Source organism: Azolla caroliniana, unplaced genomic scaffold (genome assembly GCF_043228905.1).
Source record: "Azolla caroliniana isolate FFs.n. ecotype wild unplaced genomic scaffold, voAzoCaro1.0.p SCAF_8, whole genome shotgun sequence".
NCBI lineage: Eukaryota > Viridiplantae > Streptophyta > Polypodiopsida > Salviniales > Salviniaceae > Azolla > Azolla caroliniana.
Genome location: NW_028230443.1, coordinates 15,796,905 through 15,866,850, shown reverse-complemented (window position 1 = coordinate 15,866,850; position 69,946 = coordinate 15,796,905). Strand labels below are relative to the sequence as shown.

Genomic DNA, 69,946 nt, shown 5'->3' with positions numbered 1-69,946 from the left:
ACAAAGAAGAGGAAAATAAAACCCTAATGGTATGCTCCAAGACACAAAATGGGCAACCCGAAATAAGCCCTCTTCTCTTCCTTTTATGGAAAAGAGTTGCCTAATTTCGACATTTAATGCTTTTATTCCCTTTTTGCTTTGAAAATAAAGAGAGAATACTTAGTCCTTAATAGCACAAGGTCAATAGCTCTAACCAATAGGTTATTCACCTTTATTTATTATAATAAATTAAATATTTTCATAAGTATAGATGTACAATCTTGAGCCCCCTTTCTTTTCCTCTTTTCTACCTTTGGCCACGCCACATCACGATAGTGTTGCTATGCAACTCTTCAAGATACATTGCAATGTGATGTGCAAATAGCATTGTAATGGGTCGTTAACTGCATCGCACAATAATAGTACTAAAGCAACACAATTAAAGATGTGTTTGTGTCGCTAACAACATACTTTTTAGTATTGTGGGACACTAGCTTATGACTCACGCACATCAAATTTACGAAACTATATACATATGCTTAGCAACTTAGTCAAGGTGTTATTTTTATGTATGTTTGTTAGGTAGAAATGTTTTATATGACATGTCAATTTCGTGAAGATATCCATATGGATATAGATGATGTGCATTTTTACAATCCAAAGTAAAGTAACTAAGATGGATCATAAACACCATCGACTTCCCATACCATCAAATGCTACTTAGAAACATAACGTAGATGCAAACAACACGGTGCTATGATATCAAGATCCTCACTACAACCATTGGTAGACGTCTCATAGCATTCCAACAAAGAAGGTTGTCCACTCTAAGTCAACTTGGAGTAAAGGAACTAAGATAGATCATAAACACCATCGACTTCCCATAGCATCAACTATTACATAGAAATGTACCTCGGATGCAACCAACATATCGTTATGATATCAATATCCTCACTACAACCATTAGCTTTCAACAATGAAGATTGTCCACTCTAAGCCAATCCGAAGTAAAGAACCTAACACAGATTATGAACACCATCAAATATTAGATAGAAACGTAACTCATATGCAATCAACACAATGTTATGATATCAAGAACCTCATTGCAAGCATTGGTGTGTCTCATAGCATTCCAACAAAGAAGGTTGTCCACCCTAAGTCAATGCGGTTATCTACTCATTATATAATTGCAAAACCTAGGCTCTCAGGTCATCATGATTGTGTTGGCACATGTCATGGCCCTATGAGAGTTGCCTTAATTCTTATGATAATCAATAAATTGATTGCCATACACTAAAATCCATTATGAAAAATTAACGCTTAAGATATAGTTTTGCATGTTTACAAGAAATTAATCTCATCAATGACTATAGGACAAATGGTAAAGACTTTAGGACATTGTTAGGAATCGACAACGGTACGGTTTTGGCTTAACTAATTTGGCCTTGTCCAAACTAAACTGGTTAAGCCTTAACCTCTTTAGAAGTTTTCAAACTCAAACCAAGTTGCACCTAAACCAATTTGGACAAACCATTTAGCCTCAATCGGTTTGGCCCAATTTGGTTCAGTTCAGCTTGAACCTTTCCAAACCGATCTCAAAACCGATTCACAAAGGTCACGCCTAAACCAAACAAAACAAAACCACCAAACATTTTATAAATGATTTAACAGCTCAATTCAAGCTTGAACTAAGCCATTGTCGATCTCTCGACATTACTAACAATTAAGAACTCTCAAGTATCATATAGATTTTTTACCATCATTTTCTGTAGTTATAATCTTTAGAATTCTTACAAGTTACGATTATGAACATAAACTTAAAAATGATTGTAAACTATGATTTGCAATTTTTTACCTTCATGGTAGTGGATATTGTGATGTTTTTAACTTCTAAGATTAGAAAACAGGTTGATTGAGCAATTAAATGTGGTGGGGACATTTTTGCATACACTTAACATCCTTGGCAAACCCCTTACGACACATAAAACTCACATGAATGAAGTCTCCAAATAAACTAAATCTAAAAGCCTTGAAACTTTAGAATATTTCATTTATGTAGTATTTTGAAGAGGGGCCAAATTGGGAGGTTTGGGCAGGCATTGACAAATATATTCTTGTGTGTGGTTAATTTGAATCTATAAATCTTTGGGTAGTCTACATACTAGTCTTGCTTTATATGTAGAGTAAACAATGTGAACAAATCATTTTCACTCTATGGAATGGGTATTGTTGAGACAGGATTATGTATATATGAATGTTGTGAGTTGAGAGGGATAATATTGTTATTGTGAGATCTTTGCAAAGGCACAGAAATGGATGGTAAATTATATCACAAATTTCTTGGAAGAGTGTACTCTCGATGCCCTTTGCTATGGAAATGAATATATATGCTTCGGAACAAATGTGTAATATCCATGTACTTCTTGTGGCTTAATAGACATGACTCGTTCCAGAATATGTCCGGTTGTGAAGTGGAAACATCACATGATATCAGGGCAGCCTTCCCAATCCATCCTATCGCGTGCATCCCAGTATAGCCTGTTGAAGACCCATGACGGTTCTTCATCACCTTGCATCTTCACTTGGGACACACCTGCAACCCTCTGAAAGAGACTAGTATTGCTTAGTGATATCAATGAAGAAAGAACGAAGAAAAAGTACTAGTATTGCTTAGGGGCTCGATGAAGAAAGAAAGAACGAAGAAAAAGAGCCTAGTTAGGGAGACATAGTTGTATTGACATTCACTTGCAAAAAAATAGAGTATAAAGAAACACGACAAAATACAAAAAATATCGTCGTACTGAACGGAGTCTATATTGAGATAAAATAAGATATTGGAGGGTTTGAATTACTTGTTGAAACCACATGCATCTCCACTCTTGTCGATTTTGTTTCCTCCCCTTGTAAGCTTCGCGTTGTTTTTCTTCCAAACGGATTTTCTCAGGTGTTGCCAACTCCAAGTTCCCATCCTCCTATTGCCAACCAAAATAACTGCTTTTTAAAACTCAAGTATATACACACACACACACACACACACACACATAAAATAAATGCATTATATTGTTATTATTCAAAAACTCTGCATTCCTTGGTGGTCATCCCCATGTGCAAAGTGCGTATTAGTGTAAACATACCAGTGCACGCTGGTCAGGTCTAAATCTCGAATCCGTCGGTGGCAGTTTATTACTCAGTTGAGGTGTCAATTCTGTGTAAAGTTTCAAAGAAATTTGTAAAGCTTTTGATTAATTAAGTGGGAAAACAATTCCACAATATTGCCCAAGTTTTCTTTATTTCCCCAAGACCACGGTCCCACTTGAGAAATTATAAATATTCAGATATATCGTTAATTCATCCTCCTTTTTCTCAATTGAGCAAAATTATATTTGAGCAATCCTCTTTTCATTCTCCCTTTTGGGGATTGACCAAGGAAATTTGGGGATAGCAAAAAGTTTCGAGAATTTGGGAAAATAAAGGAAAACTGAGGAGTATGTTGGATTTTTTCATTATATTATTTGTATACCATTGAGACCAATAGTGAACTGCGAAAAGCAGTATTGTTGTTGGTAATCCTCAGGCGGAGAGGGGCATTTCCATAAGCATTTGCTCCCCTCATCATATACAGTCCAGGATGCCTCAGGAGTTATTGATATCTCCTTCATGTAATTTCCATGAATAGAACATTTTAGGACCCCATTGCTATCGCAAATCTACAGAGTGAAACAAAAAACCAGAACATGTTTATAAATTTAATTAGATAGAACCCACATGCAAGTTTGGTCCATAGGGTGGGAAAAAACGTTAGTTTTGTGTTCCAACAAAAGGATTACCAATACTTTATGCTGTCACCTTTAGAAAAATTTGTGCAAGTACAAAAAAATATCATTTTAGACCCAAAAGTGGAAAAAAACGTTAATTTTGTGTTCCAACAAAAGGATTACCAATACTTTATCCTGTTGCCTTTCGAAAAATTTGTGCAAGGGGAAAACACCAAAATACCCTAACTTGTTGAATATTTACAAGAAGGCCTCCTAAGTTACCAAATGATACTGGAATACCCCTTTAAAAGAGAAGGCATTTTCTGCACATTTATGGTACGGAGTAAATACTGAACAAGTTGGGGTTATTTTGGTGCTTTTTATGTGTATTTACAATTTTAAAGGCAACAAAATCAGCTAAGACCCATAAGATATCTTTCTACCTTTCCTGTGATATGTCCCTGCTCCTTGCTATTAGCTTTATGGAAGCGGATACGACTTTCTTCACCAGTTGTATGGTTTCGAATCACACATTCCCCATAATTATCGATCCACAGCTTCCCAACCACCATGTTATGTATACACGTAGTTACCTTGTTCCATGTGAAATGATCTCCAAATCTTGACATTCGCAAATGCACATTGCCGACTGGGAAAACCTAAAAGTTTCCCATGCAAAATTATTGAGTTCACCTAAAACACAGAAAGTATTGAACTCAAATAAAACCTAGTTTCATAAAAGTAAAGCACCAGTTAGTTTCTTCCAAAGAAAAAATAAATGTAAGGATAGGACTCTGACATGAAAACATTCAAAAGACACATCTGCATGCATGTATATGCAGATATAAATCAAAATGTATCACCTCAACACTCTTTCCCCAGAATTTGTTCTTGATCTCCACTTCTCCATATAAGGAGAAGTCATTCACCACATTGTCACAATGGAAGGCCATTATTGGCGGGTGATGGCTCACCTGCAAAATTTTCAGTCTAAGTACAGATTGTCCTGTAATGAATTGAAATACAAGACAGATACTTTTAAGAATATTATCACATATGAATCACCCATAACCACCTGTTCGGCAATGAAACGCAACCTGCCATCCTGCCATTCATATGTTTCCCCCAACAATGGATTGAACGGTTTAGCATCCCTGTGAGGTGAGCCATGATATGTTGCACATGTGAATACTGAGACCCAGACAAGCCGCGCAATTGAATCATCAAGTTGTGAAGCTTTCTCAAGCAAATTTCTGGCTCAAAATAACATAAAGAAAAAGAAGAAGAGAAGTAAACAAGTTCAGAAAGATTGTTAGCAACCTGGAAAAGGAATTCAAGTTACAGTAACTGTAGGAGTACGATATTACCATCAGGAACAAAAAAGGGTATAATATCCCATAAACTTAGTATGATATTATACAAGGTTAATATGCCTACAGTGGATAGCTATGCAACTTTGTCTAGAAGTGGGCTTACGAAGCAAGCCCACGTGTCCATGATACAATGATACTTGCAAGAAACAGGGACACAGTCCTACCTCACAGGGTTGGAAAGGTTGATTCTATAGCTAATAAATAGAAAGCTGACTCTTACGAGTATTGCAGTTCCTCAGCACATCTCTGTAATACCGAAAGTGGCTCATTGATTGTAGCCGGCATTGTGATATGATTCAAGTCTTTCCCAATGGCATTCTTTAGGACATTCCATAAGCTGAAGCCCCTTTGTAACGGCCTAGGTGCAGGCAACCTACATTATAAAATGAGAATAACAAAATCTAGTGCATCAGTTTGACATATTTGCACACACACACTTCCTTTCATAATATAGTTATATTATTGTGGTGGAATTTCAATGTAACATAATAACCCAAAGAACTAGTTGCAATCAAGAGCTCAAGATACCAAGAATTCCTATAACTAAAAGCAATCATCACAGAGAGCAATGATATATTCTTCTGATCATTAAAATATGGTTGTAAGATACACATATTGTCCATACATTCCCAAAGTTTTACTGCATGAAAAATGATATTTAATGCCAAGTCTATACATACCCTCTAAACACTCAGATAAAGGGAGCTGGAACCTTCTAACCTGGTTCGAGGATGCTCATAATCTTCAGTTTCAACTTCAGATAGATTCTCTATATCGATTGAATCACCTTCCTCAGGAGGCTCTTGACTATATTCGAACTTTTCTGCAAGGATTTCCAGGTCAACTTCTGATTTTGACTTTGAAATAAATTCATGTTGATTCAGCACTTCTAAGGCCTCAAAGTAGTCCTTCAAAATAAATGTTGTAGAAATTTCAGAGGTGAATACTTAGGATTAGCCACACTCATAGTACGTGTGACCTCATCAAAGATTTTATAGAGCTCAAACATGTGGATTATCAAGATTACCTCATTCGTGACATCAGTTAGGACAATAGATATTTCATCATCAGTGTCTTCATCATCACCATATTCACCATCCACATATCTATCATCTGTGGTGCTGATCTTGCATGTTTTGTCTCTCTGACCAAAAAATTATAAAATTGAATAAACTGGCCTCCATAGTCTGGATATAAATAAAAAATTTATCCAAAAAAGCAAAGAGATAACTGCATTGAGAACAGGATCCATAAAATATTCCTCAACCTTCGAGGTTCCTAAAATACGTGCTCATGTCTCACAAAGGACGGGAATGCACTACATATAAGAAAGCTTAGAGTATATGACATCTTATTCAACAATCTATAATAACACATTTAGTGTTATTGGTGCATTTAAGAAATGAAAAACCTAGCATCATACGCTTTACCTAATATTTCTTGCATCCACTTAGCTAAGAAAGTTTCAAAATTGAACTGTAAAACTTGAAAAATACAATAGATTTACAGACTTAATGTACTGACTTCAATACTGCCTATTTTAGGTCTTCCAATAAAAACAAAGTGAAAGAATTTAATAGGTGGCTCAAATTCCTGAGAACAATGGTAAAAACCTCCACATACAATCAGCATTCCAAACATAAACTGAACTTTAGACTGTGTGGAAACAATTAAGCACATTCAAAACAATGTTAACCTGGATTTGTTCTCTAAGATTCAGCAAATCCCTATGATCTTGTTGCAGTTGTGGTAGCATCATTAAGGATTGTTGCAGAGCAGCATTCTCTGCCTCTAGCTCAATTACTCTTTGGATCTCTTCCTTCAAAATCTAAATCCCAAAATAGACAAAGGTTGAAAATAAAACCAATATTCACAGGGAATCAAAACAGATAAATGATACGTTAACAATAAAAGAAAAGGCATTACATGAGAGAATATTGGAAAGAGAGAGGGAGGGAGAGAGAGAGAGAGAGATTCAGAACCTCCGCAAACGTCTCCTGCATGATATTCCAAGATTTTTGCAGTTGTCCTTGAGTAGGGTGATCAGCTAGATTTGGTGCTATTACAAAATGTGATTGATTTTGCAAATTCCCTCTCTGCACATAGGCATTATTGTTTTCTATTTTGTTTGACGATTGAATATCTATTATGTTTTTCATGTCATGAGAAGCAGCATCCTTCCCAGGGAATTCATTGATATAATTCAGGGTAAAATTTTCAACACTGCGGGAAACAGAGAGTCGACCATGTTGATGTTTTGGTTTTGAAGTTATATCACTAGTGTTTGAGTTAGACAGTCGTTTGGGAACACTTGAGCTCAATAAGACCTCCGTATCAGATGAATAATGCCCTTTTTCTACTGGAGATAATATACCTATTGTTTCTCTCCGCTTCAACCTAAACATCTCCCTCCCAATACAACCCCCTTTCTTGAGTCGAGAATCATTCTCCATAGTTTCACATTCTGAAGTCTTTATTTCCTCAATGGTTCCAATTTCTTCTGTACCTACATTATGTGGTGTAGGACGCTCGCCTAATAGGTCTGCTTGCATCTTTTCTATAGATGGTGATCTTCCATTTTCATTTAAATTTGCAGGTGGCAAATGCATGTTCACTGAATTCAGTTCAGTCATGTATGTTTCTTCATTTCTTGAACACACTCCAGTGACATAGTTTGTTGTGAGTCCGAGAGCTCCAGAGATGTCAGATAGTGACTTCTGTATTGTTTGCAATTGCTGCAAGAATGCTGCAAAGTTTCAACATTGTCAAGAAAAGTAATCATGATTTTTCATGAACATATGTCCAATTTCATTTTCGTGACTGTTGGTATATTACCCTGTTTTATGGGTTCAAGCTCTTGCATTCTCTCTGCAATCCTCCTCTTAACTTCTATTTCTTGTTGTCTCCACTCTTCAGCAAGGCGCTGCCATGCACCATGGATATATGTTTAAATCAGAGGTTTGACTGGAATCAATGAAACAAAAGAACTACAATCTTACTGATGGCAGATATTGCTGGGATGCCTGCACTATTTCAGATTTGTCTCCCAATGAAACTTTCTGCAGTGACCTTTCATAGGTGGAAATAGACTTGTTAATTGTCTCCAACCAAGCCTGCACCCCATTCAACAATTGAATAGGGATAATAAAACCTACTGTCCTCGTGATTGTGTGCATATTAACATAACAAGCACATGTCTGTAAATAAGGGTGTAATAAGGGTTCAACAGATTTTTTTATTGTCTCAATAAAATCCAACTACCCTTATTATTGCAGAAGACTTTAGAAGGTATCTAAGCAAAACTCACAGCATCTACTAGAGCTCAGCAGCATGGGTGACAAGTGCCCATACTTTGTTGTTAGTGCCATTGAGTGCTCATACAACATGTTTTTAATATCGCAAACTCTTATACCTGGCGGTTTTCTCTGTTGAGAGTTCGTAAATAGTAGATCTGAGAACCTCTTCGGATCTTCAATTGTCGCTCTTTCCCTGCTACAGGTGACACATGAGCTCCCTGCAGCAATATATCCATTTTTCGAACCGTCAATAATCCATGATTTCAGAACAAGCATCAAATAAAATTCACAAAATTCTTAAGTCAGGAACTTCCATTATTATCTGTTTCCCTTTGACCCAAAACAATATAAACTAGGCATTCCCTACATCATGTCAAGAAGCTCATAACATTGGGATCAAACTATGTTCCACTTCTTCATAAATAGCACAAGAAGTTTAAGACATTTGTCCAATATGATTCCTAACATTGTGGAATAGCAAACCTAGTATTACCCCCCCATATATCTATGTATGCACTGCCATGTCCCCTGACAAACATCCATAATGCTGATAGAACTGATCCATCAACATGCCACTTCTTGGCATAAGGAAATCAGTCAACAAAAAAATAAGTCTTATCAATTTTCCCAATTTGATTGCCACATTAAAACCAACCCAATATTATCCCCCTACCACCTCCCCATTGCTAGGTATGCTCTGCCTGCCTAATCCCGTCTCATAATGCTGAACATCCCTCTCACACAATACATATAGATACTTACTTCGAGGCTAATGAAACCGGCTTGACTCAGTTGATCAGAATTCTTGTAGTAGAGGAGGAGGCCAGGGAGATGAGCCGAGAACCAACGGCACTTCCATCGTTTGAAACGGCCTTCCCACAACACAACCCAACCGGCAGGTGGCTGCCCATTCTTCTCCCCCAACAACCGACGATTCCGATTCCGGCCCCTATTCCAGCTCTTCAGCCCATATGAACGTTTCTTATCCTTACCCAACTCCAGCTCCGGGTTTACTGCCATCAGTCCTTTTCCAGCCCGTTGCCTTCTCCTTTTTGGCTCGATTTTCTCAGTTGTGTTCGTATTTCCAGCAGCCACCACCTCCATTGGTTGCACTCTGCCCAACAATTCAATTCAAACTGGATGGATCCAGTCTCTTCTCAAATCAACATTCAATCAAGAAATGGAGATTCCACCGATTGTCGGGAACCTGTGTGGAATCAATTCAATGAGAATCTATGTGGTATCAATTTTGATGAGAATGTTTGTGTAATCAATACGATGTGAATCATATTGATCAATCTTCAATGGAATCAAGAAACAAATCCATTTGATCTTTTTGCTGGAATCAGGTTATCAATCTAAAGGCCGATCTAAAGGTGGAATCGAATGGTACTCATCAGTTTATCTACATGGAAACAATTGATAAGGATCCACGTGGAATCAACTCAAGGGAATCTACAATCGATCTATGTGGAATTGGTTGGTGACCATATGAGCTATCGATGCAAAATGAACAGAAAAGAATCTGTGTGGAATCTGGCAGCATTTGTTTTATTGATGCTATATGCGTAACCAATTTATGGGAATCTATGTGGAATCAATTGAATGTCATAGATGGGATCAGTTGAGAATATATGGTGCAGATCATATAAAGCTGGGAAACAATGATTGAGCGACATTAATAATCCTCAACTACCCTGCTAGAGGAGTACGTGCTCTCTTTTTGTTTTCACCTTATTACTGATTGAAGAGCGGGAGAAAAGGCGTAGCAAATTACAGTTAACTAGTGAAATGGTCAAGGTTAACCAGACAACATTGGGGTTAATCGAGAAAATAAAGCGCATGGCACAGTTCTGAGAAGACAGAGGAGGTGCATAAAGACAGAGACGAGGGATGCAAAAACAGAAGTATATGCGCATAGATGAATTGGGGGAGGATAGGAACAGCAGCAGGGCTTGTCTCTATCACACACAAAAAAAAAAGACAGGGGGTTTGTTTCTGGGAGGATTCCGGCTGGTTCGCAAGATTAGGGTTTACTTTTTAAACACAGGGAAATCATGGAAGGTTTGGGATTCGTCAGTGGAACAGAGGAAACTTGTGGAAGATTAGGGATTCTTTCTTTTAAAGAAGAAGGGGGAGGGAGCTTGACCTGTTTATCGAATGCTTCTAATTTAATCCAGAGGAGACTGGGTCTGGGTCTCTGAGAGACGGAGAAGAGGGGGAGAAGGGGAGATGGATGACCATCGCCATTGACTCCATCACCATTTCTGGTGGGGAAGGGGGCCCTAGTGAGGACGAGAAACATCGCCATCGCCATCGCCATCGCCATGGATGGGCAACAAAAATCACAGAAAAAAGAGAAGATGGATGGACCTGCAACCCACCCCCCCCTTTTCTTGCCTGCCTACCTACCTGCCTGCCTTGAACTTGAAGAGCAAACCCTAATTCTAATCAGAAGAAGAAAACCCCCATCATCTTCCTCAAAACCCTAATAATCATAAAGACTAGTAAAACCATCATCCCAAACCCTAATAATCATAAAGACTAGTAAACCCATCATCCCAAACCCTAATAATAATAAAGACTAGTAAAAATCATGATCCAAACCCTCCTCGGATCGGGTCCGGTCCGGTCGCCCGGACATTTCCCGGCCCGGGAGCCACACACTCTCTCCCCGAGTCCCCCCTAAGGTCTCGAAGGCCTTTGGAACCGTCCATCCGTCCCTCTTTGTTGCCTCGATACTTTGGACAAGCCTGCCCGCCCAGATCATGGGACGAGATGGCTCCCATAGGTCAAAACTTGGCCTCTTTATGGACGTCAAAAGGGCACCCGTCCAAAGACCCCCTGTCTTCTACTGTCTCCGAAAGAGTGAACCAAACCCGTAAGGTTCGCTCACCTCTGCACATGCCTCCCGAAACAATGAAATTAGAACATACAGAAGCCCATGGTGATTGTTTGCTAAATGGGCATTTGTCACGATTTGGAAAGAGCATGGGAGTTCATATTCTAGAAACCAGAGTATTGTTTTTACCTTCATGACGACTCTTGAGTTCTACCCTTTTTTCTATCTACTACTGAATAGGTGGTTATCGTGATTCGTCATACACGATAAAACAAATGTAATTTAAAACACGATCTCAGCTCCATTGTGAACAACACATACTTTGCATGCCGTTTTTTAAAGATACTCTTTGGCCAACCCCAACACGTGGCACGTGTTTTAACTACACTTGTTTCAGAAGCCTGCAATCACCCTAGCGTCAATTCATTCCCTTTTTCTCGATTATATACACTATTTGATCAATTGCATGGTCAATTCATCCCACTTGCTCATCAATTAAACATTATTGTTGAGCAATTGCCTAGTCAATCCATCCCCTTTTCCTCTCTTTTAGAAGGTTGGTCAAGGGCATTTGGAAAAAGACAAAACGTTAAGGGGCATTATTGGATATAAAGACAAAGTTGAGTATTCAAGAGTTTGTTCTTATAAATAAAATGTATGAATGACTACTTAAATGAGATGAATTCATAGCAGCTTGTTGGACAATGCCCCGAAAACTCTCACCTTATTGAAAACTTATTATGACGCATCACAAAGTTGTGTGTATTAAATGTTCGATTGATTCTAAACCATTAGGCATATTTTGCATGTAGGCTATTTTATATTTCTTCATCATCCAATGGGTTAAAAGGCAAGTGGGTAACCTCCATGACTACAATTAGTAATGTGGAAGCCCAAAAAATTCTTCTACATTTTATCCGCCAAATGTTTGACTTGTATGTGGGCTCTCAAGATTATTAATGTGTTCTTTTGTACATCGTGAAGGAAAAAGTAACATGTATGCCTTTCTATCTTCACATTGATAGATTCCAATCACTTGTGTTTTTGTTCCAATTCCAACACCATGATGGTAGCAATTTCTCTACCATATGCCAAATTGTTTCACAATTTCAATAGATTACAACTTTAAAATGGTGATCGATCAACTATTATTTGCCATAATATCCTTAGTATATCGGGTGTCTGATTTTTGTGATAAAAATCTTTAGCTTCTTGCTCTTATGAACAATCAAAAGACAAGCAATTAGTTTGAGGATTTTGACGAGTGTATGAAACTCGATGCCATATTGTGATTACAATCAACTTCATAATTCATAATCTTACATGAAATGGCCATGTCATATTTTTTACTAGTTGCGAATTCTCTCTTATCTTTTGCAAATAACCATTTGGATCTTGTTCTTGTTTAACTCGAGTCCACACTAACAAAGGCGTCATATCGAACTTTATTATTTGTATGTTTACTTGGTTATGATATAACATATTGAGTAACATCTTTCATCTTGCAGTCGATATTGCATGCATAATTTGCACACTCATGCAATGTGGAACATTTAAGGCATAAAAAATGTGTAATCAACATGTATGTACAATAAATGCTCACCACTAGGCCTCTTAAAACCGTATACAAGTCTATATTGAACTAGCTTATCATTGGCATATGCTCATTTTCTTCATCGACAAGATTGTTAAATGTCCAAGCATAATAACGTTGAGTGTGACGACTTTTCAATGGTTTACCAAACTCGCGTCTTAATGGTGATGTTCTTTGTGAGAAACATCAAGCGAACATTGTGTGGCATCATTTCACTATTGATCCTCTTGTGGGCGGGACTAGTGAGAGTAGTTGTTCATTACACTTCCGCTATATCATGCATGCATTAGCCACTAAAGCAAAATCTAATCACCCACTCACACAAATAACAATTGACATAAAACAATGAGAGATTAGATTTAAGTACACTTGATTAAGACTCAAACTGAAGATCAATAAACCACAATTGAAACTGTAGAAATCGTAGAGGCATAAAAGACATCATGTTATGCATTTGAGAACACATACAATGTTGGAGAAATTAAATGTTTGATCCTCAATAAATACATTTTTAACATCAATTCTTGTCTATAGCCTACAGGGTGGAAGTACATATGGGGTAGTAGCATCCTTAAGACTACTTTGAATGGGTTTGAAAATATCCAAAAGCATTTTCTTACAAAGTTTCTCCGAATCAAGAAACAAACATCATATATCCTCCTATTTCTTTAGAAGGGGCCAATTGCCATCAAGATCATGACCATGGAAAGGGTTCTTAAAGGTTCAAAAAAGTGTGTGATATCGACTTCCTTAATTCCCATGTGAAACAATCAATAAGATCCAAAATATGTAGAAAAGCAAATTTTTGTGTTTTGGTTGGATGCAAGCTATGGCAAAATGGTTTGGACAATGGGATGGAATACACTTGCTTCATGATGGATCAATAAATTCCTTTGCGAAGGAGGTATTTTTATAACACCAAATATGAGAAAAATGTGGAGGTTCACACTTCACATATTATACCACATGTGTTGCACAAAAAAAACAACCATATGCTTTGTCGAAAGGAGGAAATTGCTCACAAAAATTCATGTTAGAGTCTGTCCCATCGTCTAACATCTAAATTCATGTTAGAGAATGTCCCATCACATTCGAAACAATGTTGTGCCTTTGATCACATTAGACTATGCTTTCCACACATCTTCAACCAACCCACTCCTTGCACAAATTTCTCTCACAATCACATTGTGCACTCTCAATTGTGATATTCATTAATAAAGTTCTTGAACATTGAATTCATTATGGCACGAAAATGCTACATTCTAGTCTCATGGGTCATATTTGCCCTCTAAAGATAATATTAAAATATATCCATCCACTACCCTACTTCTATGAGGATTGTTTAGTGTATCCTCGAACCATACCATTAGAGGAAAGATGTTCAATAAATACTTAACACATATTGAACCAATTATTTAGAGTTGTGAGCTTACTAATTGGACATCAACCTATTGAATCACAAACTACTATTTATGTCCCATAGGAAGGTGATATTGATAATCACAATCTACCAAGGCCAAATGCTCTACTATGTCTTCATAACATAGGTCATTGTCATCGTAGTCTCAACAACACGGTTTTTGATCTAGGTCTTTCCCACATGCATTCCTCATTAGCTCTAGGTGTTGCATATGTGATGAGCATGAAAGTATCCCCCAACCATAATGTTCAGAATCAAGCTCAACCTAGTCTAGTGTGTGAACACACCCTCGAGAATGTATGAACACTCAAAGGTCAAAAGTCACACCACTACTCTCTACACATTAACTATGTGTCATAGAATCATATTCTATGACACATAACTAATGAGTTTCCACATTCCCCATGACGGATGAGCTTCTGTAGTTAATGAAGAGAAAGGGTGACTATATAAAGCACCCTCCTCCTACTTTGTAATGTGTCGGTTAATATCCTTTGTAATGTACAATCTTCTTGAGTATTTTTATTTCCTATCTATCTTGTGTTTCTCTCCTCTCTCTCTCTCTCTCTCTCTCTCTCTCACACACACACACACACACACAACAAACATCTCTAACTTATTCCGTTGCACAGAATCATCATCGATTCTTAACATGGTATCAGAGCGGTTTGGTAGCTCGATCTAGCCCATCCGCATGTGTTGTGTCTACGTCGATGATTCAAAGAAATCTGGCTCATCGCTATTGTAGTGCCACTACATAGCTCGTGTTCGAAAAAGAAAGAAAAGAAGAAGGAAAACTTCATCGACATAATGAATACTCAAATGGGGAGCGCTCTCCCTAGCGAGAAGTTGGATAGAAACAACTTTGCATCTTGGGAGTACAAGATGCACCAATACGTTGTCGGCCAAGGCTATTAGAGCTATACATCACAGGGGCACAAGAAAATCGACCCGACCCAACAACTCCCGAATACTCAACATGGGAGCAAGCCGCAAGTTGAGTAATGTATTACTTGGCGACATGTGTCCATGACCACATGCTTGGATACATTCGGGAAGCCAAGACGACGAAGGAAGCTTGGGAGAATCTCAAGAAGATATTCGCGACCAATACGACGACACAAAAGCTTAAACTCCGCCAAGAGTTAAACAATATTCAACAAAGAGACATGTCCATCACAAGCTACACCTTGAATATCAAGGAGCTTTGTGATTCACTCGGCTCAATAAGCGTCAATGTGGAGGATGATGAGATGGTGCAAATATGCCTCGGTGGCCTTGCACCATGGTTTGGCACGATGAGGACCGTCGTACTAGCAAGGGAGAATCCTCCATCTTTCTTCGATCTTCAATCCAGGTCGTTGGTTGAAGAAACCCATGTTCGGAAGGCCACATGCTCTACACACATTCGAACAGAGGAAGAGGATGCGGTCGAGCAAGAGGCTGATTCGACCAAGGACGAGGCGGACGAGATTCGACTTACGATGTCGTGAAGATTTTTGGCAATGGTGTGAAAATCACATAAAACGTACGGAATCGAGTGTGATTCATATAAAAAAATAATAGTGAAGATACTAATTTTAAGTAAGTTTAATATCTTAGTACAAAAAGATGGAGGTCTTGAAGAGCTTTCGGATGCACTTTATTAAATAAGAAACAGACATCTAAGTGTCAACTTATGTGGGTAGGAAGTTTGCAAAGACAAAGAGAAAAATAAAATTGTGAGATATCCCACATAGACAGGATAAATAAGGATCTCACTATATATAAGGTAGAGCAAAAGCTATTATCTTTGTGTTTAAGTGTGGAGTATAGAGAGTTCAAGGTGACTTGAACTAAGTTATTGGATGAATGGATGTGGCTTGGCTACTTGTAAAGGTTTTGGCCAACCAAAACCAGTGAGCTGATGACAGAGCCGGTGACGACTGGACGGTAACTAGAATCCGATGACGGCTAGATGGATAAATAAGTAAATATATAGATAAGGAGGGATAGTAAGGATTTCAACCTTGTACCTCTAAATTGAGAGTCAATAAGCTTACCACTAAGCCAACACATTTTCTTGGAATTTTATTTTTATTATTGTAACTTTACATGTAAATTCTCATAAATGAGAGTTAAAATGAGTGACATGGTTATCATGCACCACATGTAATACATGAGCGCAAAATGGCAAACATGCATTTTATGCATGTCTTGTACCCTCACATGCATGAGGGCATCTATAAAAGAGGGGAGGAAAAAGATGAAAGGGCTAATGAAATTTTTTTGGATGATCAAATAAGAGACTTGTAACCCTATTGTTGATGTATCTTCTCTCTCAAATCTAAAATCAAGAGTTAAGTCTTTATTTCAGTATCTCTCTCTCGCCATAACAATCTCTCTCAATCTATCTTAAATACTTTCTCGCTAAAACTAGCGTAAACTTCGAATCCTTCCGGTCCACAACCTCGGCGGTTCCGCCTCACGATCCGCGCGTAGTGACGGATCTTCACGACATACGAAAACAACTCCCAATTTCGGCAACAAGATGGAAGCCATCGAGGAACCTTCAGGAGAAGGGGGAGCTTCTATTCTAGTCTGAGCCGACAAACCTCGATCGAACGCGGATATTGCGGCAAAATTAGCCACCACGAAGAAGAGTGCTGAAAGAAGAAGCGTGAATCGGCTTCCACAAGCTGACAACTCACAAATTATGCCATAACTTCGACTATGAAGACCATGGCAGAATGTTCATGATGAGACATAAAGAAAATTCTATGTCGGTCTCTACTTCGACTAATGCCTCCAATCCGGAAGATGTATGGTTCATTGGCTCTGGTGTTTGGAACCATATGACGTCTCATTAAGAATGGTTCCAAGACTTATGAGAGCTGGATCAACCCGGCTATGTCAAAACCGGAGATGACACCACTCATTCGATTTGGCATGTCGGCAATGTCCCATTCGGGAAAGAAGGTAAACAAACTTGTATAAAAAATGTCTTGCATGTACCCACCATAACGAAGATTTTGGTCTTGGTCGGCCAAATTGTGGAGCAAGGGATGCAAGTTTGATTCAACCAAGGTGGTTGCTTCATCGAGAAGGAATGCCAACTAATTGCTCGTGGTCGAAGGGAAGGCCGAATGTTTATCCTTGAATTGAACAAGGTAAAATCAGCCATGTTTGCAAAGGGCCTCAAAGCCGACACTGACATAGAGCTATGGCATAAAATAATTGGCCATATCAATCTCAACAAACTCAAGGCGGTGCAATCGAAAGGAGTCGTCATTGGACTTCTGACATTCAAAGAGAAAGAGATTGAAGGAGTATGTGGAGCATGCCAATTTGGCAAGCAACATTGGCACCCGTTCCCGAAGGAGAGGAACATGAGCAAAGGCCTATTGGACGTAGTCCACTCGGATGTGTAGGGACCGGCACAAATGGCCACATTTGAAGGATGTCGGTACGATGTTACCTTCATCGACGACTTCTCTAGATTCACATGGATCTTTCCCATGAGGATGAATAGCGAAGTGTTTTCACACTTCCAAAAATTCAAAAGCGGAGTTGAAAAGACAACCAACCACCATGTACGATGTCTTTGGTTAGACGGAGGTAATGAATACTTCTTAGATGCATTCACGACATACCTTCGCCAAGAAGGAATTCGGTGAGAATTCACTTGCCAACACACACCGCAACAGAACAGTGTAACCGGACACAAGAATTGGCACATCCTCGAAGTAGCACGGGCCATGATCAACGAGAAGCATATGCGGAAGCTGCAAATACTATCGTCTACCTCATGAACCGGTGCACAACATCTGGAGTGCATGAGGTCACTCTTCACGAGAAGTATTATGGAAAGAAACTGGATCTATCCCATGTTAGGATAATCAACTCACTTGCATACGTACACATCTCGGACGAGAAGTGGCAAAAGCTAGATCCCAAGTCGGAGAAATGTATCCTCATAGGATAGTCATCGGAGCAAAAAGGGTACAAGTGCTTTAACCCCTCTATTCGGAAGGTTTGTGTAAGTTGAGACGTCATCTTCGACGAATCAACATCATGGTACGAACCAGAGCCAACTCCTCTCGAACCATTTCTAGTCGACCTGAACTTGGGTAACCAAGAGATAGAAGACGAAGATAAACTAAGGCATATGTTCGAAGAAAGTTCAATCAAAACGAGGCTCAGTGGGCCACAAGAGCCCCCGAGCCACCAAATCACATCTCGGCCAAGTCAAAAGATGGACAAAGGGAAGGCCAAAATGCCAGAATATGAAGACAGTCTATTCGACGACAATGAATCAACTAACTCACTCGACAGTGAGCTCGGTGGCTTTGATGTGCCTCTTATGAGGTCGCCTGTAGTTAAGAAAGCACTCACATCGGCAAACGAAAATTTCTATCGCTCCACCCTTGAAAAGAATCATGTTAGCCGATTCAACTACAATGACTATATGGCACATCACTATGCCTTTATGATGAAGGTGGCACCAGTTTGAGAACCAGAAATTTTTTCTGAAGCCACGAAGGATCCACGACGGGTCGAAGTAATGAACGAGGATATACAAGCTCTCTCTAAGAATGAGACATGGGATCTCATCCCCCACTCGCCTCACAAGAAGGAAATCGACTATAGATGGATTTACAAAGTGAAGTATAATGCTGACGACTTTGTCAATCGCTACAAAGCCCAACTCAATGCAAAAGGATACACATAAACACATCTATGAAGAGACCTTTGCCCCGATGGCAAAGATGACGATTGTGCAGACCGTGATTGCACTTGTAGTGGCGAAAGGGTGGCACCTCCATCAAATGGACGTCAAGAACGCCTTTCTTCAAGGTGAATTAGAAGAGGAGGTGTACATGGTACAACCATTCAACTTCGAATCCAACATCCGTCCGAAAGCAATCTACCGATTAAAGAAGCCTCTCTAAAACCTTAAAGTTTGATTGTCATCATCCTATACGTGGATGATTTGGTCATTGACGGAGAAAGTCTGGTCGACATCAACAAGGTCAAGTCCCTCCTCTCCGACAAATTCGAGATGACGGACATGAAGGAGCTCCATTACTTCCTTGTCATCGAGGTAATACAGACTCTGGGCGGCATTATGATCTCTCAACAAGACTACATCCTCAGCTTCTTATACAAGTTGGAGATGATTGACTGCAAATATGTGGCAACACCTCTCGATCGAAACCTCAAACTAGATGCCAACTCCGGCACCATAGAGTGTGAGCTGACTTAGTATTGATAACTAATCGGGAGTCTCATCTACCTCACGATCACTCGACCCGACTTGACATGCTTTCAGTTCCCAGACATCAATGCTCTCCACCATTCTTATCTTTGATTCATCACATGCATACATAGGGCAAATTAGAGGAAAACATCCCGCCCATCTTGCCGGTTGCCTACCTGCCCATATCCGATCGGTCGCCCATCCATCCATCTAGCCAAATGCCCATCTCCGTTCACATGCGTTCACATGTTTTTAGTTCCTAGACATCAATGCTCTCCACCATTCTTATCTTTGATTCATCACATGCATACATAGGGCAAATTAGAGGAAAACATCCCGCCCATCTTGCCACCTGCCTGCCCGTCCATATCTGATCGGCCGCCCATCCATCCATGTGGCCACATGCCCATCCAGTGTAGCCCTTGTGGATATATGTTATGTATCAGTGTATTTGTGTGACCTTCTCTCCTTCTACTCCTCCTTGCTTCTCCTCCAAGCTTCCATGGAAGCTTTGCACTGCCTTCTTCCTGCCACTCCTCGCTTCCTGCACAACCTTCCACGCCCTCTCACCGCCTCTTCATCTCCCTGGAAGAACCCTTCCTTCTCTTCGCTGCACATTCGATCCTCCTATTCTTCTCCTCTGGTTCCCTCCCTCTCTCTCTCTCTCTCTCTCTCTCTCTCATTCAATCTTCTTCTTCTTATTCTCTCGCTCTCTCTGGTTCAAATTTCTTATTTTCTCTCTCGTGTCTCTGTTGTTTCCGACTTTTTTGCATGAATAACTCATTTCCGTTTAGAAACAATTTTCCTCTGTCCTTATTCAGGTCTGTCTTGCCGTACTTGAACCTGAACCTGAACCTGAACCTGAACCACAGCTTTTGAAGAAGAAAGAAAAGGTTGTAGTGCCGGATTTATTCGAGATCGATCGAGGTTCGCTTTGCATAAAGTCTGGTTTATTTCTTAAATTTGGAAGGATCTGCCTTCAAATTTCTTCATTTCTTTCTTGTGTGTTTTGATTGTGAAGTTTTATATAATTTTTGCAATTCCAGTTTTCTGTTTCAATCACTTGAAACTACACTTTCTGGTTTATGCCTTAACTTGAGAGGATCTTGCATTGTTTTCTGACTTATTTTTGGTGTTTTAATTGTTAGCTTCTCAATTGTGTTGAAGAAGAAAAAGAATAACAATAACTTAGAAGTGACTTCATAGGTTGCCAACATCTCTTGGCACATTGGAATCCCGTGTTGATTGGAATGGACTATTCACATTCCAAATGATGAGGCTGGCTGGCCAGGGCCATTCTTTGGCCAAGTTCATATTGTCCTCACAATGTTGTTTTGCCTCATTTCAAGAGTTCCTAGGAATCAAGTAAACATAAAAAAGTGATTCAGTGATACCGTAAGAGAACAATAAAAGAACGCATATGGTGATATTTTTATGTTTTTTATTGCATTTAAGGCTGCTGGCTAGGTCAAATAGTTTGTGGCATTGTCTAATCTTAACTTTTGCCAGCTCTTTCATTGACATGAAGTGCTCATTGCATTGGGTCTAATACAACATGATTTGGAAGGATGACAGCTGCTAAACTGAATTGGCACGGTGTTGTTCATTGATTTCTTGCGCTTTTATATTTTGGTTGCTTTTAATCCTGCTGGGAGAAAGCAAATGGTTTGCAGCATTGTCTACTATTTCCTTCCGCTAGCAGTATTTAAGACTTGTGCATAGTACCTTCGGATGATTTCTTGCTTTTATGTGTGTTTTGATTGCATTTGAGGCTCTGCTGGAAGGAAACAAATGTTTTCTGGTATTGTCTATTCTTTCCATTTGCAAGCCGTGTTTAACAGATTTGGCAGTGGGTCAATCAGTATCTTCCACTGCTTTCTCGAGTTGTGTTTCTGATTGCTTGTTAAGAAACAAATAATTTGCAGTTTTGTCTTATCTTTCTTATTGATGGTTCTTTTAAGAGATTTGAGCACAATATCTTGCTCTGTTTTTTGGCGTTTTTTGTTGTTTTGATTGCATTAAGACTGATGGCAAAGAACAAATGGTTCGCAGTATTTCTAAGCTTTCCTTTGCAAGTTGCAATTAAGCAATTTAGCACATTTGCATAATCTCCATCAGAGACTGTAATATGTATTATCTTACGCTTCCTGTATTTTATTATTCTTTTGCTTCAGAGGAACCAAATGAAGTACTCAAGCTGCTTTTTGAGAGCAAACAAGGTTTTGAAGCAGGTTAGTGTTTTTACTTCAATTATGCTTCTTTTCTACAACCTGGATATGTCTTTGAAATATGAGGCAAACTTTTAAATTTTGGACAGCTCGTCATTATGAGGCAGTATTTCTTGTACATGAAAATCGTGTAGATGAACTTCAGGATGTGATTAAGAAGGTGAAAGGTTAGTTTATCAACAGACAATTTTTTCCCCCTCTTCTTTCCAGACTTTGATTAAGAATCAAGTGTGATTCTCTGTTGTTTCCATGTATTGACAGATTTTGTTAGAGAGAAGAAAGGGAGAATTTGGAGGCTGGATGATTGGGGCATGAGAAAACTAGCATACAAAATTCAAAAAGCAAAAAACGCAAACTACATTTTGATGAACATACAGATACAGGCTCAAGCAATCAATGAGTTCAAAACTCTTCTGGATAAAGATGAAAGGGTAATAAGGCATTTGGTCATAACTCGGGGTAAAGCCATGACCGAGAAGACAGAGGGACCACCTGAGTTTTCCTCTTTGAAGGATGAAGTTAGCGATAGTGATGAAGATTATGAAGAAGGTGACGATGAAGAAGAATATGAAGATGACGAAAATGAAGGTGCTGATGATGAAGCAAATAAGGTGAAAGCGGAATCACTGGCTGAAGTCTAAATGGCCTGGAAATTCTCACAAATTTATGGATAAAGAAAGATGTGCTAGAAAAGAGAATAGAGCTCGCCATCCAACGTGTTTGAATTGAAGAATTGTGACAAGGTAACATTTGATGTCACCATTCATGTTATTGACATTAACACATCATTCCCAAACCAACATGTGAGGAATGATTGTGTAAGGCAGGGATGAGAGTGATACCGATATCTCATAGTATCAATCGCCAGGGATACTCTGGTTGGTAAAGGAGGCAGAGCTCTCTGCAAAGCCAATGTATTTGTGTCTAACTCTATGCTAAGGGCATAATCTATGTTATGAATAGAAAAAATGGAACATCTGTTGCAATGACTCTCAATTCAGGTTGTGCTAATGTTTGCATCTTTGTCTGTATTGTCACAAGCATAGGTCCTCTGTATGGAAAAAACAAGGGTTGATTCCAAATAAAAAATGGAAAAAAGTATGGATTGAATCCCACAAAAAACCCTTTTGTGAACATTGTCATACACCGTAAACCATGCCAAACATTCTATACATTGCCACACAACTCCTCGACCTAGAAGAAGTATGGGTTGAAACGAACTAAAGTAGGGATTGACAGTTGCAAAAATTCCATCCTAAACCATTGAATTATGATCAAGTTTGATGTTAGAAGTGTGTCAAGGTTGAGTAGTTTGAACCATAACTATGTTACATTTGGTGAGAGTGCAGCAAATGAAGGGCAAATGAGTATTGTGTATCATATGTTTTATTTGTAGATATTGGGTGCATTTGTGTTTTAAAAATGTCGAATTTTGTACGTGTAGCACACACAATCACATCTACTTGTGATAGATTCTGACATTCAAGTGACTAATACCTCTTAAATTTTGAGATATCGTAGAATCAGAAACCTCCAATTGATATACATGGTAACTAGTCTTCAGCAATTTTCTCCTGAGGTTTCTTACCTTTTTAGTAAGCTTATTCAAGCAGTAGCTAACTCAAATGGTGGCAATTTACAAACTCATTCCAACGAACAGATATTGACTGACCTTAAGTTGGTCTTGACTTACCTAGTATAGATTGAAAATTGTATCATGCCAATTGAAAGTTCTTCTCGATGTGTATTTTGTGCATTTGAGGTAGATATTGAGGCTCTTTTGAAGACAATTTGATATAAAATAGAGCAAGACAAAACTTCTTCTTGCACATCTATTTGAATTGCATTTCAGAAATGATAAATTCACATTGTTCAGAAGGTTGGCTGCTAAGGATTCAAGAAGCATTGATCCAATTGTACACCAATTCTCTCCTTAGAACATGCTATTTAGCATCTATGAGGGTGGTAAAAGAAACATTGGATATTTTCAAGGATCTGCTACTACAAGCATTCATCCAATTTCACACCAATTGCACTAGAACGATCATCTTGGGATTGAAAAATATATTCGTAAAACCCACTAGAAGAAGATCAATGTGGCAAAGTTAGGATGACCAAAATAGTGAAGTTGTGAAGGCCATTGCGAAGGTGTTTGCTGCTACTTCAAGGTGGGCCATTATGAAGGTGCTCATGGAACAATTCTAGAGAGGATTTAAGCACAAACGAACAAAAAACTAGATATATGGTTTGTGATGATATTGTTTTTAAAATAATGACCTGAGATTCCCACTGAGAAAACCTCCCTATTTCTCTATCATACGTATTTTACTTGGAGAATCCTCCACATATACTGGATTAACCATTGGAACTTACCAAGAACTTAGAAGGCAATCACACATTGTAGAATCACCAAATTACCATAATTCAGTTGCCCCATAGAATTTCATAGCTCACATATAAGTGTTTAATGACGCTCATGAACTTTTAGAAATTCAAAATGCCATCACAACATGACGGTTTCACCACATGGATTCCAAAGGCTACCCAACCTCTCTATTCTCCTTCCCACATTAGTGCGAAAAGTGCTGACAAGTGCTTTAGGTTCCTCAAACTCATAGCTCCCTCATTCATGTAAGAAAATTGGTTTCTTTACTAGCAAACTGCCACCTATTGCCTAATGAAAACCCTGGAGCTCAAGTATCTGCCAACCACAACTCAAATTTCCGTCGAAAATTCCTGTCAAGATCCACCTCCAGTGTAGTGTTTATTACACCCCTTCACTTTTAAAGATACTCTACTAAAACGGAGAAAAAGGGATCTCAGACTGTATTTGGCCATCAATACATGGCTCTCTCCCACTAGTCATATTCTCAAGCAATAATTCAAAGTCTACCGAAGAATTCCGTGGTAGTATCTTTCAAGGCAATCATCGACTATGGAAGATGAAAGAGGAAAAATGTAGGAGTGCAAGCTTGAATATTATGTGTGTTGTGCTTATTCCTCTTTATTAGAGAATCTCTCATTTCCTCACAGTGATTGCATATTAATCACAAATTTACACATAAAATCCATGTCTATACTGCCCCATTCCATATGTAGTTCGTCCCTATGAACCAACAGAACGTCTATCCAAAGTAATTTTGAAACCTTACGATGGGTTTGTCGCATGTCTAGTTCCTTTCCGATGCATCAATGCTTGTCCTAAGCTGTTTGGGGAATTCGATTTGACAAAATATTCGTATATCCATCAGGTGCAATATGTAAACTAAACCCCCTTGCCCCGAAACACCATCACCATATCCTCCCTACATGTCTTTTTCCTTCATACAGATGATTGCCATATGCATGTACCCAGATGCATGTGTGCTATCAAAGGTTATAAAATGGTTAAAGCTATGCTTCCCTAGCATTGTGTTACAATGAGTGTTGCAATGGCTGAGCAAAGATGCCCATCCCACAAGGTTCTGAGCAAAGGGTACAGTTTGAATCAAGTCATCTGCCTCCTTTAAGAACCCTGCCCTCCCAAGGGCATCGACCATAACATTATAGTGATCCATTGTTGGTTGAGCATGATAGAGTTCCCTCATCAAATCCATGTTTTGTGATGCTTCACTCACGAATCCAATTTGACTACAGAAGGAGAAAAGGCTAATAAATGTGACCTCATTTGGTTTAAAACCATCTTGTTGCATGTACATGAAATGGCGAAAAGCCATATCATAATCGCCATTCCAAGCAAATCCTGCAATCATTGCACTCCATGAGACGATATCTCTAGATTCCAAGGTAGAGAACACTTTAAGACCATCCCTTATGCTTCCGCATTTGCTGTACATGTCAATAAGAGCATTTCCAATAAAGAGGTTCGATTCACATCCACTATCTAGTATGAACATGTGAGCTAACTTGCCTTCAATATGTGCTCCTGTAGAAGAACATGCTTGAAGTAGGTTAACAAACATAACACTATCAGGTTTGCTTGCCGGCCTTTCAATCTGTGAGAATAGTTTAAGTGCATCTTGGAATTGGCCATGGTGAACATACCCTCTCATCATCGCATTACATGGCACAAGTTCGTGTTTCACGGACTTGTCGAAGAGCATACACGCATCTTCACAGCATCCATTTTTAGCATATAAATCGATAAGAGCACTTTTCAAGAAGATATCCAACCCAAGATTGTGATGGGTTATGATGAAATGAATGATTTTGCCTTCTTCTAAAGCATAAATGATGCAACATGCCTTTATGATGCTTGAAAATGTGATGCTGTTTGGATCAATATTTTCAGCTTGCATTTTCTCATAAAGACGAAGAGCCTCCCAACCATCACCACTATATACATACCCTGATATGAGTGCATTCCATGTCATAACACTCTTCTTTGGCAGTTTATTGAATACTTCCAAAGCTTTTGAAATACTACCACATTTTGCATACATGTCTATAAGAGTATTGCCAACAAACGGATCTATCCAAAATCCATTCTCGATTACTTGCACATGAAAAGAAATGCATTTCTTCAAGTCATGTATATTAGAACAAGCCTTGAACACACTAAGGAATATAACACTATTAGGATTCTCTCCTGCATATATCATTTTCTGAAACAATGCAATGGCTTTTGACTCACACCCATGTTCGGTATATCCTTCGATCATTGAGCTCCAAGATGCCAAATTTCGTTCAGAAAATTTGCAAAAAGTGCAGTATGCATCATCTATCTTTGCACATTTTACATACAAATTTATTAGAGCTGAGCCAACAAATTCATCTAGTGGACCACCCTCAATAATGAGCATATGGATTAAATACCCATATTGTATCATGTCTGGTTTGCAACATGCTCTCAACACAACCACAAATATAATGGCATTCAAAACGAATCCATGATTTATCATTTGCCCAAACAAAATTAGTGCCTCCTTTTCATACCCATGATCTACATATCCACTGAGCATTGCACTCCATGTCACAATACTATCTTTAGAAAGCCTCTCAAAAACATCCTTTGCATCCATAATACTCCCACACTTGCAATATGTATCAACGAGGGTGGTATTGATCATCACATTTGGGCAAAAAATACTTTCAACAAGGAAGGAATGAATCATCCTACTATAAGTCAAATCCTCCATAGTAGAAGTGGCTTTCAAGATGGAGATGAAAGTGGCATCATTAGGGTGAACTTTACATTGTTGCATATGAATGAAAGTTTGAATAGCTTCATTACTGAGGCCATGGTCAGAAAAAGCTGAAATCATAGCATTCCACATGACTGCATTTCGATCTGGGAATTCATCAAAGACTTTGGAAGCTTCTAGGAGGCTGTGGCAAGCACCATACACATGCATAAGGCTACTCCCCACATACACATCAAGATCCAAATGACATGTGATAATGAGGGTATGAATCATCTTGGCATGGCCTAAACAAGATCCTGTGATCATCTTGCAAGCCTTTAAGATGGAAACAAACGTGAATTTATCTGCTTGGAAGCCCTCTATACGCATCTGATGCAACAAATAAAAGGCCATGTGGGGCTTGTGCCCATCTTTAGCATACCCTGATACCATCACATTCCACGTCACAGTATCTCGTTCTGACATACTCACAAAGATGTTATTAGCATCTTCAAGAAGCCCCCATTTTGAATACAAGGAAACGAGGGTGTTGTTTACGTAGAGATTTGAAATGAAGCCGATTTCGATAATGTGAGAATGAAGGATCTTGCCTTGACTGAAAGATTCTGAAGATGAAGAGGTACCATTGGGGACACAGGTACAAGCCTTGAGTGCTTCTATGAAGACAGATGGAGCTGGTTTCAAGTTGCTTGTTACTTCAGTCACACATCGGAGCATGTTAAGCACAAACTTCCCCCATGTTCCGGAAAGTTCTACGGGCTTCTAGCCTCTTCTTGCCATTTGCCATTGACTTTTGAGAACTACTTTGGGTTTTTGAACCACCCTTTTGACTTTTTTTTAGCAGGATTCTGATCCAGAACACTCTTTGAAATTTCTAGATAAGGTAACTATCATATAGCCTCCATTGACTTTGGATCTTCTTCAACTTTCCTTCAGAAGGTTCTCTAACCTTGGTTCCATTTGATCTAGAGTGTTCTCTAGCCTTGTTCTTTTAGCCTCCTCTGACTTAGGCGACTTCCTTTGACTTCCTCCTCTCTCTCTCTCTCCTATAGAACACTTCCTTGACTTTCTTTAGAATCCCTTGATCTTCTTCTTAACATTTTCTTCTTCCTCCTCCTACTCTTCTTCTTCTTCTTCTTCTTCTTCTTACCATTTCTCACCATCTCTGACTGTCTCCGAGTGCGACATGCACATATTGCTCATGGAGGCTTGCTGAAGCTGCTGGCTATGGCTATGGGTCTGTTGCAGGGGATAGTGTTTTCAGGGGAATTTATAAAAATGGCCTGTCTCTTGACCATCAATCTACTCTTTATATAGATTTAGCTTAAGATTAACATCAAATGCGTTTGTAGTCCAACGGTTAGGATAATTGCCTTCCAAGCAATAGACCCGGGTTCGACTCCCGGCAGACGCAATACTCGATTGCTTTTATAGCGAATTTTTATCCACTTTATAATTGGAATGTTTTGCTGAATCAAGCACTCCTCAACATCAGGGGGTGGTGGCGCAGTTGGCTAGCGCGTAGGTCTCATAGCTCCTGAGGTATCCTGAGGTCGAGAGTTCGAGCCTCTCTCACCCCATCCCGGTTCTGGGCCAACCTTTTTAAAATACCGAGGTTTCCTCTGTTATTTTAAAGGTAAAATAATAAGAGAAGATTGGTGTGGTATAGTGGTTAAGATGATCATGGTAACGTGATTAACGCGTACATTAATTATTAGGGCTTCAGATTGATTCTTCGAAAATGGAGTTCTTTTTAGGCATAAGGGCATTGCATCCATCACCTTCTTCATACTTTCCTTTTGTGGATAAGGCATTATGGGAACAGTATGTGCCGAAAGACTTGCCTCAGTTTTAATTCCCTTTGTCTAGTTTATGACAAAACTATCGAACCACCATAAATATACACATAGTTTTATCTGCCCTCCTATTTTACGGCTAAACCATTGAAATGCCACAAATATATAGATATGATGTTACACAAAGAAACACCTCTTATCAGCAGATCATTTGTTGCTGCAGTAGAATTAAGTATTCCCAACAATAGGGAGCTTAACTGCAAACAATGAATTGGGTGATCATGAAATATAATCTGCCAAACCCTATTATCTAAAAGAAATCATTTTCCTAATACGTATGTTAAACATTGCTGTCCATCTATATGTTTCAAGAACATAAATCAGCATATCCATCCATCCATACGTTTCTCGGATATTCTACATTGCTATCCATCCATATGTTTCAAGAACATAAATCAGCAGTTCGACACAAGCTTCACGAATAAGAAAAATGCCCAAAGCCGCCACAAATTTCCAATCTACAAAAGCTTTTTAAATTGACAGATTTTCAATAGAGCAGGAATGGCATTCCCATGTTTATTGTGATTAGAAAAAATCTCATCAATAAACACTAAATAATACATATCGCCCCACATGGTAACTATTGAACATGTTGGACCGGTTTTCAAATGTTTGTGTGAACATTACAAGAGGAATGACAGATTCTCGACAAATAAACATTTCTCAATCGTCATACTTGACGGGGACTCCAGCAAGTCTCTCTAGCTTTGCCTTAACGGCATCTCCATATTCCTTAGCGACACTATTGTTTGGGTCAAAGAATAGAGCTTGTTCATATGCTTTCAATGCCTTCGGTAGGTTCTTCTTCTTCTCATACGCACTTGCCAGGTTGTTCCATGCTGTCACATAGCCTGGTTGCAGTTTAACAGCTTTCTCATATTCCGCTATGCTCCTGTCAATTTTCCCATCATTAAACAAACTGAATCCAAGAGCATTGTGTACCTGAAAAGACAATCTCACGCTTAGTGGAGTTCTACACCTATGTACATTCTTGCTTTAAACATATAAAGCTCTTACAAATATTATCACATTTCCATGCACATATACAGCTTGGTTACGACATCATCATAATGCTCTCAAACATGATACTCGATTCCCACACATACATACATGTTCTAAAAAAATGTTAGCATATTTCTACATCCCCAAACATGCTTAGATATAGCATCGAAATGCCCTCAAAATTAATAGTGCATTTCCTCACATACATGCTTGTGGAAGATACACACCTTGGTCAAAACACATATGTGCTAGTTAAAGCATATATACGATAATTAAAGCACATGCATGGTCGTAAAACATTTCCAAATACAATGTGCCTGTAACTTTGTGGTAAACATAATGCTCACAAAAATATGTAGAACTATTGAGAGAACATAATTGAAGTAAGGTCAAAAACCTGAGCAAGATCTTGAGGGTCTCCATCCCATTTCTCAATTGCTTGTTGCAAATATTTGGTTGAAAGTACAAAGAACTTTTTCCGGAGCATAATGGCTCCAAGCTCGAAGTATTCTACTGGCAGTGCTTCCCCAGTTCGAACACGATCCTATCATTTATATGAAAATCACGTAAGCCCAAGTGACCTGGAAGCAAATCCTTACTTTCTACTGAGATATGTTATATGATGAGAAAAATGCCACTATACCCATTGTGATCCACATATTTACCACAGGAACCCCCAGTTTTACAAGAATTTCCATAATAGCTCCCAGTGTCTTAAGATTGTGTAGATAACCCTCAATCTCAATAAGGCTTAATCAGCCCTTACATAGGGATAAATAGATATAATAAGCCTAATTACTGCCGGTGGCCCAATTCAGATTACTTGATTGAATGAATTAGCGGTTAATAGGCTGATAAATTCGTTTGCCCCTAATTAACAATTAATTAGTTCAGCAATCAATACACCAACTAATTAATCACCCTATTAATATCTAAGTAGGGTCAAAAATAGCTTATAAAGAACTTCTTAATTCAAACCAAATTAATCATGGGTTAAGCCTAATTAAATCAGAGGGTATTGTATTCACTATAACTGTCAAGAAATAGACAGGCTATTCTGGCAATTTTTAAAAACCATGGGGTATCTTTGCAATAATAAAGAAGTGTTCCCTAATGCAATTGACTAACAAAATGAGGCCCCCAACAAACCTGTAAAGATTTTGCAGCCGATTCGAGCTCTCTCTGAACCAACACTTGTCGAACAACAAAGAAAGTGCCCACTCCAACCAAACCAAGAAGTGTTGCAAGATACAATAGCTGTGCACTTATCTCGAAACTAGCTATGTCACTGTATATCACATTTAAATCCAGACCTTTACTCTCGGCATGTGCTGAGCCTGTAAAGCTCATTACTGCAGGAAAATCGATCAAGCTTGCCATAAGAGCATTTATACACCATTTGTTCTTCTTCGTTAGGTCTCGGAAGCTTATATTGCATTTTCCTGCTCCAAAATCCATCTTCCTGGTTATCAGCACATTGATGCATGATTTCTTTTCCAGCTAATTATGGAAGGAAAATCATTTTTATTTACATGACACTATTCTGCATATGAAATAAGGTATAACTCTTAAAAACCATGATAAAATACAGCAATTCAATTTTCTTAAGCAGACATTCGAGAAAAAGAGAAAAAGAAAAGTAGAGTTCAGAGTGGGTTAGAACTTTCTAAATTGTCAAATATGGTGGGCCTTCTAGAAATTTCTAAGATCTTCTATGACTGTCACATTATTTCCTCTGTAACAACAAAGAGTTCAACGAAGAGTAATTATGTTTCTACTCTGTGGATACTATTGATGTAACTCTCAATCCTTGACAAGAACACTTCGTATATTTGAATAATGTTTCTATGTGTATTCGTTGATGTCAGAGCCACATTGATGGACTTCACTTAAGTCTATCATGTGATATCTTGGAATCGAAAACCTTTCAGACTTCAAACAATTCATCGTCATTGTTCTCCGTTAGTATAATGCAGTTGAAGTTGCAAAAAATAGGGTTTCCATATCAATAACCTTGAGAGATTGGAAGCATTCATAAGAAAAAAATTGTGATAATCTAAGAAGAATTGGAAGCCATGATCACTAACTATCAATGAGAAGACTGTGATACATATACAGGAGACTGGAATTCTTTAGTATGAGACTCGATAAATTTCTCTGTCGCCTCCAATATTGTTTCTTGATATTGCCTCTGACTGACACTGGAAGCATTAAGATCTTTATGCATGCAGTAAAATGGAATTCTATAGTGTGAGACTCGAGAACTTTCCTGAGACATAAGAATCTTTCCACTGGAAGCATAAGAATCTTTGCAAAAGATCATAGGAAGATATTAATCTTCACGAGATTTTACTGGTACATACATGTAGCTTGAGTTTGTTTGGCTCTACAATTGAAACTCCGCACTTTCTAAATTTTGTGTCCTTGGGATTGGGCATTACTTCCAACATAGCTTCCCATTCCATATCTACAGGATTCCAGGGCTTCTAGTCATTGCATGAAATGGAACACTCAATACAATGTTGACATATCTTTGGCTGACAGTGTATTAATCAGTGTCAGGAAAAGTGTGTCCTAATGGATTGTAGGAAGTAATAGCTGGCACAATTCGAATGAAACAATGATGCCCACTATCAATACTCTCTTCAGTCTTTGTATATCTAATTGGATAGAGAGATTTGGTGGTTCAGTGCCATATCTTTGGCTGACAGTGTAACACTCAATACAATGTTGACATATCTTTGGCTGACAGTGTATTAATCAGTGTCAGGAAAAGTGTGTCCTAATGGATTGTAGGAAGTAATAGCTGGCACAATTCGAATGAAACAATGATGCCCACTATCAATACTCTCTTCAGTCTTTGTATATCTAATTGGATAGAGAGATTTGGTGGTTCAGTGCCATATCTTTGGCTGACAGTGTAACACTCAATACAATGTTGACATATCTTTGGCTGACAGTGTATTAATCAGTGTCAGGAAAAGTGTGTCCTAATGGATTGTAGGAAGTAATAGCTGGCACAATTCGAATGAAACAATGATGCCCACTATCAATACTCTCTTCAGTCTTTGTATATCTAATTGGATAGAGAGATTTGGTGGTTCAGTGCCATACTGATATTTCTATATGCTGATGACACTGTCACCCTCTGACTTTCTGGATGGACAACAAAGACATCTGGATGCTTTAAAGTGTCATTTTTTGTAGGCAAAGATTTGTCAGTGAACCTTGATAAAACTAAAGTGATGGTGTTTAAGGATACTCAAGCATGGGTAACGAGATCAGAACCAGATATTTATTGGGAAATCAACATTGAGATTGAATGCCACTATTGTCCTGAGCTAGGCACTTGGGGAAAAGGAAGGTTCCTGAAGCTCATTCCAGGGACTCCCACCGACCATATGCACCTCTATCACATATATTCAGACACTCCTAGTTTCAACCGATCATGCTCGACGTTCCATAATTAGCATAGATTATCTGTATGTGTGTGTGTTTGAGTGTCTAGTCTCTCTCACCTTCTTTCTGATCAGATGAGCTGCTTCCATTTGTACCTTCTATACTGAGGGTAGTAGACTTAGAATTTGCATAGAAGCACCCTCGCTGTGAGAAAAAACCTCTCGAAACATGCGCAGATGAACTGAAATCTAAAGCAAACATACAACGAAAGAAATTGTGTGATGAATACTGAAGAAACAGGATGGACACAAAAGACAGGGATGGAGACATGAATACCCGTTTGAAGACGAGTTAAGAGAGGAGGAGATGCGGAGCTTCTTGTTGTGAGGCAGCCATGGGGGGGATAGGGGGAGGGGGAGGAGCCAAGCATCGCCATGGCCATGGCCATACGTGCATTTATCTGCTGAATGAACCCAACAAAAAACAGAGTAAGAAGAAGAAGAAGAAGAAGAAGAACTGCCCTTCAGTTTTCACTAATTACAAATCATACCCCTGACCTTACTCTATTTCTTTTACCTTAATTAGCAGTGATTTCCTTCATGGGGTTCTCTAATTAGTGATACTTGCTTATTTTGACCTTACCTTATTATGATTAATTAGCGATTGATCACTAACCTCGCCCATTGTTTACCCTCTTAATCATACTTTTGGGACCGAAACTTACTTCATGAAGGAGCTCTTGGTTAGAACCGAATTTGGCAAGTGACTCGCACGTAATGGTTCGCTGAATATAACACTAAAGTTGAGGGTCTTTTGTTGCCTTTCCAAAATAGAGGGGTACTCTAAATAGATGTACGCCCTAAACCCTATGATTAATTAGCAATTGGTCACTATCCTCACCCACTCTTTACCCTCTTAATCATACTTTGGGACCAAAACGTACTTCATGAAAAAACTCTTGGTTAGAAGCTATTTGGCAAATGACTCACACATAATGGTTCGCTGAATATAACACTAAAAGTTGAGGGTCTTTTGTTGCCTTTCCAAAATAGAGAGGCACTCTAGTAGATTCTTAAACTTAAATGTTGAATATGCAAAATCTCGGGCTATATATTCTTGTGTTTCTTCCTTTGTTAATCTATCCAAGAGGGATATGGTCATGGTATATATGAGAGGTCCAATATGTGACTTAAATGCAAAACCATTTCACGCCACTCACATATCCTTTTGCAAGTGAACTCACGTGCTCAAAAATATATACACAAACATAAAGATTTGTGTTAAGAAGATGGCATAGAGGGTGCACATATATAAAAGATATATCGTATATTTAGTGTGAAGAAGGTTCCAGCCTAAAAACGTTGACAGACTTCACTAACTACTAAGCGCGAATTACTTAGCCCGATAATTAGTGCTCAATCTGGTAATCGCTAATTAATCAACTAGGTAACCACTAATAAATCAACCTGGTAACCAATGATTTATCAACCTGATACTCATTAATAAATCGACCAGGTAACCACTAATTAATCAACCTGGTAACCACTAATTAATCAACCCGGTAATCACTAATCACTCAACCGGTCGACTCACTAAATAGAGTTAGTAGAGGAAGAAGGGGAAGAGACTACTAGGGGTATGGTCTGCAATTAGTGAAAACCGAAGGGCAGCTCTTCTTCTTCTTCATCTTCTTCTTTCAGTTTCTGGTTTTGTTGGGTTCATTGAGCAGATAAATATATGCGCGTATGGCCATGGCCATGGCGATGCTCTGCTCCTCCTCTCCCTCCTCCTCTCACCATGCCTGCCTCACAACAAAAAGCTCCGCGTTTCCTCCCCTAGCCTCTCGTTTCCGAACAGGCGTGCATTCCCTCCTCTCATATCCTGTGTCTTATCCTATTTTTTGCTTCTATTTTGTGATGGATTCCTGTTTTTGCCCGCACCTCTCCGCCCCCCTGTTGTCGTTTTCGTTTGTTTTTTCTCGTCACATTCATCAGTATTTGATATCTTTTCCTTGTTTATCTAGATTTCAGCCCCGTTGCTTGCAATTCGCGGGGCTCCTTCGTACGACAAGGGAAAATATTTGCGAATTCCGAGGAGAAGACTAGCAGTAGTAGTAGTTCTCAAGCAACTCCGATTACAGAGAGCTCAAATGGAAGCAATGTATCAGATAAGAAAGCAGAAGGTGTGTATGCATGATGTGATAATGTATGTTTGGTAATAGCAATTTGATAGAAGCGTTAATTCTATTAATGAGTATGGGACTATTAAATAGCCAGATACAAGATATGAACAGATACGTACAGGTACAAGATATGAATAGACATGTATAGATACAAGATACGAGAAGCTATTTGGGATACAGTTATTTCTGGATTCATGTGAATTAGTGTTCACATTTTCCCTTTTTTTGTTTTTAGAATTATAAGCTATGGCTATTTCTATTTGAAGTTACATTAATAAGTCCAATAGATTTGCAGCAAAACGCAAATTTGGGTTTAGGTACTGCTTTTGTGAGAAAATGAGCTATTTGTTGATTTGTAGGAGTATAATTGACTACAGGTATTGGTTGATCTTCCTTGGTTCCGTCTATCAATTCTTTTACATAAAAGTACTTGTAGTCAATATGTTTAGTATTTTCATGATGTTTGGATACATGATTGGTTGTCGATCCCTAAAGTGAACTTTGGGAATATAGATGTACAAACTCTTGTGGTGCACTTGGAGTAGGGCATCTAAGTGTGGCTTACTTGGGTTCTGCATAAATCTTGATAGATAACCTGTGATATAGAATAAATTTGGTCCAGTACATGATACAAGATACCTTAGACTTCCAAGCATTTCTCGAAATGGTTGAGTTTCCATCTCTTTTATCTCTTGAGGGTCCTTGGGAACCATGTCAGAGCTGAGTGAGAGGTGTGGAGCAACGGGTATAGGTGATGGTTTGAGATCCATCATTTGATACTTGTTAAGGATGTCTTCTGTGCACTTTCTTTGATAGAGTTGAATGCTGTTATCTGGACCATGGAAATTGAACTCGATACCTATCATGTAGTGAAGGGATCCACCATCTGTAATGGAAAAGGTTGTTGCGAGTTCTTCTTTGGCCATTTTAATATGCTCAACTGCATTACTAATGATTAAGATGGCATCCACATAAACAACTAAAATGAGTATGTGATTACCATTATGCCTTGTGTAGAGATTTTGATCTAATTTGAGCCTTTTATATCCTTTGTTGATAAGAAATTGGTGTCGCTTATAGTACCAAATTCTAGGGGATTGTTTTAAACTATATAAGGTTTTCTTCAATAGGCATACATAGTTAGGGTGTTTGATGTCTTTGAAGTACTTAGGTTGTTCCATGTAAATTGGTTGATCTAGGTCACCATTGAGAAAGGTTGTCTTTATATCACTTTGGTGGATGTAGAGGTTAAGTTGTGCTGCTAGACCGATGGTTGTTCTAAGGCTTGTAATGATAAGCGTGGGGAAGAAGGTTTCATGAAAGTCAATACCTGCTACTTGATTGAAACCACGAGCAACTAATCTTGATTTGTGACGATGTAACGATCGATCTGGATTGAGTTTGCGTTTGAGCAGCCATTTGCTTGTGATGACTTGATGATCCTTTGGACGAGGTACTAAAATCCATTTACCTTTCTCATTTATTGACTCGATTTCTGATTTCATAGCTGCGAGGCATACTTGATTTGAGTTGTGGGTTTAAGCAAACATTGAAATTGTGGGCAATGGGTTTGGTATGGGGTTTCTTGGGTATGGTATTTAATGTTAATGTTGGATGTGGTGGAAGGGATGTGTATGCTATGGCCTTTAGCCTTGCTGAAGTGCATTGAATGGATTTGTGTTTGGGTGGAGTGCTTTGATATCTTTGTATTGAGGAGCTTGATGGTATGTGAGTTGGAATGAATTTAGAGGGAGGTTTTGGGGTTTTGGGATTTTCAAAAGTAAGCGATGGAGTAGGTTCTTGTGGAGTTTGTAGGGAAGGGCTTTGTTCTTGAGTAGATAAATATGGTGTGGGTTGTTTGTTATTAGTATTAGCTATGTGGCGGATTAGGTCTACTGTATCATTGGAAGGATCATATTCATCAGGGGTTAGATTTTCTGAGTTTTGATTAGATGGTTCATGAGAAGTATTTGAGGTGGTGGTGAGAAGATAGAAGTTTCATAAAAAATGCAACTTCTACTAAATTGAAACTTACATGTGATTGGATTGTAAAGATGATATCCTTTCTTGCCGAAGCGGTCACCATAGCCGACAAAAATTTGTTTGGTTGCTCGATCTTCTAGTTTATTTCTAGTCACATCGGGTACATATGAGTATGCTGTACTGCCAAAGATCTTTAGGTGAGAGATCTTGTTTGATACCTGACCATTTTTCGAATGGTGTTTGAGAGCTGCTGAGTGTTGTCGTAGGCAATCAATTTTGTAAATAGCAAGCTGTTGCCACGGCTTCTTCCCAAAACGTGTTTGGGAGGTTTGCAGTTTTTAGCATTGATCGAGCAACATCCATGAGTGTGCGATTCTTTATCTTTGCTTTTCGGTTTTGTTGAGGATGATGTGGTATGGTTGTTTGATGCTGGATTCCTTGTGATTGTAGTATGTTATCGAATTCTTTCGAATTGAATTCTCCTCCATTATCACTTTGTAGGATTTTGATTTTTTTATTTAATTGGCTTTAAACAAGATTTTTGTCGACTAAGAAATGGGATAGGGCGTCAGATTTCTTTTTGAGGAAAGTGATGATGGTGTAGTGTGTGTAGTCATCGATAAATGTGAGAAAGTAAAGAGCTCCGGTGAGGGAGGGAGTTGGCATTGGTCCATATAGATCAGTGTGGATAAGTTGGAGGGGATTTGTTGTGTATTGGGTTGAACGAGGATATGGATTGGAGGTCATTTTTCTGAAGAGGCAGCCTTCACAAAAGGTTAGGTGGGTGAAAGGACCTATTATTCCATCGGCAAGGTTGTGTGTTCAGATCTTATGAAGGGCTTGAAGATGTGGGTGACCTAACCTAAGATGCCATTTGAGGGTGTTTTGAATTCCAGCGTCATGGATTTGATGAGAGGCATTTGATATTTTGATGGGTGTGATGGGAATTGGGTATAGGTTTTGTGTTTTGAAACAGGGAATTGTATATGATGTGCCGTTTGGGAGTTGAGATTCGAAGAGACAAGAGTTACATTTAACAAGAGTATGTAGCCGCATTCGGTTGCTTGACTTACTGATAAGAGGTTCTTTATAAGTCCCGGTACAAAGTAAACTTTATGAATATGTAGATGATTGTTGGGTAGACTGAAGGTGAGGGTACCATATCCTTGGGCTTGTCTAGTGCTGTTATCTCCGAGGTGGACGTCTAGGGGTGTGGTAAGCTCTTTGTATTGTGTTAGGTATAGTTTGTCGAATGTCATATGATGGGTGGTGCCGGTATTGAGGTACCATGAAAGGTCTAAACCTGTTGTGTTGGTTAAATTGGTATTGAATATATACATTTCTTCACCTAATGATGGTGGATTTTGTTGAAGTTGTGCCATCCTAGCTTGAGGTCGTTGGCCTACTTCACTTTTGTCAGGTTTGGCTTTGCTTCCATCTATGTATGCCCATAGATGTAGTCTGCGCAAATGCATTTTCATTCATATTCAGAAGCGTAGTGTGTGTATGAGAGTGAGTGTATAAGCAAGAGAAGGAATCGGAGAGAATAACCAGAAAATAAGAAAACACAGTAGGGGGATGACAGCTGATGCACTTAAGAGAGCTAGATTAATTAACTAAAGATCATCAACAAAACAGAATGGGCAAAGGGGGTTTTATATACAAGTCCTCAAGGGACTGCTATATTAAATGTGTTGGTGGAATCTAACCAAGATATCCAATTGAGTACGATTTTGTCATAAGAATATCTAATATTCTTTGTCTACATCAACACGACAATTACACGGATTACAATAAAGTGTGGTCACACACTCGACAACGACACGGATTACAATAAAGTGTGCTCACACACTTTTTCACACATCGTCCTTTTCTTCATAAGCACATGTTCACACAAGTTGAGCTTGATTCTCAACACTACTTGCACGACAAATTGCTATTGCCCGATCAATTGTAACCCCTTTGTTATGTCCTGGTCGGGAGCCCATTTGTGTATCCCGTGATTGACTTGTAGCATTAGTAGGAGCGATGGGGCTAAAGAAAGTTGTGATTGCTCTTTGTGGATGAGCTTGTGTGGCTGTATTCTTCAACAACTTTTCCTGATGTCACTTGAGCTCTAGAGCAGTTAATATGGTGGTTCCGGAAGTGGCGGATTTACAGCAAGTAACCACACGGTCGAAAGGCATGGCCAAAGAGTGGGAAACACAAGAGGCCATACGAAAGCAGGTGACGGAATGGGTGAAGGAAGCCAATGAAAGGAACTTCGCGGACGCGGAACGGCAAAAGGCGAATACCATAGGGAGTGCCGGCGGTAGCCACGCAGAAAACGAGACATGGCAAGCACTGCAAGAATGTCAGATCACGTTGCCATTAGGAAGACTCTTGCAGCTCGTGCCGCGATTTACGGAAGGACTAAAAACGGTCATGTCAAACGGTGTAGCCCCACCGGCACCAGTCCTCACTGTGGAATTGTCTGGCCCGAGTGCCTGTATCTGCCGTTCTGGTTCTACTCCTTGGCCGCTGTGTGTGCTGGCTGGGCTCGCCGGCTGTTGAGTTCCGGTTCTCGCCGTCTCCGGAGCCGTTGGAATGACTTCTTGTATAGAAGCCGACAAGGCCGGTTCTATACGGACCGGTTCCGGTTCCTCCCTTGTGGTTTGCTCAGGTTGAGTTGGGGGCGTTTCTTCCTTTTGCGGGTCCGAACGCTCCCCCGCTGTCCCGGCGGTCCTACTGCTTGACCGTCGTTGGAGGTGCTCTACTGGCTCCTCCGTTTCCTCTTCCTGGGTAACGGCATGTATCTGTGCCGTCAAGGGTTCCGGTTCCTTCTGTCCCGGTCGCCGTATGGTTATCTTAACGGGTCGGACCGGTAACTCCTCCGGTTCCGGGAGCCGTTTCTTCCCTTTCGTCGCCTTCGACGCCAACAACTGCTGTCGTTTGGACGCGGGCTTCGGGGTGCTTCCTTTCGATAATCTTGGCCGCTTCTTTGGCTGAACGGTCTCGACCGGCGGCGCGAGCAATGTTATCCACTGAGCTACGGCATGCCACAGCTTCCGGCCCTCCTTGCCGTCCTTTCCTCGTACTGTGTCGATTGCCGCGCACAAACCGTCTGCAATCAACACCGGCCAATCCACCTTGATCCCTTCATAGGTGGCTATGATCATCCCTGCCCGATTTTTTGGCATGACAGGGGGTCGGGGGTACACGTGGCCGTACTCATGGAGCACTCGAGCTATCTCCCTGAATAGCGGATCTTCGCCGCCCTGCGTTCGATAGCCTTTGCCGGCTAGAGAGTACTCACCGAAATATCGGATGAGTTGCTCCGAGGTTGGGTTATCGATCTGAAAAATACCTCCCTCCGAAAGGCCTGTTAGCGCACGGATCGCTTCCTCGGTGATGACTTCTGTGTCGAGCTCCTTGATGACCCGGTCGGCTTCTTTGTGCGGTGGTGCCTCCATGATGGTCAAGAACCCATCCAGTCCGTGTTGCCTGAGCCATTTCCTGGCCGCTTCCGACAGCGTTTGTGGGTCCATGTCTGCTTCGAGGTCGAGGAAAGATGGCGAGGTAGAGTGGTGATGAGAGTGAGAGCGAGAGAGAGAGAGTTCAGAACGTGGGGGTTCTCTGAGTGCAGGTTCGTGTCTGATAAGCTTCAACCGCCTTGGTGCTTCTGTGCTTCTTGGCTCGCGAAATGAAAAGGTCTCCATGCGTTCTGCTTTTTCTCTGTGCGTCTTGGCGCCTTTTTCGAGCGTGCGCACGTCGTGTACCAATTTAGTATTAAGTCATGTGGCGGCTCTTAAATGCCCACTACGTACCTTTTCGCTCCTTGCTTTCACGTCCGTTCATACCTCGATTTTTAATGATTTCTTTTTTTTTTTTTTGTTTTTTTTGACGGTATGTGATCTTACACATCCGTAGGTCCCTTCGGACCCTTACCGTTTTCCTTACGGGTTGCCGTGTCTTCCTTCGCCTCTGCTACGGGTTCCCCGTCGTCTTTTTCTTCCATCCGTACCGTTCCCTGACAGGTTCCCGGGATAGTGCCGGTGGGCTGCATAAACGGGTTACTTGGCATCGGTCCTTTATAGGGCTTTAGTCTAAATCCGTTGACCCACTTGCCTAGCACTTCACCGGCAAGTGTCCCTAATTGATAGGACCCGTTGTATTCCTGTGTCAGCCAATACGGGCCTGTCCATCTAAACCGGAGTTTACCCGGCATCTTGCCCATCCTCGTTTGGAATACTAGCACCGGCTTTCCGATTTCGAACATCTTTTCATTACCTTTCCGGTGACGGTCAACGAACGCTTTCCGTCGTCGTTGCTCCAGTTCCATGTGTAGGATGCTGGCAAGCCGTTGCTCCTCCAGTTCGCATAGTGCTGCTAGCCGCATTTCCTCCGACTCCTTTTCATTCAGCCGTTCCCGTAGTTGGATCCGTAAGCTTGGTACCTGAAATTCCACCGGCATGACCGCCTCTAAGCCGAACGCTAACCGGAACGGCGTTGTCCGGATACTTGTTTTGTATGCCGTTCGGTACGCCCATAGCGCGCTATGGAGCTTTGTATCCCAGTCCGTCCGGTTTTCATTGACGATTTTGCGGAGAATGTTCTGGAGCGTTTTGTTGGTTGACTCTGCTAACCCGTTTGCTTGTGGGTAGTACGGTGTGCTCCGTTTATGGACCACGGCATAGAACGTTGTTAAGCTTTCAACTACCTGGCCGAGAAAGTGCCCTCCTTGGTCGCTGATTAATTCAATCGGACATCCATATCGGCACCAAATGTTCTCGTACAGGAATTTTGCTGTGGATGACGCGGTGTTGTCTCTCAAGGCCTTAGCCTCCACCCATTTAGTGCAATAATCTGTTGCCACGATGACATAACGATTACTCGTTCTCATTGCCGGTGGCTTGAACGGTCCGACAAAATCCAACCCCCACTTCTGGAATGGCTCTAGTGGAAGTACCGGTTGGTGTGGCATCCGTGCTTGCTCCGTAGGCTGGCCCATTCGTTGGCATAGGTCACATTCCTTAGCATACTTGACGGCGTCTTTTAACGTCGTGGGCCACCATAAGCCGCTCTGCCATACTTTCCTTGCCGTCGCTTCCCCGGCATAGTGTCCTCCGGCAACCCCACAGTGTGCTTCCCGTAAGATTACTTGTTTCTCGTCACTACGGACTGCCCGTCTCCATATTCCATCTGCTCCCTTGTGGTAGAGAGTGTCCCGTAACAGACAGAAATTGCGGCTCTGCACCGCCAGTCGTTTCCTCTCGTCCCGGTTCATTTCCTCCGGTGGCAGGCCCGTGCTTAGGAACTGGTGCATGTTTGTCAGCCACCTATCTTCTGATGCCACCGTGTCGTCCGCTGCCGTTTCCGGGGTGATACGGAATAACTCTGCGTCCGGGAATTCATCCGATACTCCGTCGCCTGATTCTCCGGACTCTAACCGGCTCAGGTAGTCTGCTACGGCATGCTGGATACCGGGTCGGTGGAAGATCTCGAATTCGAACTCCTGCAACAGCAAGGTCCAACGGGCCAACTTACCGGTCAGGGACGCCTTGGACACTAAGTACAGGAGCGCCGAGTGATCCACATGAAAGGAGAACTTCCTTCCCAATAGGTAATGACGAAACTTTGTGACACTGTAGATCATGCCCAGGGCCTCCCGTTCCGTAGTCGAATAGTTCTTCTCCGCTTGGGACAGCTTCCGATTGGCGTAATATACCGGCCGGTACCATTTGGGCTCCGTAAGTTGCATTAAGGCGCTGCCAATAGCGATGTCGGAAGCGTCAACGAACACATGAAATTCCTTGCTCCAATCCGGAGGCTGCACGACGGGTGCTTGCGACAAAAGTACCTTCAGGGCGTTGTATGCCTTATCCTCCGTATCCGTCCATTGGAACGGTGTCCGATGTACCGCGGTGTGTAATGGTGTAGCCAAGTCAGCCAAGTGACGGAGCATCCGGCTGTGCCACCGGATCTGTCCTAAGAATCGGCTTAGTGCTTTGGCCGTTTTCGGCACCGGTGCCCCTAGTATCGCGTTTACTTTGTCCGGGTCGACCGCAATGCCCTCCTTACTTACAATGTGTCCCAGTAAGATTCCACTTGACACCCCAAAGATGCATTTCGCTGGGTTTAAGCTTAGCCGGTATAACCTACACTTTTCAAGGCATAACCGTAGGTGCTGCAAATGGTCTTTTTCCCGGCTATAGACTGCAAAGTCATCCAGGAAAACCTGCATGAAGGCTGGAATGTATTCACCGAAGATCTCCATGATGATTCGCTGGAAAGTTGCTGGTGCCGTTTTTAGTCCGAACATCATTACTACGGCAACAAACACCCCCCATTCGGTGACGAACGCTGTCTTCTCCTGGTCGTCAGGGTGCATCCGGATTTGATTGTATCCGCTGAACCCGTCTAAAAAGCTATAAACTTCATGGCCGGCGACGGCATCCAGTACTCCATCCGTGAACGGAAGAGGGAATGCATCCGTAATTGTGGCTGCATTTAGTTTCCTGTAATCTACACATACGCGGATTTTACCGTTCTTCTTTGGGACGACGACGATGGGGCTCAGCCACGTCGCTTTCTTTACCGGCCGGATGAAGCCCACTCTTAGGAGTTTGTCGATTTCCTCCTTCACTTTGGCGGCGTAGTTGGGGTTCATTCGGTAACGTCTTTGCGCCACTGGTTTCGCGTCCTTGCCTAAGTGGATCTGATGCTGATATAATTGAGGGTCCAGCCCTCGCATGTCTTCGTATGACCAGGCGAATACGTCGTGAAACTCCGTGAGAAGTTTGATCATCACCGCTTTATCTTCCGGCTTCATCTCTTTGGCGATGTGTATCGGCTTTGATTCGTCCTTGCTTCCTAGGTTCACTTCGTCGAGCTGGGATGCTTTTACCCGTTGGGAAACGGCCATTTCCCGTTCCAACGCTTCCTGTGCTTGCCGTAATTCCCGAATCGAATCTTTGTCTGGTTCAGCTTCGGTTTCGTCCCGCTGTGGCAAGTATGGCGCTACGGCTTCAGCCACGTCAATCTCGAAGAGTGGTACGATCTTCGGGTGTTCCTCCAAGTACTGGGCTTCTTCGTCGTCTGCTAACCCTTCAAGCATGTTCACGCATTCCGCATACAGCGGTGTGCATTCCTTACCGTTGCTCGTCCGTGGTTGTGTCGGTACCCGGACCTTGGCTTTTCCGCGCCGGAAGGTAATCATATTTTTCCGCCAATTTTGCTTGATGTGTGCTGTTTTCAACCATGGTCTGCCCAGCAACGGTGGGTACGCGCCTTGCGCTTGTAGCTGCAGCACGACAGCCGAGATGTGAAATGTGTGACCTCCTATGGTGACTTCCAATTTCCGTATTAAGCCCGTCGGCCGTACAGAGCTCGTATCCGCCATCCGTAGCCAGAACGGACATGGCTCCCATTCATGTATACCCAAGGCATCACACGTGCGGAGGCTTATTACGTTCACCCCGGAACCTCCATCGATTACTGTGCCGGGAAGTTCGTGCCCTTTGACAATAGCTGTAATCACCGGACTACTAGTGTCCACCACCGTCGGTCCCTCCTCCGGATTCGAGAAGAGGACTGGTGCCGGTGGGGCTACACCGTTTGACATGACCGTTTTTAGTCCTTCCGTAAATCGCGGCACGAGCTGCAAGAGTCTTCCTAATGGCAACGTGATCTGACATTCTTGCAGTGCTTGCCATGTCTCGTTTTCTGCGTGGCTACCGCCGGCACCCTCTATGGTATTCGCCTTTTGCCGTTCCGCGTCCGCGACGTTCCTTTCATTGGCTTCCTTCACCCATTCCGTCGCCTGCTTTCGTATGGCCTCTTGTGTTTCCCACTCTTTGGCCATGCCTTTCGACCGTGTGGTTACTTGCTGTAAATCCGCCACTTCCGGAACCACCATATTAACTGCTGGTCGTTTATTGTAGCTCTTTGCCGGGCACTGGTTACTGTAGTGGCCTTCCTGCCTGCAGTAGTAGCAGTACGCTTTACGGGTATTGCTGGATTCAGCATTGCTGGTAGCCGGAGTCGGTCCCGTAGTGAGTGGTGCGTTCTGTGCCGGTTGGCTCCTTGGGGTTCCATGTTCCGGGTCCCTAGGGTGACCACCTTTCTTGAAATTACGTTTCTTATTATTCTTATTTTTATTTCGGTAGTCCTGTCGTGGTGGATCGTAAAATCGGCCGTAGTCCTCCTGGTGCCTTCGGTAACCAGGGGAATGGTCTCTGTCGTATTGCTCGTCTCGTCTGTTGGACTCCCGATAACGGTCCGATCGCTCATACCGGTCGTAGTTATCATGCCGATCCCCGTACCGGCCATCATTCTCTTGTCTGTCTCCGTACCGGACATCCTGTGCCGGTCGGTACCGGTTCATTCTTTGCCAACGATCTTCATCTTCGTCTCGGCTGCTTCTTGGCTCGATCCGTCGGACGGGTGGTGCTTGTCGGTTTAGCAGGTTATACTCGCACCGGTCCGTTGTATGACTCTTGGATTGACAAATCACACACTGGGTTCGCATGGTGCACTCCACTGCCGAGTGTCCGGCATTCAAGCAGATTGTGCATTGAATTGCCTGCCGGAACCGGAGATCTTCATCGGTGGGTAACGCCCGTTGCAGTGCTCCCAGTGTAAGCCATGAGCTTGACTTTTCCATTTCTCTGACCCGGTCAATGACCTGGTCAATGGTGCTTCCTCGAAAGTCGATCACCGTACACACCGTGCGTAACGGTTCCCGGAGTGCGTTTAAAAATATCGTCCGTAATTCCTCCTCCGGGGGTGCACGGGCAAGCTGGCTATGCATTCGTTGGAAACGGATGACGAATTGGGGAATGCTTTCCCCTGCCTCCTGTCGGATCGTATAAAACAGGCCCACCATTATCGTCTGGTCGACCTCCTTGTGGAAAAAATGCAAGAATTTTGCTTTTAATTCTGCAAAGGTTGTGATGGTCGCCGGGTCCTGCGTCCGCCGCCATCGTGCCGCTGGTCCTTCCAACGTGACCCCGAATTCCGCTATCTTCGAGCGTTCTTCTTCCTCCGGTGTCAATCGCTGGGACGCGTGATTTGGTTCCCATGTCTGCTCGAAGGCATGAACATGCGCTTCCGCGTCCGGATCATCGCGATACTTTGAGTATTGGAACGGCATGTCGTCGTCCAGTATTAGGCCGCGGTTTAGTGGCGTTTGTTGATATCTTTCCGGTTTTCTCTCCGGTTCCACTTCCGGTTCTTTTTCCGGTTCTTTTTCCGGTTCTTCTTCCGGTTCCTTCACCGGCTCTTCTTCCGGTTCCTTCACCGGCTCTTCTTCCGGTACCTTCGCCGGCTCTTTCGTTGGTGTCGGTGGCTTTGCTTCTTCCACTTCCGGTGTTGGTGGGTTGACGGCTTCCGTTTGCGGTTCCGGATAGCCCTGGTCGAACGGTTCCGGTTCTGGAGTCGGCACGGTATCCGACCCGTCGTCCTCCGGGCCGCCGGGGGTATCGTTGCTGCTCCGGTAGTTCGTGTGCACGTTGTATCCCCCTTCGGAATCCGATTCGTAGGCTGAAAAGGCTTCTGCCTCGTTTTCTCCGCTTGCCAACGCCTCGAGGAGGCGTTCGGTTTCCCGGAGACTACTTAGACCGCTTCCGTCGTCCTGGTCGCGAGTTTGCTGTAACCGAAGAGATTCCTCCGCGACTCTCCGGATCACGTTGGAGAACGAACGATCCGAGCGAATTTCGTGCGCTGCTTGCTGGAAAGTCTCACGCCGTCTTTGCGGTTCGGCGAGGCGTCGAGCTCGGTCTGTAACCAGGTCGTGCGTTGGTCTAGTCATCCATTAAGCCGTCGTTCGCTGCGAGAAAGCAGGAATCGTGGTCGCCAAAACTGTGTTGTTCTCTGACCGGACAAGGCCTAACACAAGGTGTCACGGAGACACTTCACCAAAGGGTGATTACGGCATAGGATTATGACTCAACGATTACACCGACTTAAGTAGGTTACACGATTAGAGCGCTTTTGTTAATTACACGCGTAAGATATAACAGTAATTACAGAACGGAAATCAACACAGAAGTATAAACACCATACGCTCTATTAATTATCCGCTGCAATTACAATGGGGTCCGGGCCTTTAAATAGGTTTCCGGCCCGTAGTACAAAACGGTGCCTATCGCACCTATTCGGGATCCGTCCGGATCTGGAACGGCATACCGTTTCCAGTCCGTCCGTCCACACTATGCTCATTTACAACCATACTTAATTAATTCCTTCACTCCGTATTTTGGACTCCTTGCCGGCCGGTAACAAAAGTCCTAAGCACCATTGGTCCTCATATTCCATTACCTTGCGTAGTGGGCCAAAGCCTTGTTTAAAGAGGCAATGGTATCTCCCTCTGATTTCATAAAAGACACTATAGTGACAAACATAGTGTTCTTCGGATTCCACTCCTTGATGACACAATTGGCAAATTCTCTCTTCTAGAGGTAGTTGTGTATATTTGCCTACCTCATTCTGTAACTGATGTGATGAAGTTCACAACTGCCCTATCACACTACGCAGCGCATAGGATAGATGTATGTCCATATAAGGTGGCCTGATGATGAATCCATCCTCCAATGTGTGTAAGAAGTGTGTCTTCTAGTGGGCCATCTTCGTACCAAGTGGTATTTTGGGGCTGATCCATGTTATCTTGTTTTCCAAGTTAATAATATCAGTTCAGATCACTCTATTCTTTTCCACTTTGCTCATATTTAGATGAGAGAGAGAGAGAGAGAGAGAGAGAGAGAGAGAGAGAGAGAGAGAGAGAGAGAGAGAGAGAGAGAGAGAGATTTAACGTATCTCAGATTGTGCTAACACTTCGTTGTTTCTGGATTGTGGTAATACTTAGTCGTTTCTGGATCATCGTATACTTAGTTGTTTCTGGATCATGATAACACCACTTGGTTGGTCGTTCTGGAATGTGGCAACACTCTGGTTCTTTCTGGATCGCGAAAGACTCTGCCATTTACTGATTGTGGTAAGATTTTGCCATATCTGGATTGTGGTACACTTCGCTGTTTCAAGATGATGGAAACACTTGATTCTTATTGTGCCTGAACGTGTATAGCTATGAGAAAAGTAATAAATGTTTCGAAAGGGGATCCATCCCCCATTCCTTTGTCATGGATTGGAACCTGTACATACCAAATGAGGAAATTATCCCTGAGAAGAAAAAAGCAAGAGAAAGTATCAATCTCTTTAGCAAATTTTCTTCTAGAGCGTCTCAAAACTTGGAGACTTTTCTGCATTCAAGTTTACTCTAAATTTGGTTTTCTATGAAACACTGGTCTCTCCAATATGGGGTTATAATTTAAGATGATTGATCTTTGAGAACAATGAAAGAAATGATTAATCAGACTACAATCTACTAGGAAAGCCTGTACATAGATGTTTATAAGAGTCAAACAAGAATAGTTATATCTACTCAATTAAACTGAAATGGTGTCTTTCAATGATACAGGCGATCAATGCCACAATGTTTTTGCATGATATATACACATATATGTATGTATGTATGTATGTATGTATGTATGTATATCATATATATGTTAGCATCTTCAAACTATGGTTGCTAAAAAGCACTATTTTATGTATAGAATATGTTTTAGAATACTCAAGTATTTAACATGTATTCTACATCTTAGAACTGCCATCTCAAAATGTATTCTACATATTTAACAAATATTTAATGTTTTCACAAGTTGGTCAATCCCTGATTGTTTTGCCATGGAGAGTATCGTTCATTGTTTTGCCATGGAGAGCATCCCTGATTTTGTTGCTAAGGTAACACCTGATAAACGTATAAATCAATCCCTTGTTAGCTTCACCATAGAGGACTTGCCTTTTGATAAGTGTTGATGTGTAGAAGAAGCCAAAATGGCCTAAGTTCCGCCAAGAGATTGCATCTAAAATTGTTGCCTTATCTTGGATAATGACAAAAAAAGTAAGGATTCAAATTTGTTAAAGCAGCTATCCCACAATCATTTGGCTGAAGGTATGAGAACTTGGACATGCAATGAACCTCTACCAAAATGTAGATATTCAAATTTACATAAACTGACAAGAAACTTGTCTTTCAAAGGTTTCCAACATAGATGGCCGAACATGGAGATGATTCTAGAGTGGGGAAATCACCATTTATGTCGGGTGATGATGGCCTTGATTTAGTGATGGCAAGGGTCTCAAGGCTGTGGCCTGCATACCCAATAAATTGCCATTGTCCGATCCATGGTGACGTGATTCTTTTGGATTTCTTTGATCGGGTCCTTGCAGATGCTCCCCTTGGCTCAACTGTAGTAGGGGATTTGCCAAGAAGTCATAGTAGTGAAGAAGGCTGTGAGTGTGTTTTGCTGATATGGATTTGTGTATATTTTCATGTCTTCAGAAGTTTCTTTTCTTATGTCTCTTGGTCTGCAACAAGAGTGATCCCAAGCATCATAGATCTATGTATTCCATTACTTTGCACAATGGGCTAAGGCCTTACGCTAGGAGGATGTGGTATGTTCCCATTATTTCATAGTAAATAGTCCAATGGTAAATATGATGCCCGTATGGTTTCACTATCAAACCTGTGTGATTGTTGGCTTGCCTCAATGTGAAACAATTTGTAAAGCTGTTGAGAGCTCATGCTTGAAGCTTGTGAGAGGGTTCGGTACCAATAATATAGGGTTGGATGATTAAATCCATCAAATGACATGTGTAAAACCAGGCACAAATAATGTGACCATATCCAGTTAGGATCACTCGATTCATCTCCACTTGAGACACATTCAGGTGTGGATAATCTAGGATATATAGGAAGAGGGGTAGTGTGTTGTTACTTTTTCAATGTGGTTGAAATCAATTATTCATTTTTGAGCTCACAAACACCGAGTATTCCCTTGTTTTGTCATCTGTTGTAGTAGCATCTGTGCCAATCTTGGATATCTTCTTTCAGGAATCTCAAATCTGCCAAGTGTAACAGCTCACATCTCAAAATAGGGCTTCATTAATTATCGGGAATGCTCTCATCTTGTTATGGACTTGAAATGGTGCCACTTTAACTATTGGGGATTCACATCTATACGTGAACTGTCTCATTAATCACCCATAGAGGAGAGTCAATGTGACAAGTTTATAAAAGAACCACAACTCTGCCTGTGGTTTGTGAAACTAAATATGTTCCATGTTTTCTCTCAAGGTTACCAAGAGCTGCATACCCTCCGTGAAAGTATAGCTGAGGTTGTCTCTGGAAATGTGATTCCTAACATGTAAGATCATTTGAAAGTCAAGACATTTCCCTTCTAATAAGAAATGACGACCTGATCTGATTACCCATGTTTGAGTGGTGTTAAACTAGGTTTTGATTTTATCTACATCCATAAAGCATCTAAATATATGTGTCATCCATTTGGATCCGACCATGACTTGTGTCTCCTGAAACTTGGTTGTCTCTGATTGTTGCTAGCAGTGAGGTATAATGAGTCAGCAGAAAGTGATGTCAGTCCCAATAAGAAAATGTATAGAGACCAGGGTACCACTCCAAAGTTTTTTTCCCATAGTTTGTACTTTACCCGTGATAGTGACGGTGTTCTCAAATAGGAAAAGGAGGTATATTAACAAATTTACATATTTGCTATTTCAAAATGAGAACAACGGAAGAATGGATAATAATGTGAGATTCAATAAGTGGAGCAGATTCAAATTTAGCCTTTTTAATGTCATCTAAAATTAGATGGGAAGAATTCAATTTATAGTTGAAAGGAAAATCACTTGAAAAGGAAAAATGGATTGGCACAAGTCAAGTGATTAGCTACATGTTTGATAAGTAAAGGACACTTGGAAGATGATAGACAAATTCTGTATGACGTAATTCGTTGGTGGAAAACTGTGAAGAATAGAAACAACCACATGTAGTAAGTGCAACAATCATGCACAAACTTTGTTTGTAGAATGTTATCCCTATTTTAATAAGACTGACATTATTGGCACCTAAAATATAGGAACTCTGTAGTGTTTATGGACTCTGTGTTTTGGATATAAAACCAAGTGGCAAGTCATGCCCAAGGTATGATTGGAAGGATCTCAATCCCAAGGTATTTGAGGCTTTTAACCGTTTCATCTGGCTCATTATTTATTGTTCATAATGCAATTATTTAGCCTTATTGTGAATCTTTGAAAGTGTAACCTTCAATTTACTGCGCATGTATGAATCAAATGATATCTTTCACCCAAAAAAAGAGAGAATTTTCTACATTACAGCTAGAGCAGAAGTGGAGAAAGGTCAGACAACTGCAATAATTACTGGAGCCATTGCGGTTATTCTTGGAGTTGCTTATCTTGTTTTAGTGCAACTTTTGGATTCGAGAGGAGTGAAGCTTGAGCCTCCTCCCCCTGAAGCTTTTGGATTGTAATAAAGTGGAAGCACTGGTTGTAACTTCTGTATTTTATTGGAAGTGGAGTCTAGACTCTAGACTTCATGCTCTATTGTATAATACATTTATCCAATAAAGCTTGTCTCCTCATTTTCATACCTGTTTTATTTCAAGGGTGGAAATTTTAGATCATTTATGCAGTCAGCCATACATGCTATGTACAATTTCTTTGTCTACCCTTTGCACCATTGCTGCCATGTGAATTAGCTCACATTGTCTTCTATTTGAGATAGGGTGTGTGCTAGGCATCGATGAGGAGAGTCGAGACCCATTGACTATGCATGTTTCTCTAGAACTTCTGATGAACAAGTTTGCATGAGACATTACTTCAATGTGTGGCCTTGAAGCACATTTGAGTTTGTTTTTAAACTTCCACCCATCCCAACACATTTATCTTTGAGTCACAATAGGACACACTCATGGTTGCAACTTTCCTTAGTAAAAATCTTTAACATCAAGAGTTGATTACCAATGCCACACAAAAAGTTTCACTCCAGTCCATACCTCATATTGGACCTTTGAGGAGGATCATAAAAGCTCTCTCTCTCTCTCTCTCTCTCTCTCTCTCACACACACACACACACACACACACACACACACACACACACAAACACAAACACAAAAATTCTAAAATAAACTTTCATATATGTTACGCATGAGCAACCAACCCATTTAATATGCTTATGATATCTTTTTGGAACTCTGTACTCATTCATGTCACAAACTATAAAGACATGAACAAGTTTCTGAAGGAGTTTGTACTCATTCGGGTCACAAAACATAAAGGCAGATGGAGATCAAGAAATCTTTTGGATGGTGGCATAGAATAGCATAAATTATGATAGGTTCCCATAGATTGTCACATGGCGTTACTCAAAATAGCCTTGTTTTTGTTCATATATTACATTAGTGTATAGTACACTATAATCTTACAACATGTCTATGGTGTGGAACCACAAGATACCATAAGACACCAAGAGATACATACAACTTACAAGATGATGGCATAGAAAATCATGTACTACAATGATAAGTTCACATGGTCTGTTTGTTGATCTCTTAAGAGGCATGCTCTCTTGCTTGACTTCATGACCATATAATGGAGTCGGACAATATTCTCTTGTGAGGTTACATATATACAACTTGACTCAAACTTCATGGCCTTACAATAAAGTCAACCATCATATAGGCCTCAACTGCTTGCATTCGTTTGAAGTTTTGCCATGATGAAGCTCATGATGCCAAATAAGAAACTTGCAATTGTATTATATATATCGTCAATGGAGAAGCCCTTGCCAGACTAATCGAGATTGAGCCGATAGGCATTTGTTTGGCATTCTATTGTATTGGTTCATGTCTAAGAAAATCTGAACACATTTGGACCCCATTGCATCGCTAGAAATCATCCAGGTATGGAACGGAACTCTTTCAAAAAATGTAGGGGTAGGAGTGACGCAGGGAACCGGTGACAATAACCTCAACATATCCTGGGTCCTAAGAAAAGGAGGTTGATTTTTGGCACGATTATCAACCTTATGCTCGTAGATCTTTCCGGTCTTATCCAACTTGTATTCAGAGGTTCCTTCAAAAAGCCCTTGTGCTTTCCATGGCACTCTGGGTATACCATGGACCGCCCATTTCACAACTATAACTCGGTCTGATGGTTGCCAGATACGAAGAACCTCGACCCATATTACTTTGAAGAACATTCGGGCATGGAAGCGCAGTGACCAGAACATGAGCTTGTAGTTGTCAATGCCTGTGAATTTATTCCGCTGATCGTGGAAAGTTATATCATCCCTACAAAAAATGAAGAAAGTAGCAAGTGGTGTGAAAAACATTCACAAAGCTATACACAATCTCTCATTATGTGAACCTTTCATTGATTTTACCTGTAAATCTCATATGTGAGATCCCTACAGAAGAGATGAGGCATCTCTTCTCGCAGGGTTCGGATGGCTGACCCCAAATTTGCATAGAAATCATCCTGTTCTTCGCTCTCTTGCTTTTTCTCTCTACCCATTCTCACGGCTGTATCGAGCTCGAGTTGGGTGGACAAAGCAATATAGGTTCGCGCAGAAATACAGCCGAGGCTGGCCGGGGATGACATATCATCAACAATGTCAATTTGGGCGAACCTGTGATCGAGTCGGTCAGGTATGTCGTAGATGCCCAATTGGGTGGACATACCATTGAAGCTGGTTTGGGCAGACATATCATCGAGATCGCCTAAAAGCTTGTGATTGGAAGGAGGAGCACTCCTATCAGATAAGAACATCAAATCAGGTTCCATTTCTGACACCTCTGTGAGGAGATAGTTGGGAGGGTTGTTGTGGCAGTGGCGAAGAATGAAGCTTCTCGTGCAATATTCTGAACTAGGGTTCTGATCAAGCCCTAATTTCACAAGTAGCAGAGGAGATGGAGGGGGGGTGGTAGCCGTGCAGGTAACCAAACATTCTCCTCCTGCGCGGAACTGGCCTCTCCTTCTTCCTCCTCTTCTTCCTTTCTCTGTGTGAAGAGAGATCTGATTTAGGGTTTGCAAGGGAAGGAAAGAAAGCTCTGCCATAGCTCTCTCTCTCTCTCTCTCTCTGTGTCTCTTTTTCTCTCTGCTTTTTGTTGAAAATCCTTCTCTCATTCTCTCGCAATTTAATTCAATTCAATCTAAGGCTTGGACCGTGGCCACGTCACTTGCCACGTGCCATGCTCTCATTGGAGGTGAGGGCTCATTATCTGCTAGACCTTGCCCGGCCTCGAAGGCACGTCCGACTCCTAATCACACGCTTAAACGATGCCGCTACCTCCTAATCACATGCTTAAACGATGCCGCTACCTCCTAATTATATGCTTAAACTATGTGTAGTATCTCCTAATCACATGCTTAAACGATGCTGCTACCTCCTAATTACACGCTTAAACTATGTGTACTAGCTCCTAATCACACGCTTAAACCATGGTAGTAGCTCCTAATCACATGCTTAAACCACACTGCTACCCCCTAAGTGCATGCTTATATGATGCTACTACCTCCTAATCACACGCTTAAAACGAAGCTCCTAATCAAATGCTTAAACCAACTATTACCCCCTAATTGCATACTTATATGATGCTACTATCTCCTAATCACACGCTTAAGCAAATGTTGCTACCCCGTAATCACACACTTAAAACAATGCCCATTGCCTCCTAATCACACATGCTTCAACGATGCTACCATCATAATCTCGTGCCCAACACATCTCGAACTCGTAATCTCCTTACTCTTGTGCTTGATTCTTAGAGCACACCTCGATTTGTAACCTTTATCGGAATCACCATCTCTAATTAACACATCTTAGCTCACTTCATAATTAGAGAGGAATGGAGGTGTTGTTAATCCACAACACCTCCATTATTTTTATGGTAAAATGATCTCCATAACAATTTGACATATACACAAAAATTATTTTTATGGTATAGCTATATGTTTGTGTATAGATTCTTTGTGTTTATTTTACATTACAATCACCCTTATTTGTGTTGGCTCCATCATATCATTGATACCAATGTTTTTCTATATATCACTTTCTATGCATGGTTAGCCATATTGATTGCATGGAGTTCTTTTCCCTCACATTTTGAGTGTACTTTCATCGTCTCATTCTTCTCCTTTCGAAACCAATGGAAGAAACGATGCCTTCTCATGTTTGCAATTCTTCATCCCCCTCAAATGAAGGAGGAACATGTTGTCACTTGTGTGTATGATGATTTGATATTTGAGAGCAAGAAGAAACAATTTCAATGGTTTTGTGACGGTTTGTCCTTTGAAACCATCACTTTGATTCCATCGTGATAGATCTATATTCCTGGAAGAAAAGATTACAATGTCCATACCTTCCTCAAATGTGTATTCCTTATAAGAAACAATTCCCATGGAAGTGGCGTAAAAGGAGACACAAGGCCTTCTATCAGATGTTTGCATGTGTGGTTTATCTCCTCTACACTCGATGAAGGGCGAGTGAGTAAATGGAAGTGGCATTAGAAGAAATAATACGTTTTATCATTTTGTGTGCATGTGTTAACACAACTTCTTCGCTTGAATTCATAGAGCATCTTGACAAGAGATATTCTGAAATGAGACCAACATGATATCGAACAAGGATGCTCCTCATTCGACCATACCGTACACTTAGAATCCAATGTCTAATGAAAAAGGATATTCCTAAGTAGAAACAATCTTGATGTTGAAAGAATATCCTCTTAGGAGTATCTTCATCGGAAGATACTTCTCTCACACATGTATATAAAAGGTGAACAATGTTATTTGTAAGAAGGCTTTAGTACTCCCATAAGATGTTACTTTTGTCTACATTATCTTCCAATACATGGTAGGATATGGCAAAGCATATGGTTTTTTTTAATGTTGTCTACTACTATAAAACAATATGGAAAATAGAAGAATGAAGTTAGGTTTCGGTCTTTGATATTATTCTTCTGTTCGGTAAGTTATAGTGGTCGTTTAAAATGGGATGTGAGACATCCCTAAATATGAGTGTCTCCATCTCCTTCAAGAAAATAAGCCTAATATCCTTGAGTGCAAAATACTTAACATTCTACAAATGCTCTAATTAAGAAATTTTGATATGGTGCCAATGTTCATGGATGTGCTCTAATTATTAGTTTGTCTTGGTATACAATGTACATACATAGTGTAGTCCACGGAGTTGTGAAAACGGTCACCAATGCACTCTTTTAATGGGGAGAGATAAGCCATAATGAGGGACAGTGGTGGCATGTCTAACATACCAAAAGTTAGAGAGGAACCATTTTAATCATGGTGTTTTGAGTGATTCTTGGGATGGGGGCCATAATCCATAGCTTGAGCCTAGAAAAACAATGTTAAAAAAGCATCTAGGTTTAGTGTGTTTCAAACTTGCCTTTAAGATAAAGATCTTGAGATAGTGAGAAATTTGGTACGTAATAGTTCCCAATGCCCACAAATTTAGATGTGGTAAAATGATTTTCTAGACATCCTTCTAGAAAAAACTACCCTTCTTCATTAAAAAGCTACTTGAAATTTGTAACTTGTCCATTATGAATTGTGAATAACATAAAGAAGTTCATTTGCTAACTTTTGGACTATATATCATGTTTTCTCACAAGCTCTGATAATGTCTTGCATGAAAAAGAAACTTGATTGGTTACCAAAGAAACTTCTCTTGGCAAGGCTTGTGCATATCTACATATACTGTAAACAGATAAGAGACTAGCTTCATGTTCATGTTCAAGTAAGTAAAGAAAGTCCAAATTAGCATTGTAGTGTTTGGGAATATGTTGTCCTCATTCATTTTTTTTTCTCAAAAAGATTTCCTTCATTAATATTAAGAAAAGCATCGGAGGGCTACAAAAATGTAAAATTAGAAAGTATTATATAAAACAAATGGTCAGGGCAAGGACCATGGGTGATGATATTTCCATAACGATCCATGAGAGGAGTCTGTGAACAGAGGGGAAAAGTTGTCCTCGTTCATTTTGGACTAGCTTTTTGAACAAAATTTGACAAAAGGTGTAATACTTCTTCTGAATTCTTATATGTTTGTTGTGTTTCCACACTACTTTATGCATCAAAAGAAATGTTGATTGACTAGCAAAGGCCAAATTTGGAAACACCAAGAACCAACCGTGTACATGCATAAGACTAGGTTGAGATTTGATTCACACAGAGCCACGTTAAGAAAGAACAACTTAGGAGTTTGAATGTGGAAAGAAATTCACTAATAGGTTGAGTTTCCTTTCACATGCACAAAGTAAAATAGTTTAAACTATACGAAAGGTCCACTAAGTTTAACAAGAGATGGATGCGACTCTATGTTAGTGTAATCATCCTAATATAAACATGCGACCTTAGGGGGTGGGGTGCCATTTCTTTGAATTGAAAAGGTGTCATGTAAAATGTTGTTGAAAGCAGGCATCATGAAGGTGTGATGCTAAAACTTTGGCCATGATGCCATATACTACTATGTACTCCCGTTCTTTTTTATTTCTTATTAAGGTTGGCTAGACATAAACTATTCATCGAGATGGCCCTTGATAGAATGTAGCAAAGTAGCTATTCACTGCTAGTTATGTCAGGTCCTAACGTTGTCAAGGAAACTAGGGCAAGTGGTTTAGGAATAGTCGGGGGTTAGCGATTGGATTAGAAGTGTTTTCTAGTATCCATAGAGAGAGAAAGAGGCCAATAGTGACTCATTGGAGGTTAAGTACTACACAAAGTTTTCTTATGGATGTGTGTCTTCTTCTTAGTAAGAAAGGTGAGGTTATAAGGAGGAGAGAGAGAGAGAGGTAAGTAACAATCAGCAACGGTTTGGTTGGAGAGTGTCAAAACCAAACCGTTTTAAAATTTTGAAACTTGAACCAAACCAAACCAACCAGAAACCATTTAAACCGATTCATTACAAAGAATCCAAACCATTAAACCGTTAAAACCGCGGTTTCGTGGTTCGGTTTTGGTTTTCACTTTCGGTCAAAATTCAAAATTTCAATTTTCATTATTACAAATTTTAATTTTTCAAAATTTTAAAGATTTTTCTTAAAATGTGAGGACTAGGCTTAAAAACGAAAAGGTTATTTAAAAAAAAATCATTTGGCAACCCTAATCCATCGAACCATTTAAACCGTAGTTCAAACCGAACCGTTCATCCCCAAACCAGACAGTTAAAAAAACTTGAACCTGAACCGAACCGTTAAAACTATTAAGCCAAGGTTTTGCGGTTCGGTTCGATGGTTCAAACCAAAACTAACCGAACCGTTGCCGATTGTTAGGAGGTAAGGGAGGTTTTGAGTGGACAAGAATGGCATAAAGGATCATCTAATAATAATGATAATGTGAAGGGAGAGATATCATTGGTTGTGGCCTTATCTCTTCTTCTTTTTGAGTGAACTCTATTGATCATTCTCTTCATCCTACTCTTTCTTCTTCTTCTTCTTCTTCTTTCTTCTTCTTCATTGTAAGAGATCTAAAGGAAGCAAGCTAGCAAGAAAGCCATCAAAATCAGCAAAATTTTGTGGTGCACCCATGGCTTCTCTTACCACCACTCCTTACTCCTCCCTCTCATTGGCCCAATCCTCCTCAACCCTAATGGGGACAGGCCACATGAAGCTCTCCGCGGCCGCCTCATCCTCCTCCATAGCCATGCCATGCACCCCGGCTTCTCGCCGCCTTGTTGTCCTCTCCTCCGATGCATCGGCTCCTCCGGCTCCCGAAGCCCCCCCGGCTCCCGCGGGCTTCACCCCGCCCGAGCTCAAGCCCAACACTCCCTCTCCCATCTTCGGGGGTAGCACGGGGGGCCTCCTCCGCAAGGCGCAAGTCGAGGAATTCTACGTGATCACGTGGGAATCCCCCAAGGAGCAGATCTTCGAGATGCCGACCGGAGGCGCGGCCATCATGAGGTCGGGCCCCAACCTCCTCAAGCTTGCTCGCAAGGAGCAATGCCTTGCCCTCGGCAATAGGCTCCGCTCGAAATTCAAGATCAACTACCAATTCTACCGTGTCTTCCCCAATGGCGAAGTCCAATACCTTCACCCCAAGGACGGAGTGTACCCCGAGAAGGTCAATGCCGGCCGCAAGGGAGTCGGACAAAACTTACGCTCCATCGGTAAGAATGTGAACCCGATCGCCGTCAAATTCACCGGCAAGAATGCCTTTGATCTGTAAACTCACTCTTATATTATTTCTTCATAGCCCCTCCTCCCATGTATTTTCTTTCTCCTTGCTTTTTTGGTGGATGGTTTGTGGTGGAAAACCTCATGTTTTGTTTTTCTTTTATAAAATTATAATGTGATGTATTAGAATCTCTCTTAGTTTAATTTGCTTAATAATCGATGTTGAATACCCCCACACACACACGATTCGGAACCTATTTTCAAATTCGAACACATGACCCTATTGTTCCCTCTTGTTGAGGCATTTGGTCCATTTTATCTGGTACCCTATTTCAAATTCGAACACATGACCCTATTGTTCCTTCTTGTCGAGGGATTTGGTCCATTTTATCGGGGATACCCTATTTCAAATTCGAACACATGACCCTATTTTTCCTTGAACTTGTTGAGGGATTTGGTCCATTTTTATCGGATGTTTGCGATTGAATCAATTTAAGCTCACTACATTGGTATATGTAGCAACACAGCTTCGACCACATATAATGGTGATTGTGATCATCGAATCATTTTAAGCTAACTAATTGGCATGGTTCAACCCAACTTCGACCCCATGTAATGGTGATTGTGATTGAACCATTTTATGCTAACTAGTTGGCATGGTTCAAACCCAAGTTCAATGGCAAAGCATGGGTGTTAAGAAATGAGAAAGGATTGAAGTTAAGAACCCGTGCAAATTGTGGAAATACCCGACAATCGAGGTTTCTACCTTCAAATTAAGGGCACTCTTTTAAATGATGTTCTTAAGAAATTCTAAGTTTTAAAATCTGTCTTTTCGTTTAGGAGTTCAGGAGTAAATGTAAGTAGCGGCCATAAGCTAAACAAACTAATTTTGAAAATGCTTGTATATTTGTGACTGCATTTAGATAACAGAAATTTAGCTAATGAATGTACAAACTATGGAATAAATTGAATGGTTGTTTGATGTTTGAATCATTTGTGCCATAACCATTCGAAACCATGATGATGACTCTTAAGAAATGGCTTCAAAGGAGTATGACATAACCTAACACATGTGTTCCGAAATAACACTATATAATACTGGAGGTTGTGAGGCCAAATCCACTTGAAAGTAGTGGTGTGATACCCGAATCATTTGTGCAATAATATGCCATAATCTAAGACATGTGCTTCAAAGTAATATTACATTTACATGCTTGAAGCACAAGTATCTCAAGCATGCACCTCAAAGTATGTAATATTACATATGTTGTGATGGGGTGCTTACATAAACAGTAAACCACATCTTCATTTCCATGGGCCTATGAAAAAACATGGGATACCTTGGCGTCAATCCTTGGAATGGATTTTTAAATTTTAGACATGTTCCACATTGCCCATACTAACATGAAGCTTTGAACAATGGCCATTTCAAGGAATACTCCTCTTTTGAATCCCTGAGCATCTCCATGTAACTTCTTCCCCATGCGATTCGGTGTAATGCTATAACTTTAAAAGGACAAGCAAAACCAAAATGACTTTCCAAAAATAGCTATATATAACAGTATATAGAACATTCCAACATAACCTAAACCAGGTTTAGGAGAGCCACACACATGTACAAAATGATACATAATCTCTCATAAAATGGAAAAAGAATATCTAAGAAAAATCTAGTACAACTAATTGAACTATATGATGAAATAAAACCTATCATTTGCACACTTTTGTTTATGCATACATAAAGCTACATTAGTGGGGGTTAATGTTAGAGTAGGCTCCCATTAACTAATGGATGACCTCTAAGTGATAACATCTTGCACTCTTACTTCCATTCTTGCGACATAACTCTAATCCATGGATCTCTTCAATATGAATGGTCGCTTACCATTTGATTTGTCATAATGTGCACAATGATCCTAACCTATAAGATTCCTTTGGGCATAGTATCAATGCGTTAGTTCCATTAGCAAGTTACTAGACCTTGGCTTTGGGATATGGGGTGTGGATATATATATATATATATATATATATATATAAATATATTGTGAAATGCACATAAATGGAATCCAAAACCAGCTTGCTTAGCTTCTTACTTCCTATTCAATTTATAGTCGTACAAAGGTACCCATTTGGGTTGGCTCTACTTAGCTACATGCGTCCTAACAAGGGTATGCTAAAAGGGGCACAAAGGAACACATGTAGACCCAACGTGAAGGCATGCACTTGCATCCAAGGGACACCACATTTCCCCCCTGAGAGAAACAAGGATTTTTACGATATGGGGAAAGGACTAGTGCTAGAAGATGGGCTTGGGGTAGCATAGGGCTTGATGCGGGCAACATGGGCGGAGGTGAAGCGACCATTGGAATCGCATCAGAGCAAGTAAGTCGTGGATTTGATTGCATGAACCGCGGTGAATGGGCCGATCCATCAGTGCATGAGTGATTCGCTAAGACTGCGCCGTCGGACCGGGAAGTAAATAAGGACTTTGGTTCCATCATCATAAGTTGGGGTAATTCGACCCACGTCGTAGTGTCGCTTTTGGCGTTGTTGTGCGACTTGTAGGTTTTGTTATTCTCTTAGCCGGACAAGGCCTAACACAAGGTGTCACGGAGACACTTCACCAAAGGTGATTACGGCATAGGATTAAGATTCAACGATTACACCGATTTACGTAGGTTACACGATTAGATTGCTCTGGTTAATTACACGCGTAAGATATAACAGTAATTACAGAACGGAAATCAAGACAGAAATACAAACATCATAAGCTCTATTAATTATCCGCTGTCATTACAATGGGGTCCGGGCCTTTAAATAGGTTTCCGGCCCGTATTACAAAACGGTGTCTCTCGCACCTATTCGGGATCCGTCCGGATCTGGAACGGCATACCGTTTCCAGTCCGTCCGTCCACACTATGCTCATTTACAACCATCTAATTAATTCCGTATTTTGGACTCCTTGCCGGCCGGTAACACATGGCATGCCCGTGGGACAGTACCTTGTACGTCGAACCCTTCTCGGCCCCTTCATTGTTCACCCAAATTGTCCAAAATACTTGGTTCAAGAATTTCCGCTTGTTCTTTCGGTTGTGGTTGTTGCGGCTGTGCTTGCTGCTGCTGCTGTGATTGCGGTTGTGACTGAGGTTGCTCCGGCTGCTCTGCTGGCTGCTGCTGCTCCATTTGTTTCGCTGACTCCGGCTGCTCCGTTTGTCTCTCTGGCTCCGGCATCTCCGTTTGACTGCTTCCGGTCTGGTCTCCTTCCAGTAACGGTTCCTCATCACTGAGGTTGACCGTAACTGGTTCTCGTTCTTTCTCTCCCCGGATCCGGGACCTCTCGTAGCTCTTTACCGGGCACTGGTTACTGTAGTGGCCTTCCTGCCTGCAGTAGTAGCAGTACTCTTTACGGGTATTGCTGGATTCAGCATTGTTGGTAGCCGGAGTTGGTCCCGTAGCGAGTGGTGCGTTCTGTGCCGGTTGGCTCCTTGGGATTCCATGTTCCGGGTCCCTAGGGTGACCACCTTTCTTGAAGTTACGTTTCTTATTATTCTTATGTTTATTTCGGTAGTCCGGCCGTGGTGGATCGTAACATCGGTCGTAGTCCTCCTGGTGCCTTCGGTAACCAGGGGAATGGTCTCTATCGTATTGCTCGTGTCGCCTGTTGGGCTCCCGATAACGGTCCGATCGCTCATACCGGTCGTAGTTATCACGCCGATTCCCGTACCGGCCATCATTCTCTTGCCTGTCTCCGTACCGGACATCTTGTGCCGGTGGGTACCGGTTCCCTCTTTGCCAACGATCGTCATCTTCGTCTCGGCTGCTTCTTGGCTCGATCCGTCGGACGGGTGGTGCTTGTCGATTTAACAGGTTGTACTCGCACCGGTCCGTTGTATGACTCTTGGATTGACAAATCACACACTGAGTGCGCATGGTGCACTCTACTGCCGAGTGTCCGGCATTCAAGCAGATTGTGCATTGAATTGCCTGCCGGAACCGGAGATCTTCCTCGGTGGGTAACGCCCGTTGCAGTGTTCCCAGCGTAAGCCATGAGCTTGTCTTTTCCATTTCTCTGACCCGATCAATGACCTGATCGATGGTGCATCCTCGAAAGTCAATCACCGTACACACCGTGCGTAACGGTTCCCGGAGTGCGTTTAAAAATATCGTCCGTAATTCCTCCTCCGGGGGTGCACGGGCAAGCTGGCTATGCATTCGTTGGAAACGGATGACGAATTGGGGAATGCTTTCCCCTGCCTCCTGCCGGATCGTATAAAACAGCCCCACCATTGTCGTCTGGTCGACCTCCTTGTGGAAAAAATGCAAGAATTTTGCTTTTAATTCTGCAAATGTTGTGATGGTCGCCGGGTCCTTCGACCGCCGCCATCGTGTCGCTGGTCCCTCCAACGTGACTCCGAATTCCGCTATCTTCGAGCGTTCTTCTTCCTCCGGTGTCATTCGCTGGGACGTGTGATTTGCTTCCCATGTCTGCTCGAAGTCATCCACATGTGCTTCCGCATCCGGATCATCGCGGTACTTTGAGTATTGGAACGGCATGTCGTCGTCCAATATTAAGCCGCGGTTTAGTGGCGTTTGTTGATATTTTTCCGGTTCTTTCTCCGGTTCCACTTCCGGTTCTTTTGCCGGTCCTTCTTCCGGTTCTTTTTCCGGCTCTTCTTCCGGTACCTTTGCCGGCCCTTTCGTTGGTGTTGGTGGCTTTGCTTGTTCCACTTCCGGTGTTGGTGGGTTGACGGCTTCCGTTTGCGGTTCCGGATAGCCCTGGTTGAGCGGTTCCGGTTCTGGAGTCGGCACGTTATCCGACCCGTCGTCTTCCGGGCCGCCGGGGGTATCGTTGCTGCTCCGGTAGTTCGTGTGCACGCTGTATCCCCCTTCGGAATCCGATTCGTAGGCTGAAAAGGCTTCTGCCTCGTTTTCTCCGCTTGCCAGCGCCTCCAGGAGTCGTTCGGTTTCCCGGAGACTACTTAGACTGCTTCCGTCGTCCTGGTCGCGAGTTTGCCGTAACCGGAGAGATTCCTCCGCGACTCTCCGGATCTCGTTGGAGAACGAACGATCCGAGCGAATTTCCTGCGCTGCTTGCTGGAAAGTCTCACGCCGTCTTTGCCGTTCGGCGAGGCGTCGAGCTCGGTCTGTACCCAAGTCGTGCGTTGGTCTAGTCATCCATTACCGTCGTTCGCTGCGAGAAAGCAGGAATCGTGGTCGCCAAAACTGTGTTATTCTCTTAGCCGGACAAGGCCTAACACAAGGTGTCACGGAGACACTTCACCAAAGGTGATTACGGCATAGGATTAAGATTCAACGATTACACCGATTTACGTAGGTTACACGATTAGATTGCTCTGGTTAATTACACGCGTAAGATATAACAGTAATTACAGAACGGAAATCAAGACAAAAATACAAACATCATAAGCTCTATTAATTATCCGCTGTCATTACAATGGGGTCCGGGCCTTTAAATAGGTTTCCGGCCCGTATTACAAAACGGTGTCTCTCGCACCTATTCGGGATCCGTCCGGATCTGGAACGGCATACCGTTTCCAGTCCGTCCGTCCACACTATGCTCATTTACAACCATCTAATTAATTCCGTATTTTGGACTCCTTGCCGGCCGGTAACAGGTTTCGAGAGCTTGCTATCGAAGGAGAGGTAGCAGTTGTTGGAGATAGAGCCCCCAAGTGGAACCATCCATGTTGGTAGGTTTGGAATGGACGTCAATGGATGGTTTTGGTGGGAGCCGAGGGTCACGCCCATAGAGTGCTCGAAAAGGGCTGATTTGTGTTGACGCTTGAACAGATGTATTGTAGGCGTGGGTGACGAAAGGCAAGATTTGATCCTAGGTTTTGTGGCCTGGATCAATGTAAGCGACAATCTCCTGCTTGAGGGTCTTGTTGAGGCGTTCGGTGAGGCCCTTTGTTTGCGGATGGTACGGGGATGTAAACACCTGCTGGACACCTAGTTGAGTTGCAACCGCATTGAGGACGTCCCCATGGAACTGGTGGCCCTGATTAGATAAGAGTTGGACAGGGCAACCATGTTGAAAAATTACCTTATGCAAAAGTTGAGATGCGATTGTTGGCGTAGTGACGTTAGGGATGGCAACAGTTTCAACCCATCTGGTGAGGTATTCTATTATGACCAGGATATACTTGTCACCACTAGGGGTTTTGGGAAAAGGTCCCATGAAATCCCATTTGACGAGCTCGAAAGGCGATGTGACGGTGATGGGTTGGAGTGTTCCGGCGGGCCTGCTCGCGGGTTTGATGTGTTGACACAAAGCACATTGGTTGATGTAGGTAGAGACAGAGTGTCGCATGTTGGGCCAATAATACTTGAGACGTAATTTTTCAAGAACCTTGTGGAAACCCAGATGACCCGACAATGGGTGGTCGTGATAAAATTGGAGATACGTCTGTTGTAGGGCATGAGGGATGTAGAGACGCGGCTCGTGATGCGCCTGAATGAAGGACACCAAGTTATCGTGGAGCATGAACCGTTGTTGTGAGGGAAATGGTTGGAGGGAGCGCAACTTTATCTCTCGGATGGCAGGGTCGTGTTGCTGAAGTGTAGCAAGTTGTGGTAGTGGTAGTGGAAGGTCAGACGTCGCGGGTAGAAATTGGACAACTTGGAAATCGGCGCGAGAGAGACTATCAGCGACCAAATTGGTTACACCTTTTCGATAGGAGAGGGTAAACTGATAATCTTGAAGTGCCAATGTCCATCGCAACAAGCGGCCCGGGGGGTGAGGTCGATGAATCAGAGAAAGTAAGGGATGGTGGGCAGTCTCAACCGTAACCTGCCTGCCATGAAGGTATGGGTGAAGACGTTGGAAAGACCAGAAGATCGCAAGTAGTTCCTTCTCAGTGGTTGAGTAGTTCCGTTCAGCTGGCGTGAGAGTTCGGCTAATGAAGGCGACCGCCTTCTCTTGCCCGTGGCAATTAGTTTGCATGAGGACGGTTCCTAACCCATGGTTAGAGGCATCTGTCTGCGACGTAAACGGCTGGTCAAAGTTAGGATAGGCGAGCAACCCTGATTCTTGGACCATTGTTTTGAGGCGACGAAAGCTGTCTTCGCAAGCAGGATCCCAAACGAATGACACACCTTTCTTCATGAGATGACGGAGGGGGAAAGTGACCAACCTGAGGTTCGGGATGAAGCGAAGGGAAAAGATGATCATGCCCAAAAAATGTTGCAATGTTTTTATTGAGCTGGGGCGGGGGTAGTCGGTGATGGCAACTACCTTTGTAGGGTCCATACGGATTCCATCGCCAGAGATGATGAAGCCGAGAAAACGGAGGCTGGTGCTTCCCCATCGACACTTCTTCCATTGGAGTTGCAAGTTATGCTTAGTTATGCAAGAGAGGACTTCAACGAGAGTTTGTAGATGATCCTCCCAAGTGGTCGTGTGGATAAGGATGTCGTCGAGATAAACAAGGAGGACGCCTTTACTGATAAGGTCGGCAAAGATGGAGTTTTCCATGCGTTGGAATGTGCTGCTGGCGTCAGACAAGCCAAATGGCATACGGGTGAATTGGAACAGGCTGCGTCGTGTGCGGAATGCGGTCTTGTGGGCGTCAGACGGCTTTAAGGGGATCTGCCAATATCCCGAGGCTAAGTCGAGGGAGGTGAAATAACGGGAGGTCCAAGAGGTCGTCCACGCGAGGGACCGGGTAGCGGTCATGGATCGTCACTTTGTTGAGAGGCCTAAAATCGATGCAAAAGTGGAAGGTGCCATCATCCTTCTTGACGAGGTGGGGTTCCGAAACCCAATCGGTGGTGGAAGGAATGATAATAACTTTGGTGAGCATATCGGTGACGGCAGCATCGATGCGATCGTGGTCGAGGGGGGAACGTCGGCGTGTAGCCATGCAGATGGGAGCAACATCCCCGGTACGAATGACATGTTGTACCGGGAAAGAGACAGTAGCGGCATGCGTGGGTTGGGGGGCTAGTGACGGAAAACGAGCTAACAATTGGCGGACGGAGATTAACCGCTCTTTGGGACTGAGGGCCACCTGGACTTGGCTGAGGTGGGGGACATGGGGACTATTGTGTAGGAGGGGGATAGGGGGAGCTTGTGGGACAATCAGTTTGTGAGCATCGAAATCAATCATAGCGCGACGCTTGAGGAGCCAATCGCAACCTAAGGTGAGGGGGAAGAGTTGGAGGGGCAAGACATAAAAGTGGTGTGAGAATGTGAGAGTGCCTAAGGTAACGGTGCAATGGGCTTGCGTGTGAGAGTGGTATAGATGTTGGCGATCGCCAAAAAGGACTTAGATGGAAGGAGCGGTGGTTGTGGGGTGGCCTAATTGGTGAACTAAGGTGGTGCTAATTGAAGAGATACTACTACCAGAGTCTAATAGGATGGTGTGTGTGGAGTGATTAATGGTGGCGAGAGCGGTGCATACCTGTGAACTAGAAGAGGCAGATGCTTGGACGTGGCGGGCTGGCTCTTCCATCAGTACCCCGGAAGTTAGTTTCCCGGAAGCTCAGCCAACGATGCGGCGTCAATCATGGTTATCTGGGCTTGCTGCTTGTGAGATTGTTGCTGCAATTTCCGGCAATAAGGTCGGACGTGTCCATAATTGTGGCAGTAGAAACACTTCAGGCGTCCTTGGGCATCACGATTAGGAAGGTTTCAGCGAGTCTGCATCTGCATATTTTGGACGTCAATGTCCATGGGGGTCGCTCCTTGGTACTGCGCGCACAAGTCAGTCGATGGTGGAGGGGGCCATCTTGGTTGGGAGTCAGATAGCGTACAAGCTTCGATGCGTTGGGCAATGAGGATCACATTGTTGAAGCTTCGAGCTGATTTAGGTGAACACCAAATTGGCCTACTGGTTCGTGCGCTTGTTGTTGCAATGTCTCGAGTTGTTGCAATGCCGTCTGGGCCGAATTTTGATGGGCGAAGTTTTGCATGAGGAGATCCCAGAGGATCACCCAGTTCTCCGTCACTTCGTTGGCTTGTTGTATGTACCAAGTGGCAACGACATTTTCGAGCAAGGTGCGAACTTCCAAAGACTTGCGCTCGTCAGACCATTTGTGGTAACTTGAGATCATCTCAAAGTGATCCAACCATGCTAAGACATCCTTAGAGGGCAAGCCGGAGAAGAACTTTGGGCGAACCTTGGAATCGGGCCGATCTGGAGACTGATCATTGGTAGCGGAGAGGAAGGAGAGCATAACTTGGTTCGTGTGGCTGATTTGAAGCATGGCGTTGGAGAGGACTTGTAGGAGTTGCTCCATTTGGAAGGGGGGTGGTCGCTCAGGAGGTTGTGGGAACTCAGCTTGCATAGGGATATCGACTTAGTCGACGACAGGAGGGAATTGGGACGCCATGAACGAGGTGATAGTGGCTAAAATTTTACCCCGCTTCTCTACCAATTATGTGAAATGCACATAAATGGAATCCAAAACCAACTTGCTTAGCTTCTTACTTCCTATTCAATTTATAGTCGTACAAAGGTACCCATTTGGGTTGGCTCTACTTAGCTACATGCGTCCTAACAAGGGTATGCTAAAAGGGGCACAAAGGAACACATGCAGACCCAACATGAAGGCATGCACTTGCATCCAAGGGACACCACAATATATATATGTATATATATATAACAAGAGAGGAAGAGAGAGAGAGAGAGAGAGAGAGAGAGAGAGAGAGAGAGAGAGAGTAAATAATGGCTTTCATTACGAAAGAAAAAACACCACCATGATTAACTTACAACAAACTATAGAACCCCTTCTATCTAGGGATCTAAAGAAAACTACGACACCAAATTCAATGCCACCCTACACACCCATTCAAATGGCGAATATGATGATATGTGACCTGGCAGAGTTCTCTCTCTTCCTGGTTGAGATTTCGTGACTTCTCTAGCACTGTCAATTGCCACAAAATAAGTCTTTTTAACTTTAGAACATATTTTCTCACCCCCACTTGCGAATAAAAAATGAAGGCATTCCGCATATTCCAATTGAACCATAGCCCCCAATACCTCAAGAACTCAAAAATAATTTGAGAATGAGGCCTTGGTTCATTGTTCTCCATATGTGCAAAAACCCAATTGAAGGAAGATAGACGTACTCTGGTTAGAGACATCCACACTAAAATGATACACCTCCAAACCATCCTTGCCATCGGGCAGGAAATAAATCGATGCCTACTATGTTCCAATTCTACCGAACAAAAGAAACACAATCCTTTAGTAATGTTTCTTTTTTTTTAATGCATCCCCCAATGGTAAAACTCCAATCATAACTCTCGAAACAAATACCTTGGCTCATCAGGAAATAAATCGATGCCTACTATGTTCCAATTCTACCGAACAAAAGAAACACAATCCTTTAGTAATGTTTCTTTTTTTTTAATGCATCCCCCAATGGTAAAACTCCAATCATAACTCTCGAAACAAATACCTTGGCTCATAGCATTAATCGAGAACACCAACCTGCCTTGATCACATGAAGCCACCAAGTAATGGGCTTATGAAACCCCCATATCTTTATAACCCTTCCTTCCAACCACTTATGTTTGTTAATCAATGTGTGATAAGCAACATTTGTTGAGATCATAGTCAATCTCTTATTTCCAACAAA

The 69,946-nt window shown here is 41.8% G+C and overlaps 6 protein-coding genes, 1 long non-coding RNA gene and 2 other non-coding genes across 13 annotated transcripts; 5 read left to right on the top strand and 4 right to left on the bottom strand.

Moving 5' to 3' along the window:
* Positions 1-2,002: 2,002 nt before the first annotated feature.
* On the bottom strand, positions 2,003-10,357 carry LOC147861088 (uncharacterized). 3 transcript variants are annotated; one of them, XM_087323412.1, is made up of 16 exons: positions 9,166-10,352; positions 8,520-8,621; positions 8,107-8,220; positions 7,943-8,030; positions 7,090-7,853; positions 6,804-6,935; positions 6,135-6,251; positions 5,828-6,015; positions 5,328-5,480; positions 4,810-4,987; positions 4,598-4,708; positions 4,178-4,393; positions 3,500-3,686; positions 3,114-3,184; positions 2,832-2,951; positions 2,003-2,582 (listed from the first exon to the last, which is right to left on the bottom strand). In XM_087323412.1, the coding sequence occupies exons 1-16, from the start codon at positions 9,505-9,507 to the stop codon at positions 2,460-2,462; spliced, it is 3,006 nt and encodes a 1,001-aa protein (XP_087179538.1). In that variant the 5' UTR covers positions 9,508-10,352; the 3' UTR covers positions 2,003-2,459. The 3 variants fall into 3 exon arrangements, 2 of the variants coding, with proteins under 2 accessions (XP_087179538.1, XP_087179540.1); XR_015530103.1 differs by lacking the exons at positions 2,003-2,582; positions 2,832-2,951; positions 3,114-3,184 and having other exon boundaries at positions 3,547-3,686; positions 4,178-4,427; positions 9,166-10,357; XM_087323414.1 differs by lacking the exons at positions 2,003-2,582; positions 2,832-2,951; positions 3,114-3,184; positions 3,500-3,686 and adding an exon at positions 3,712-4,057 and having other exon boundaries at positions 9,166-10,356.
* A 9,606-nt stretch (positions 10,358-19,963) lies between these two features.
* Positions 19,964-22,715, top strand: LOC147861087 (Translation elongation factor EF1B/ribosomal protein S6 family protein). Of its 2 annotated transcripts, XR_015530145.1 has the most exons (6): positions 19,964-20,141; positions 20,320-20,425; positions 21,673-21,729; positions 21,816-21,893; positions 21,988-22,469; positions 22,554-22,715. XR_015530145.1 is itself a non-coding variant. In XM_087323794.1 (5 exons), the coding sequence occupies exons 1-5, from the start codon at positions 20,001-20,003 to the stop codon at positions 22,365-22,367; spliced, it is 762 nt and encodes a 253-aa protein (XP_087179920.1). In that variant the 5' UTR covers positions 19,964-20,000; the 3' UTR covers positions 22,368-22,715. The 2 variants fall into 2 exon arrangements, 1 of the variants encoding a protein (XP_087179920.1); XM_087323794.1 differs by having other exon boundaries at positions 21,988-22,715.
* Positions 22,716-24,124: 1,409 nt separating this feature from the next.
* On the bottom strand, positions 24,125-28,100 carry LOC147861086 (pentatricopeptide repeat-containing protein At3g09040, mitochondrial-like). Of its 2 annotated transcripts, XM_087323714.1 has the most exons (2): positions 27,461-27,597; positions 24,125-27,054 (listed from the first exon to the last, which is right to left on the bottom strand). In XM_087323714.1, the coding sequence occupies exon 2, from the start codon at positions 27,000-27,002 to the stop codon at positions 25,032-25,034; it is 1,971 nt and encodes a 656-aa protein (XP_087179840.1). In that variant the 5' UTR covers positions 27,003-27,054; positions 27,461-27,597; the 3' UTR covers positions 24,125-25,031. The 2 variants fall into 2 exon arrangements, with proteins under 2 accessions (XP_087179840.1, XP_087179839.1); XM_087323713.1 differs by having other exon boundaries at positions 24,125-28,100.
* Positions 28,101-28,212: 112 nt separating this feature from the next.
* TRNAG-UCC (transfer RNA glycine (anticodon UCC)) lies at positions 28,213-28,284 on the top strand. The gene has a single exon. It is a non-coding gene; the product is annotated as a tRNA-Gly (tRNA).
* Positions 28,285-28,365: 81 nt separating this feature from the next.
* TRNAM-CAU (transfer RNA methionine (anticodon CAU)) lies at positions 28,366-28,450 on the top strand. Its single transcript is given in 2 exon segments — positions 28,366-28,403; positions 28,415-28,450. It is a non-coding gene; the product is annotated as a tRNA-Met (tRNA).
* Positions 28,451-29,251: 801 nt separating this feature from the next.
* Positions 29,252-33,628, bottom strand: LOC147861083 (Tetratricopeptide repeat (TPR)-like superfamily protein). Its single transcript, XM_087323759.1, has 5 exons — positions 33,464-33,628; positions 33,247-33,375; positions 30,878-31,170; positions 30,126-30,272; positions 29,252-29,668 (listed from the first exon to the last, which is right to left on the bottom strand). Exons 1-5 carry the CDS (start codon positions 33,573-33,575, stop codon positions 29,390-29,392), a joined length of 960 nt encoding a protein of 319 aa, XP_087179885.1. The 5' UTR covers positions 33,576-33,628; the 3' UTR covers positions 29,252-29,389.
* Positions 33,629-35,104: 1,476 nt separating this feature from the next.
* Positions 35,105-51,800, top strand: LOC147861082 (uncharacterized). The gene is made up of 2 exons (XR_015530091.1): positions 35,105-35,309; positions 51,528-51,800. It is a non-coding gene; the product is annotated as an uncharacterized LOC147861082 (long non-coding RNA).
* A 769-nt stretch (positions 51,801-52,569) lies between these two features.
* Positions 52,570-54,325, bottom strand: LOC147861081 (uncharacterized). Its single transcript, XM_087323926.1, has 2 exons — positions 53,593-54,325; positions 52,570-53,500 (listed from the first exon to the last, which is right to left on the bottom strand). The coding sequence occupies exons 1-2, from the start codon at positions 54,264-54,266 to the stop codon at positions 52,978-52,980; spliced, it is 1,197 nt and encodes a 398-aa protein (XP_087180052.1). The 5' UTR covers positions 54,267-54,325; the 3' UTR covers positions 52,570-52,977.
* A 4,371-nt stretch (positions 54,326-58,696) lies between these two features.
* Positions 58,697-59,536, top strand: LOC147861080 (photosystem I reaction center subunit II, chloroplastic-like). Its single transcript, XM_087323840.1, has one exon. It carries the CDS (start codon positions 58,752-58,754, stop codon positions 59,388-59,390), a length of 639 nt encoding a protein of 212 aa, XP_087179966.1. The 5' UTR covers positions 58,697-58,751; the 3' UTR covers positions 59,391-59,536.
* The last annotated feature ends 10,410 nt before the right edge of the window (positions 59,537-69,946 follow it).

What these genes read in the sequence shown, in the direction of transcription:
- LOC147861088 (XM_087323412.1), bottom strand. Translation starts at nt 9,507, where the DNA reads ATGGAGGTGGTGGCTGCTGGAAATACGAACACAACTGAGAAAATCGAG. An exon ending in TGCGTTTCATTGCCGAACAG is followed by an intron (nt 4,709 to 4,809) that starts GTGGTTATGGGT and finishes AAAATTTTGCAG; the next exon opens with GTGAGCCATCACCCGCCAAT. An exon ending in AGGGACATATCACAGGAAAG is followed by an intron (nt 3,687 to 4,177) that starts GTAGAAAGATAT and finishes TTCACTCTGTAG; the next exon opens with ATTTGCGATAGCAATGGGGT.
- LOC147861087 (XM_087323794.1), top strand. Translation starts at nt 20,001, where the DNA reads ATGGAAGCTTTGCACTGCCTTCTTCCTGCCACTCCTCGCTTCCTGCAC. An exon ending in CAAACAAGGTTTTGAAGCAG is followed by an intron (nt 21,730 to 21,815) that starts GTTAGTGTTTTT and finishes AATTTTGGACAG; the next exon opens with CTCGTCATTATGAGGCAGTA. An exon ending in TGTGATTAAGAAGGTGAAAG is followed by an intron (nt 21,894 to 21,987) that starts GTTAGTTTATCA and finishes ATGTATTGACAG; the next exon opens with ATTTTGTTAGAGAGAAGAAA.
- LOC147861086 (XM_087323713.1), bottom strand. Translation starts at nt 27,587, where the DNA reads ATGCTCCGATGTGTGACTGAAGTAACAAGCAACTTGAAACCAGCTCCA.
- LOC147861083 (XM_087323759.1), bottom strand. Translation starts at nt 33,575, where the DNA reads ATGGCCATGGCCATGGCGATGCTTGGCTCCTCCCCCTCCCCCTATCCC. An exon ending in CTCATCTGATCAGAAAGAAG is followed by an intron (nt 31,171 to 33,246) that starts GTGAGAGAGACT and finishes ATTTTGGAGCAG; the next exon opens with GAAAATGCAATATAAGCTTC. An exon ending in CGGCTGCAAAATCTTTACAG is followed by an intron (nt 30,273 to 30,877) that starts GTTTGTTGGGGG and finishes TATAAATGATAG; the next exon opens with GATCGTGTTCGAACTGGGGA.
- LOC147861081 (XM_087323926.1), bottom strand. Translation starts at nt 54,266, where the DNA reads ATGGCAGAGCTTTCTTTCCTTCCCTTGCAAACCCTAAATCAGATCTCT. An exon ending in CTCACATATGAGATTTACAG is followed by an intron (nt 53,501 to 53,592) that starts GTAAAATCAATG and finishes CATTTTTTGTAG; the next exon opens with GGATGATATAACTTTCCACG.
- LOC147861080 (XM_087323840.1), top strand. Translation starts at nt 58,752, where the DNA reads ATGGCTTCTCTTACCACCACTCCTTACTCCTCCCTCTCATTGGCCCAA.